This window comes from Megalopta genalis, unplaced genomic scaffold (assembly GCF_051020955.1).
Source record: "Megalopta genalis isolate 19385.01 unplaced genomic scaffold, iyMegGena1_principal scaffold0031, whole genome shotgun sequence".
Classification (NCBI taxonomy): domain Eukaryota; kingdom Metazoa; phylum Arthropoda; class Insecta; order Hymenoptera; family Halictidae; genus Megalopta; species Megalopta genalis.
In genome coordinates this window covers 2,328,501-2,400,589 of record NW_027476100.1, presented here as the reverse complement: position 1 = coordinate 2,400,589, position 72,089 = coordinate 2,328,501, and positions in this window count along the sequence as shown.

The window sequence follows — 72,089 nt, the reverse complement described above, 5'->3', positions numbered from 1 at the left end:
AAATGCATGCGAAACAAACGAGTTGGCTTCACATCCATTCAAAACACATGATTTAGCTTCAAATTCATTCGAAAGTCATGGTTTAGCTTAATATTCATGCCAAACAAATGGTTCAGCTTCAAATACTTATGATATACATGATTTAGCATGAACTGCAGGCGAAAAAAACGAGTTAGCTTCAAATCCATGCGAAACACATGATTTAGCTTCAAATGAATGCGAAGTAGAAGGCTGATTTTCGAATCCATGCGAAACAAATGGTTTAGCTTCAAATACTTGTGACATACTTGATTTAGCTTCAATTGCGTGCGAAACAAACGAGTTAGCTTGAAATCCATGCGAAACACATGATTTAGCTTCAAATCAATGCGAAGCAGAAGGCTTAGCTTCAAATCCATGCGAAACGAATGGTTTAGCTTCAAATACTTGCGAATATAAGTGATATAGCTTCAAATGCAGGCGTCACAAACGAGTTATCTTCAAATCCATGCGAAACACATGATTTAGTATCAAATCAATGGGAAGCAAAAGGCTTAGCGTCCAATCCATGCGAAACGAATGGTTTAGCTTCAAATACTTCCGAATATAAGTGACATAGCTTCAAATGCAGGCGACACTAACGAGTTAGCTTCAAATCCATGCCAAACACATGATTTAAATTCCAATCAATGTCATGAAGAAGGCTTAGCTTCAAATCTATGTGAAACAAATGGTTCAGCTTCAAATACTTGTGATATACATGATTTAGATTCAACTTCATGCAGAAGCAACGAGTTAGCTTCAAATCCAAGCGAAACACATGATTTAGAATCAAATCAATGCGAAGTAGAAGGCTTAGCTTCAAATCCAGCGAAACGAATGTTTGAGCTTCAAATACTTGCGAATATCACTGATATAGCTTCAAATGCAGGCGAAACAAACGAGTTAGCTTCAAATACAAGCGAAACACATGATTTAGTTTCAAATCAATGCCAAGTAGAAGGCTTAGCTTCAAATCCAGCTAAACGAATGTTTGAGCTTCAAATACTTGCGAATATCACTGATATAGCTTCAAATGCAGGCGAAACAAACGAGTTAGCTTTAAATCCATGCAAAAGACATGACTTATCTTCAAATCAATGCGAAGTAGAAGGCTTAGCTTCAAATCCATGCGAAACGAATGATTTAGCATCACATACTTGTGAATATAAGTGATATAGCTTGAAATGCAGGCGAAACAAACGAGTTAACTTTAAATCCATGCGAGACACATGATTTAGCTACAAATCGATGCGAAGTAGAAGGCTTAGCTTCATATCCAAGTGAAACACATGATTTAGTTTCAAATCAATGCGATGACAAAGTCTTATCTTCAAATACATGCGAAACATATGATTTAGCTTGAAATACTTGCGATATAAGTGATTTAGCTTCAAGCACTTGCGATATAAATAATATAACTTCAAATGCAGGCGAAACAAACGAGTTAGCTTCAAATCCATGCGAAACACATGATTTAGGTCCAAACCAATGCGAAGTAGAAGGCTTAGCTTCAAATCCATGCGAAACAAATGGTTTAGGTTCAAATACTTGTCATATACATGGTTTAGCTTCTACTGCATGCGAATCAATTGGTTTAGCACCAAATACTTGTGATATACATGATTTTGCTTCAAATGCAGGCGAAACGAACAAGTAAGCTTCGAAACCATGCGAAACACATGATTTAGCTTCAAATCAATGCGAAGCAGAATTCTGATCTTCGAATCCATGCGAGAGAAATGGTTTAGATTCAAATGCTCGTCACATACATGATTTAGCTTCAAATGCAGGCGAAACAAACGAGTTAGCTTCAAATCCATGCGAAACACATGATTTAGATTCAAATCAATGCGAAGTAGAAGACTTAGCTTCAAATACATGAGAAACATATGGTTAGCATCAAATCAATTGGAAGTAGAAGGCTTAGTTTCAAATCCAAGCGAACCACATGATTTAGCTTTAAATCAATGCGAAGTAGAAGGCTTATCATCAAATCCATGCGAATCAAACGGGTTAGCTTCAAACACTTGTGATATACATGATTTAACTTCAACTGCATACAAAACAAACTAGTAAGCTTCAAATCCATGCGAAACACATGATTTAGCTTCAAGTCAATGCGAAGCAGAAGTCTGATCTTCGAATCCATGCGAAACAAATGGTTTAGCTTCAAGTAATTGTGATATACGTGATTTATCTTCAAATACAAGCGAAACAAACGATTTCGCTTCAAATCAGTGCGAAGCAGAAGTGTGATCTTCGAATCTATGCGAAACAAATGGTTTAGCTTCAAATACTTGTGATACACATGATTTAGTTTCAACTGCATGTGAAACAAACGAGTTAGCTTTAGATCCAAGCGAAACACATGATTTAGCTTCAAATCAATGCGAAGTAGAAGGCTTAGCTTCAAGTTAATGAGAAACAAATCAATAATCTTCAGATAATTGCGATATAAGTGGTATAGCTTCAAATGCAGGCGAAGCAAATGAGTTTGTTTCCAATCCATGCGAAACACATGATTTAGCTTCAAATCAATGCGAAGTAGAAGGCTTAGCTTCAAATCCATGCGAATCAAATGGTTTATCTTCAAATACTTGTAATATACATGATTTAGATTCAACTGCATGCGAAACAAACCAGTTAGATTCAAATCCATACGAAACACATGATTTCGATTCAAATGCATGCGAAGCAGAAGTCTGATCTTCGAATCCATGCGAAACAATTGGTTTAGCTTCAAATACTTGTGATAACCATTATTTAGCTTCAAATGCAGGCGAAACAAACGAGTCAGCATCAAATCCATGCGAAACACATGACTTAGCATCAAATCAATGCGAAGTAGAAGGCTTAGCTTCGAATCCATGCGAAACAAATGGTTTAGCTTCAAACACTTGTGATATACATGATTTACATTCAACAGCAAGAGAAACAAACGAGTTAGCTTCAAATCCATGCGAAACACATGATTTAACTTCCAATCAATGTGAAGTAGAAGGCTTAGCTTCAAATGTATGTGAAACAAATGGTTCAGCTTCAAATACTTGTGATATACATGATTTAGATTCAACTTCATGCAAAACCAACGAGTTAGCTTCAAATCCAAGCGAAACACATGATTTAGAATCAAATCAATGCGAAGTAGAAGGCTTAGTTACAAATCCAGCGAAACGAACGATTTACCTTAAAATACTTGCGAATATCACTGATATAGCTTCAAATGCAGGCGAAACAAACGAGTTAGCTTTAAATCCATGCAAAATACACTATTTACCTTCAAATCAATGCGAATTAGAAGGCTTAGTTTGAAATCCATGCGAATCAATTTCTTTAGCTTCAAATACTTATGATATACATGATTTAGCTTCAACTGCTTGGGAAGCAAACGAGTTAACTTCAAATCCATTCAAAACACATGATTTAGCTTCAAGTCCAAGCGAAACACATGATTTAGATTCAAATCAATGCGAAGTAGAAGGCTTAGCTTCACATCCAGCGAAACGAATGATTTAGCTTCAAATACTTGCGAATATCTCTGATATAGCTTCAAATGCAGGTGAAACAAACGAGTTAGCTTTAAATCCATGCAAAAGACATGATTTACCTTCAAATCAAGGCGAATTAGGAGGCTGATCTTCGAATCCATGCGAAACAAATGGCTCAGGCACAAATACTTGTGTTATACATGATTTAGCTTCAACAGTATGCGAAACAAACGAGTTAGCTTCAAATCCTAGCGATAGACATGATTTAGCTTCAAATCAATGCGAAGTAGAAGGCTTATCTTCGAATCCATGCGAAACAAATGGTTTAGCATCAATTATATGTGATATACATGATTTAGCTTCAAATGCATGCGAAACAAACGAGTTAGCTTCAAATCCATTCGGAACACATGATTTAGCTTCAAATTCATTCGAAAGACATGGTTTAGCGTACTATTCATGGGAATCAAATGGTTCAGATTCAAATACTTGTGATATACATGATATAGCTTCAAATGCAGGCGAAACAAACGAGTCAGTTTCAAATCCATGCGAAACAAATGGTTTAACTTCCAATCAATGTGAAGTAGAAGGCTTAGCTTCAAATGTATGTGAAACAAATGGTTCAGCTTCAAATACTTGTGATATACATGATTTAGATTCAACTTCAATCAAAACCAACGAGTTAGCTTCAAATCCAAGCGAAACACATGATTTAGAATCAAATCAATGCGAAGTAGAAGGCTTAGTTACAAATCCAGCGAAACGAACGATTTACCTTAAAATACTTGCGAATATCACTGATATAGCTTCAAATGCAGGCGAAACAAACGAGTTAGCTTTAAATCCATGCAAAATACACTATTTACCTTCAAATCAATGCGAATTAGAAGGCTTAGTTTGAAATCCATGCGAATCAATTTCTTTAGCTTCAAATACTTATGATATACATGATTTAGCTTCAACTGCTTGGGAAGCAAACGAGTTAACTTCAAATCCATTCAAAACACATGATTTAGCTTCAAGTCCAAGCGAAACACATGATTTAGATTCAAATCAATGCGAAGTAGAAGGCTTAGCTTCACATCCAGCGAAACGAATGATTTAGCTTCAAATACTTGCGAATATCTCTGATATAGCTTCAAATGCAGGTGAAACAAACGAGTTAGCTTTAAATCCATGCAAAAGACATGATTTACCTTCAAATCAAGGCGAATTAGGAGGCTGATCTTCGAATCCATGCGAAACAAATGGCTCAGGCACAAATACTTGTGTTATACATGATTTAGCTTCAACAGTATGCGAAACAAACGAGTTAGCTTCAAATCCTAGCGATAGACATGATTTAGCTTCAAATCAATGCGAAGTAGAAGGCTTATCTTCGAATCCATGCGAAACAAATGGTTTAGCATCAATTATATGTGATATACATGATTTAGCTTCAAATGCATGCGAAACAAACGAGTTAGCTTCAAATCCATTCGGAACACATGATTTAGCTTCAAATTCATTCGAAAGACATGGTTTAGCGTACTATTCATGGGAATCAAATGGTTCAGATTCAAATACTTGTGATATACATGATATAGCTTCAAATGCAGGCGAAACAAACGAGTCAGTTTCAAATCCATGCGAAACAAATGGTTTAACTTCCAATCAATGTGAAGTAGAAGGCTTAGCTTCAAATGTATGTGAAACAAATGGTTCAGCTTCAAATACTTGTGATATACATGATTTAGATTCAACTTCATTCAAAACCAACGAGTTAGCTTCAAATCCAAGCGAAACACATGATTTAGAATCAAATCAATGCGAAGTAGACGGCTTAGCTTCAAATCCAGCGAAACGAATCATTTAACTTCAAATACTTGCGAATATCACTGATATAGCTTCAAATGTAGGCGAAACAAACGAGTTAGCTTTAAATCCATGCAAAAGACACGATTTACCTTCAAATCAATGCGAAGTAGAAGGCTTAGTTTGAAAACCATGCTAATCAAGTTCTTTAGCTTCAAATAGTTCTGATATACATGATTTAGTTTCAACTGCTTGGGAAGCAAACGAGTTAACTTCAAATCCATTCAAAACACATGATTTTGCTTCAAATCCATGCGAAACTCATGATTTAGCTTCAAATCAATGCGAAGTAGAAGGCTGATCTTCGAATCCAGCGAAACGAATGGTTTAGCTTCAAACACTTGTGATATACATGATATAGCTTCAAATGCAGGCGAAACAAACGAGTCAGCATCAAATCCATGCGAAACACATGATTTAACTTCAAATGAATGTGAAGTAGAAGGCTGATCATCGAATCCATGCGAAACAAATGGGTTAGCTTCAAATACTTGTGACATACTTGATTTAGCTTCAACAGCAAGCGAAACAAACGAGTTAGCTACAAATCCATGCGAAACACTTGACTTAGCATCAAATCAATGCGAAGTAGAAAGCTTAGCTTCGAATCCATGCGAAACAAATGGTTTAGCTTCAAACACTTGTGATATACATGATTTACATTCAACAGCAAGAGAAACAAACGAGTTAGCTTCAAATCCATGCGAAACACATGATTTAACTTCCAATCATTGTGAAGTAGAAGGCTTAGCTTCAAATGTATGTGAAACAAATGGTTCAGCTTCAAATACTTGTGATATACATGATTTAGATTCAACTTCATGCAAAAGCCAACGAGTTAGCTTCAAATCCAAGCGAAACACATGATTTAGAATCAAATCAATGCGAAGTAGAAGGCTGATCTTCCAATCCACACGAAACAGATTATTTAGTTTCAAATACTTGTGATATACATGATTTAGCTTCAACAGCATGCAAAACAAACGTGTTAGCTTCAAATCCATGCGAAATACATTATTTAGTATCAAGTCAACGCGAAGTTGAAGGCTTAGCTTCAAATCCATGCGAAACAAATGGTTTAGCTTCAAATACTTGTACTATACATGACTTAGCTTCAACTGCATGCGAAACAAACGAGTTAGCTTCAAATCCAAGCGAAAAACATGATTTAGCATCAAGTGAACGCGAAGTTGAAGGCTTAGCTTCAAATCCATGGGAATCAAATGGTTTAGCTTCAAATACTTGTGATATACTTGATTTAGCTACAACAGCATGCGAAACAAACGAGTTAGCTTTAAAAACCATGCGAGAAACATGATTTAGCTCCAAATCGATGCGAAGTAGAAGGCTTAACTACGAATCTATGCGAAACAAATGGTTTAGCTTCCAATACTTGTGATATACATGGTTTAGCTTCAATAGCATGCGAAACAAACGAGTTAGCTTCAAATCCATGCGAAACACATGATTTAGCTTCAAATCAATGCGAAGTAGAAGGCATATCTTCAAATCCATGCGAAACAAATGGTTTAGCTTCAAATACTTGCTTTATTCATCGTTTAGATTCAACTGCATGCGAAACAAGCGAGTTAGCTTCAAATCCAAGCGAAACACTTGATTTGGCTTCAAATCAATGCGAAGTGGAATGCTTACCTTCAAATCCATGCGAATCAAATGGTTTAGCTTCAAATAGTTGTGATATACATGACTTAGCTTCAAATACATTCGCAACACTTGTTTTAGCTTAATATTCATGCCAAACAAAAGGTTCAGCTTCAAACACTTATGATATACATGATTTAGCTTCAACAGCATGCGAAACAAACGAGTTAGCTTCAAATCCATGCGAAACAAATGGTTTAGCTTCAAACATTTGTTTTATACATGATTTAGCTTCAACTGCATGCGAAACAGATGGTGCAGCTTCAAATACTTGTGATGAACATGATTTAGCTTCAACTCCATGCGAAACAAACGAGTTAGCTTCAAATCCAAGCGAAACATATGATTTAGCTTCAAATCAATGCGAAGTAGAAGGCTTAGTTACAAATCCAGCGAAACGAATGATTTACCTTAAAATACTTGCGAATATCACTGATATAAATTCAAATGCAGGCGAAACAAACGAGTTAGCTTTAAATCCATGCAAAATACACGATTTACCTTCAAATCAATGCGAATTAGAAGGCTTAGTTTGAAATCCATGCGAATCAATTTCTTTAGCTTCAAATACTTATGATATACATGATTTAGCTTCAACTGCTTGGGAAGCAAACGAGTTAACTTCAAATCCATTCAAACACATGATTTAGCTTCAAGTCCAAGCGAAACACATGATTTAGATTCAAATCAATGCGAAGTAGAAGGCTTAGCTTCAAATCCAGCGAAACGAATGATTTAGCTTCAAATATTTGCGAACATCTCTGATATAGCTTCAAATGCAGGTGAAACAAACGTGTTTGCTTCAACTCCAAGCGAAACACATGATTTAGAATCAAATCAATGCGAAGCAGAAGGCTTAGCTTCAAATCCATGCGAAACGAATGGTTTACCTTCAAATACTTGCGAATAAAAGTGATATAGCTTCAAATGCAGGCGTCACAAACGAGTTATCTTCAAATCCATGCGAAACACACGATTTAGTATCAAATCAATGGGAAGCAAAAGGCTTAGCGTCCAATCCATGCGAAACGAATGGTTTAGCTTCAAATACTTCCGAATATAAGTGACATAGCTTCAAGTGCAGGCGACACTAACGAGTTAGCTTCAAATCCATGCGAAACACATGATTTAGCTTCAAGTCCAAGCGAAACACATGATTTAGATTCAAATCAATGCGAAGTAGAAGGCTTAGCTTCAAATCCAGCAAAACGAATGTTTGAGCTTCAAATACTTGCGAATATCACTGATATAGCTTCAAATGCAGGCGAACAAACGAGTTAGCTTCAAATCCAAGCGAAACACATGATTTAGATTCAAATCAATGCGAAGTAGAAGGCTTAGCTTCAAATCCAGCGAAACGAATGTTTGAGCTTCAAATACTTGCGAATATCACTGATATAGCTTCAAATGCAGGCGAAACAAACGAGTTGGCTTTAAATCCATGCAAAAGACATGACTTATCTTCAAATCAATGCGAAGTAGAAGGCTTAGCTTCAAATCCATGCGAAACGATTGATTTAGCATCACATACTTGTGAATATAAGTGAAATAGCTTGAAATGCAGGCGAAACAAACGAGTTAACTTTAAATCCATGCGAGACACATGATTTAGCTTCAAATCGATGCGAAGTAGAAGGCTTAGCTTCATATCCAAGTGAAACACATGATTTAGTTTCAAATCAATGCGATGACAAAGTCTTATCTTCAAATACATGCGAAACATATGATTTAGCTTGAAATACTTGCGATATAAGTGATTTAGCTTCAAGCACTTGCGATATAAATAATAAAACTTTAAATGCAGGCGAAACAAACGAGTTAGCTTCAAATCCATGCGAAACACATGATTTAGATCCAAACCAATGCGAAGTAGAAGGCTAAGCTTCAAATGTATGTGAAACAAATGGTTCAGCTTCAAATACTTGTGATATACATGATTTAGATTCAACTTCATGCAAAGCCAACAAGTTAGCTTCAAATCCAATCGAAACACATGATTTAGAATCAAATCAATGCGAAGTAGACGGCTTAGCTTCAAATCCAGCGAAACGAATCATTTAGCTTCAAATACTTGCGAATATCACTGATATAGCTTCAACTGTAGGCGAAACAAACGAGTTAGCTTTAAATCCATGCAAAAGACACGATTTACCTTCAAATCAATGCGAAGTAGAAGGCTTAGTTTGAAAACCATGCTAATCAAGTTCTTTAGCTTCAAATACTTATGATATACATGCTTTAGCTTCAACTGCTTGGGAAGCAAACGAGTTAACTTCAAATCCATTCAAAACACATGATTTAGCTTCAAATCCATGCGAAACTCATGATTTAGCTTCAAATCAATGCGAAGTAGAAGGCTGATCTTCGAATCCAGCGAAACGAATGGTTTAGCTTCAAACACTTGTGACATACTTGATTTAGCTTCAAATGCATGCGAAACAAACGAGTTAGCTTCAAATCCATTCATAACACATGATTTAGCTTCAAATTCATTCGAAAGACATGGTTTAGCGGACTATTCACGGTAATCAAAAGGTTCAGATTCAAATACCTCTGATATACATGATATAGCTTCAAATGCATGCGAAACAAACGAGTCAGCTTTAAATCGATGCGAAACACATGATTTAGCTTCAAATGAATGCGAAGTAGAAGGCTGATCTTCGAATCCATGCGAAACAAATGGTTTAGCTTCAAATACTTGTGACATACTTGATTCAGCTTCAACAGCAAACGGAACAAACGAGTTAGCTTCAAATCCATGCGAAACACATGACTTAGCATCAAATCAATGCGAAGTAGAAGGCTTAGCTTCAAATCCGTGCGAATCAAACGTCTTAGCTTCAAATACATGTGATATTCATGATTTAGCTTCAACTGCATGCGAAAAAACGAGTTAGCTTCAAATCCAAGCGAAAAATATGCTTTAGCATCTAGTCAACGCGAAGTTGAAGGCTTAGCTTCGAATCCATGCGAAACAAATGGTTCAGCTTCAAATACTTGTGATATACATGATTTAGCTTCAACAGCATGCGAAACAAACGAGTTAGCTTCAAATCCATGCGGAACACATGATTTAGCATCGAATCAATGCGAAGTAGAAGGCTTACCTTCGAATCCACACGAAACAGATAGTTTAGCTTCAATTATATGTGATATACATGATTTAGCTTCAAATTCATTCGAAAGACATGGTTTAGCTTAATATTCATGCCAAACAAATGGTTCAGCTTCAAATACTTATGATATACATGATTTAGCATGAACTGCAGGAGAAAAAAACGAGTTAGCTTCAAATCCATGCGAAACAAATGGTTTAGCTTCAAATACTTGTGACATACTTGATTTAGCTTCAATTGCATGCGAAACAAACGAGTTAGCTTCAAATCCATGCGAAACACATGATTTAGCTTCAAATCAATGCGAAGTAGAAGGCTTAGCTTCAAATTCATCGAAACGAATGATTTAGCTTCAAATATTTGCGAACATCACTGATATAGCTTCAACTGCAGGCGAAACAAACGAGTTAGCTTCAAATACATGCAAAACACATGATTCAAATTCCAATCAATGTGAAGTAGAAGGCTTAGCTTCAAATCTATGTGAAAAAAAATGGTTCAGCTTCAAATACTTGTGATATACATGATTTAGATTCAACTTCATGCAAAACCAACGTGTTAGCTTCAAATCCAAGCGAAACATATGATTTAGATTCAAATCAATGCGAAGTAGAAGGCTTAGCTTCAAATCCAGCGAAACGAATGTTTGAGCTTCAAATACTTGCGAATATCACTGATATAGCTTCAAATGCAGGCGAAACAAACGAGTTAGCTTCAAATCCAAGCGAAACACATGATTTAGATTCAAATCAATGCGAAGTAGAAGGCTTAGCTTCAAATACATGAGAAACATATGGTTAGCATCAAATCAATTGGAAGTAGAAGGCTTAGTTCCAAATCCAAGCGAACCACATGATTTAGCTTTGAATCAATGCGAAGTAGAAGGCTTATCATCAAATCCATGCGAATCAAACGGGTTAGCTTCAAACACTTGTGATATACATGATTTAACTTCAACTGCATAGAAAACAAACTAGTAAGCTTCAAATCCATGCGAAACACATGATTCAGCTTCAAATCAATGCGAAGCAGAAGTCTGATCTTCGAATCCATGCGAAACAAATGGGTTAGCTTCAAATACTTGTGACATACTTGATTTAGATTCAACAGCAAGCGAAACAAACGAGTTAGCTACAAATCCATGCGAAACACATGACTTAGCATCAAATCAATGCGAAGTAGAAGGCTTAGCTTCGAATCCATGCGAAACAAATGGTTTAGCTTCAAACACTTGTGATATACATGATTTACATTCAACAGCAAGAGAAACAAACGAGTTAGCTTCAAATCCATGCGAAACACATGATTTAACTTCCAATCAATGTGAAGTAGAAGGCTTAGCTTCAAATGTATGTGAAACAAATGGTTCAGCTTCAAATACTTGTGATATACATGATTTAGATTCAACTTCATGCAAAACCAACGAGTTAGCTTCAAATCCAAGCGAAACACATGATTTAGAATCAAATCAATGCGAAGTAGAAGGCTTAGTTACAAATCCAGCGAAACGAACGATTTACCTTAAAATACTTGCGAATATCACTGATATAGATTCAAATGCAGGCGAAACAAACGAGTTAGCTTTAAATGCATGCAAAATACACTATTTACCTTCAAATCAATGCGAATTAGAAGGCTTAGTTTGAAATCCATGCGAATCAATTTCTTTAGCTTCAAATACTTATGATATACATGATTTAGCTTCAACTGCTTGGGAAGCAAACGAGTTAACTTCAAATCCATTCAAAACACATGATTTAGCTTCAAGTCCAAGCGAAACACATGATTTAGATTCAAATCAATGCGAAGTAGAAGGTTTAGCTTCACATTCAGCGAAACGAATGATTTAGCTTCAAATACTTGCGAATATCTCTGATATAGCTTCAAATGCAGGTGAAACAAACGAGTTAGCTTCAAATCCAAGCGAAACACATGATTTAGTTTCAAATCAATGCGAAGTAGATGGCTTAGCTTCAAATCCAGCGAAGCGAATGTTTGAGCTTCAAATACTTGCGAATATCACTGATATAGCTTCAAATGCAGGCGAAACAACGAGTTGGCTTTAAATCCATGCAAAAGACATGACTTATCTTCAAATCAATGCGAAGTAGAAGGCATAGCTTCAAATCCATGCGAAACGAATGATTTAGCATCACATACTTGTGAATATAAGTGATACAGCTTGAAATGCAGGCGAAACAAACGAGTTAACTTTAAATCCATGCGAGACACATGATTTAGCTTCAAATCGATGTGAAATAGAAGGCTTAGCTTCATATCCAAGTGAAACACATGATTTAGTTTCAAATCAATGCGATGACAAAGTCTTATCTTCAAATACATGCGAAACATATGATTTAGCTTGAAATACTTGCGATATAAGTGATTTAGCTTCAAGCACTTGCGATATAAATAATATAACTTCAAATGCAGGCGAAACAAACGAGTTAGCTTCAAATTCATGCGAAACACATGATTTAGGTCCAAACCAATGCGAAGTAGAAGGCTTAGCTTCAAATCCATGCGAAACAAATGGTTTAGGTTCAAATACTTGTCATATACATGGTTTAGCTTCTACTGCATGCGAATCAATTGGTTTAGCACCAAATACTTGTGATATACATGATTTTGCTTCAAATGCAGGCGAAACGAACAAGTAAGCTTCAAAACCATGCGAAACACATGATTTAGCTTCAAATCAATGCGAAGCAGAATTCTGATCTTCGAATCCATGCGAAAGAAATGGTTTAGATTCAAATGCTTGTCACATACATGATTTAGCTTCAAATGCAGGCGAAACAAACGAGTTAGCTTCAAATCCATGCGAATCACATGATTTAGATTCAAATCAATGCGAAGTAGAAGACTTAGCTTCAAATACATGAGAAACATATGGTTAGCATCAAATCAATTGGAAGTAGAAGGCTTAGTTCCAAATCCAAGCGAACCACATGATTTAGCTTTGAATCAATGCGAAGTAGAAGGCTTATCATCAAATCCATGCGAATCAAACGGGTTAGCTTCAAACACTTGTGATATACATGATTTAACTTCAACTGCATAGAAAACAAACTAGTAAGCTTCAAATCCATGCGAAACACATGATTCAGCTTCAAATCAATGCGAAGCAGAAGTCTGATCTTCGAATCCATGCGAAACAAATGGGTTAGCTTCAAATACTTGTGACATACTTGATTTAGATTCAACAGCAAGCGAAACAAACGAGTTAGCTACAAATCCATGCGAAACACATGACTTAGCATCAAATCAATGCGAAGTAGAAGGCTTAGCTTCGAATCCATGCGAAACAAATGGTTTAGCTTCAAACACTTGTGATATACATGATTTACATTCAACAGCAAGAGAAACAAACGAGTTAGCTTCAAATCCATGCGAAACACATGATTTAACTTCCAATCAATGTGAAGTAGAAGGCTTAGCTTCAAATGTATGTGAAACAAATGGTTCAGCTTCAAATACTTGTGATATACATGATTTAGATTCAACTTCATGCAAAACCAACGAGTTAGCTTCAAATCCAAGCGAAACACATGATTTAGAATCAAATCAATGCGAAGTAGAAGGCTTAGTTACAAATCCAGCGAAACGAACGATTTACCTTAAAATACTTGCGAATATCACTGATATAGATTCAAATGCAGGCGAAACAAACGAGTTAGCTTTAAATGCATGCAAAATACACTATTTACCTTCAAATCAATGCGAATTAGAAGGCTTAGTTTGAAATCCATGCGAATCAATTTCTTTAGCTTCAAATACTTATGATATACATGATTTAGCTTCAACTGCTTGGGAAGCAAACGAGTTAACTTCAAATCCATTCAAAACACATGATTTAGCTTCAAGTCCAAGCGAAACACATGATTTAGATTCAAATCAATGCGAAGTAGAAGGTTTAGCTTCACATTCAGCGAAACGAATGATTTAGCTTCAAATACTTGCGAATATCTCTGATATAGCTTCAAATGCAGGTGAAACAAACGAGTTAGCTTTAAATCCATGCAAAAGACATGATTTACCTTCAAATCAAGGCGAATTAGGAGGCTGATCTTCGAATCCATGCGAAACAAATGGCTCAGGCACAAATACTTGTGTTATACATGATTTAGCTTCAACAGTATGCGAAACAAACGAGTTAGCTTCAAATCCTAGCGATAGACATGATTTAGCTTCAAATCAATGCGAAGTAGAAGGCTTATCTTCGAATCCATGCGAAACAAATGGTTTAGCATCAATTATATGTGATATACATGATTTAGCTTCAAATGCATGCGAAACAAACGAGTTAGCTTCAAATCCATTCGAAACACATGATTTAGCTTCAAATTCATTCGAAAGACATGGTTTAGCGTACTATTCATGGGAATCAAATGGTTCAGATTCAAATACTTGTGATATACATGATATAGCTTCAAATGCAGGCGAAACAAACGAGTCAGTTTCAAATCCATGCGAAACAAATGGTTTAACTTCCAATCAATGTGAAGTAGAAGGCTTAGCTTCAAATGTATGTGAAACAAATGGTTCAGCTTCAAATACTTGTGATATACATGATTTAGATTCAACTTCATTCAAAACCAACGAGTTAGCTTCAAATCCAAGCGAAACACATGATTTAGAATCAAATCAATGCGAAGTAGACGGCTTAGCTTCAAATCCAGCGAAACGAATCATTTAACTTCAAATACTTGCGAATATCACTGATATAGCTTCAAATGTAGGCGAAACAAACGAGTTAGCTTTAAATCCATGCAAAAGACACGATTTACCTTCAAATCAATGCGAAGTAGAAGGCTTAGTTTGAAAACCATGCTAATCAAGTTCTTTAGCTTCAAATACTTATGATATACATGATTTAGTTTCAACTGCTTGGGAAGCAAACGAGTTAACTTCAAATCCATTCAAAACACATGATTTTGCTTCAAATCCATGCGAAACTCATGATTTAGCTTCAAATCAATGCGAAGTAGAAGGCTGATCTTCGAATCCAGCGAAACGAATGGTTTAGCTTCAAACACTTGTGATATACATGATATAGCTTCAAATGCAGGCGAAACAAACGAGTCAGCATCAAATCCATGCGAAACACATGATTTAACTTCAAATGAATGTGAAGTAGAAGGCTGATCATCGAATCCATGCGAAACAAATGGGTTAGCTTCAAATACTTGTGACATACTTGATTTAGCTTCAACAGCAAGCGAAACAAACGAGTTAGCTACAAATCCATGCGAAACACTTGACTTAGCATCAAATCAATGCGAAGTAGAAAGCTTAGCTTCGAATCCATGCGAAACAAATGGTTTAGCTTCAAACACTTGTGATATACATGATTTACATTCAACAGCAAGAGAAACAAACGAGTTAGCTTCAAATCCATGCGAAACACATGATTTAACTTCCAATCATTGTGAAGTAGAAGGCTTAGCTTCAAATGTATGTGAAACAAATGGTTCAGCTTCAAATACTTGTGATATACATGATTTAGATTCAACTTCATGCAAAAGCCAACGAGTTAGCTTCAAATCCAAGCGAAACACATGATTTAGAATCAAATCAATGCGAAGTAGAAGGCTTAGTTTGAAATCCATGCGAATAAAGTTCTTTAGCTTCAAATACTTATGACATACATGATTTAGCTTCAACTGCATGCGAAACAGATGGTTCAGCTTCAAATACTTGTGATGAACATGATTTAGCTTCAACTGCATGCGAAACATACGAGTTAGCTTCAAATCCAAGCGAAACACATGATTTATTTTCAAATCAATGCGAAGTAGAAGGCTGATCTTCCAATCCACACGAAACAGATTATTTAGTTTCAAATACTTGTGATATACATGATTTAGCTTCAACAGCATGCAAAACAAACGTGTTAGCTTCAAATCCATGCGAAATACATGATTTAGTATCAAGTCAACGCGAAGTTGAAGGCTTAGCTTCAAATCCATGCGAAACAAATGGTTTAGCTTCAAATACTTGTAATATACATGACTTAGCTTCAACTGCATGCGAAACAAACGAGTTAGCTTCAAATCCAAGCGAAAAACATGATTTAGCATCAAGTGAACGCGAAGTTGAAGGCTTAGCTTCAAATCCATGGGAATCAAATGGTTTAGCTTCAAATACTTGTGATATACTTGATTTAGCTACAACAGCATGCGAAACAAACGAGTTAGCTTTAAAAACCATGCGAGAAACATGATTTAGCTCCAAATCGATGCGAAGTAGAAGGCTTAACTACGAATCTATGCGAAACAAATGGTTTAGCTTCCAATACTTGTGATATACATGGTTTAGCTTCAATAGCATGCGAAACAAACGAGTTAGCTTCAAAAACCATGCGAAAAACATGATTTAGCTTCAAATCAATGCGAAGTAGAAGGCATATCTTCAAATCCATGCGAAACAAATGGTTTAGCTTCAAATACTTGCTTTATTCATCGTTTAGATTCAACTGCATGCGAAACAAGCGAGTTAGCTTCAAATCCAAGCGAAACACTTGATTTGGCTTCAAATCAATGCGAAGTGGAATGCTTACCTTCAAATCCATGCGAATCAAATGGTTTAGCTTCAAATAGTTGTGATATACATGACTTAGCTTCAAATACATTCGAAACACTTGTTTTAGCTTAATATTCATGCCAAACAAAAGGTTCAGCTTCAAACACTTATGATATACATGATTTAGCTTCAACTGCATGCGAAACAAACGACTTAGCTTCAAACCCATGCGAAACACATGATTTAGCTTCAAATAAACGCGAAGTAGGAGGCTGATCTTCGAATCGATGCGAAACAAATGGCTCAGGCTCAAATACTTGTGTTATACATGATTTAGCTTCAACAGCATGCGAAACAAACGAGTTAGCTTCAAATCCATGCGAAACAAATGGTTTAGCTTCAAACATTTGTTTTATACATGATTTAGCTTCAACTGCATGCGAAACAGATGGTGCAGCTTCAAATACTTGTGATGAACATGATTTAGCTTCAACTCCATGCGAAACAAACGAGTTAGCTTCAAATCCAAGCGAAACATATGATTTAGCTTCAAATCAATGCGAAGTAGAAGGCTTAGTTACAAATCCAGCGAAACGAATGATTTACCTTAAAATACTTGCGAATATCACTGATATAAATTCAAATGCAGGCGAAACAAACGAGTTAGCTTTAAATCCATGCAAAATACACGATTTACCTTCAAATCAATGCGAATTAGAAGGCTTAGTTTGAAATCCATGCGAATCAATTTCTTTAGCTTCAAATACTTATGATATACATGATTTAGCTTCAACTGCTTGGGAAGCAAACGAGTTAACTTCAAATCCATTCAAAACACATGATTTAGCTTCAAGTCCAAGCGAAACACATGATTTAGATTCAAATCAATGCGAAGTAGAAGGCTTAGCTTCAAATCCAGCGAAACGAATGATTTAGCTTCAAATATTTGCGAACATCTCTGATATAGCTTCAAACGCAGGTGAAACAAACGTGTTTGCTTCAACTCCAAGCGAAACACATGATTTAGAATCAAATCAATGCGAAGCAGAAGGCTTAGCTTCAAATCCATGCGAAACGAATGGTTTACCTTCAAATACTTGCGAATAAAAGTGATATAGCTTCAAATGCAGGCGTCACAAACGAGTTATCTTCAAATCCATGCGAAACACACGATTTAGTATCAAATCAATGGGAAGCAAAAGGCTTAGCGTCCAATCCATGCGAAACGAATGGTTTAGCTTCAAATACTTCCGAATATAAGTGACATAGCTTCAAGTGCAGGCGACACTAACGAGTTAGCTTCAAATCCATGCGAAACACATGATTTAAATTCCAATCAATGTCATGTAGAAGGCTTAGCTTCAAATCTATGTGAAACAAATGGTTCAGCTTGAAATACTTGTGATATACATGATTTAGATTCAACTTCATGCAGAAGCAACGAGTTAGCTTCAAATCCAAGCGAAACACATGATTTAGAATCAAATCAATGCGAAGTAGAAGGCTTAGCTTCAAATCCAGCAAAACGAATGTTTGAGCTTCAAATACTTGCGAATATCACTGATATAGCTTCAAATGCAGGCGAACAAACGAGTTAGCTTCAAATCCAAGCGAAACACATGATTTAGATTCAAATCAATGCGAAGTAGAAGGCTTAGCTTCAAATCCAGCGAAACGAATGTTTGAGCTTCAAATACTTGCGAATATCACTGATATAGCTTCAAATGCAGGCGAAACAAACGAGTTGGCTTTAAATCCATGCAAAAGACATGACTTATCTTCAAATCAATGCGAAGTAGAAGGCTTAGCTTCAAATCCATGCGAAACGAATGATTTAGCATCACATACTTGTGAATATAAGTGAAATAGCTTGAAATGCAGGCGAAACAAACGAGTTAACTTTAAATCCATGCGAGACACATGATTTAGCTTCAAATCGATGCGAAGTAGAAGGCTTAGCTTCATATCCAAGTGAAACACATGATTTAGTTTCAAATCAATGCGATGACAAAGTCTTATCTTCAAATACATGCGAAACATATGATTTAGCTTGAAATACTTGCGATATAAGTGATTTAGCTTCAAGCACTTGCGATATAAATAATAAAACTTTAAATGCAGGCGAAACAAACGAGTTAGCTTCAAATCCATGCGAAACACATGATTTAGATCCAAACCAATGCGAAGTAGAAGGCTAAGCTTCAAATGTATGTGAAACAAATGGTTCAGCTTCAAATACTTGTGATATACATGATTTAGATTCAACTTCATGCAAAGCCAACAAGTTAGCTTCAAATCCAAGCGAAACACATGATTTAGATTCAAATCAATGCGAAGTAGAAGGCTTAGCTTCAAATCCAGCGAAACGAATGTTTGAGCTTCAAATACTTGCGAATATCACTGATATAGCTTCAAATGCAGGCGAAACAAACGAGTTGGCTTTAAATCCATGCAAAAGACATGACTTATCTTCAAATCAATGCGAAGTAGAAGGCATAGCTTCAAATCCATGCGAAACGAATGATTTAGCATCACATACTTGTGAATATAAGTGAAATAGCTTGAAATGCAGGCGAAACAAACGAGTTAACTTTAAATCCATGCGAGACACATGATTTAGCTTCAAATCGATGCGAAGTAGAAGGCTTAGCTTCATATCCAAGTGAAACACATGATTTAGTTTCAAATCAATGCGATGACAAAGTCTTATCTTCAAATACATGCGAAACATATGATTTAGCTTGAAATACTTGCGATATAAGTGATTTAGCTTCAAGCACTTGCGATATAAATAATAAAACTTTAAATGCAGGCGAAACAAACGAGTTAGCTTCAAATCCATGCGAAACACATGATTTAACTTCCAATCCTTGTGAAGTAGAAGGCTAAGCTTCAAATGTGTGTGAAACAAATGGTTCAGCTTCAAATACTTGTGATATACATGATTTAGATTCAACTTCATGCAAAGCCAACAAGTTAGCTTCAAATCCAAGCGAAACACATGATTTAGAATCAAATCAATGCGAAGTAGACGGCTTAGCTTCAAATCCAGCGAAACGAATCATTTAGCTTCAAATACTTGCGAATATCACTGATATAGCTACAAATGCAGGCGAAACAAACGAGTTAGCTTTAAATCCATGCAAAAGGCATGATTTACCTTCAAATCAATGCGAAGTAGAAGGCTTAGATTGAAATCCATGCGTATCAAGTTCTTCAGCTTCAAATACTTATGAAAAACATGATTTAGCTTCAACTGCTTGGGAAGGAAACGAGTTAACTTCAAATCCATTCAAAACACATGATTTAGCTTCAAATCCATGCGAAACTCATGATTTAGCTTCAAATCAATGCGATGTAGAAGGCTGATCTTCGAATCCGTGCGAATCAAATGGTTTAGCTTCAAATACTTGTGATATGCGTGATTTTGCTTCAACTGCATGCAAAACGATCGAGTAAGCTTCAAATCCATGCGAAACAAATGATTTAGCTTCAAATCAATGCGATGTAGAAGACTTAGCTTCAAATCCGTGCGAATCGAAAGTTGTGGCATCAAATACTTGTGATATTCATGATTTAGCTTCAACTGCATGCGAAAAAACGAGTTAGCATCAAATGCAAGCGAAACACATGATTTAGCCTCAAATCAATGCGAAGTAGAAGGCTTAGCTTCAAATCCGTGCGAATCAAACGTTGTAGCTTCAAATACTTGTGATATACATGATTTAGATTCAACTTCATGCAAAACCAACGAGTTAGCTTCAAATCCAAGCGAAACACATGATTTAGATTCAAATCAATGCGAAGTAGAAGGCTTAGCTTCAAATCCAGAGAAACGAATGATTTAGCTTCAAATACTTGCGAATATCTCTGATATAGATTCAAATGCAGGTGAAACAAACGAGTTAGCTTTGAATCCATGCAAAAGACATGATTTACCTTCAAATCAATGCGAATTAGGAGGCTGATCTTCGAATCCATACGAAACAAATGGCTCAGGCTAAAATACTTGTGTTATACATGATTTAGCTTCAACAGTATGCGAAACAAACGAGTTAGCTTCAAATCCTAGCGATAGACATGATTTAGCTTCAAATCAATGCGAAGTAGAAGGCTTATCTTCGAATCCATGCGAAACAAATGGTTTAGCTTCAATTATATGTGATATACATGATTTAGCTTCTAATGCAGGTGAAACAAACGAGTTAGCTTCAAATACAAGCGAAACACATGATTCAGCTTCAAATCAATGCGAAGCAGAAGGCCTAGCGTCAAATCCATGCGAAACGAATGGTTTAGCTTCAAATACTTGCGAATATAAGTGATATAGCTTCAAATGCTGGCGACACAAACGAGTTAGCTTCAAATCCATGCGAAACACATGATTTAACTTCCAATCAATATGAAGTAGAAGGCTTAGCTTCAAATCTATGTGAAACAAATGGTTCAGCTTCAAATACTTGTGATATACATGATTTAGATTCAACTTCATGCAAAACCAACGAGTTAGCTTCAAATCCAAGCGAAACACATTATTTAGAATCAAATCAATGCGAAGTAGAAGGCTTATCTTCGAATCCATGCGCAACAAATGGTTTAGCTTCAATTATATGTGATATACATGATTTAGCTTCAAATGCAGGTGAAACAAACGAGTTAGCTTCAAATACAAGCGAAACACATGATTCAGCTTCAAATCAATGCGAAGCAGAAGGCCTAGCGTCAAATCCATGCGAAACGAATGGTTTAGCTTCAAATACTTGCGAATATAAGTGATATAGCTTCAAATGCAGGCGACACAAACGAGTTAGCTTCAAATCCATGCGAAACACATGATTTAACTTCCAATCAATATGAAGTAGAAGGCTTAGCTTCAAATCTATGTGAAACAAATGGTTCAGCTTCAAATACTTGTGATATACATGATTTAGATTCAACTTCATGCAAAACCAACGAGTTAGCTTCAAATCCAAGCGAAACACATTATTTAGAATCAAATCAATGCGAAGTAGAAGGCTTAGCTTCAAATCCAGCGAAACGAACGATTTAGCTTCAAATACTTGCGAATATCTCTGATATAGCTTCAAATGCAGGTGAAACAAACGAGATAGCTTTAAATCCATGCAAAAGACATGATTTACCTTCAAATCAAGGCGAATTAGGAGGCTGATCTTCGAATCCATGCGAAACAAATGGCTCGGGCACAAATACTTGTGTTATACATGATTTAGCTTCAACAGTATGCGAAACAAACGAGTTAGCTTCAAATCCTAGCGATAGACATGATTTAGCTTCAACAGCAAGCGAAACAAACGAGTTAGCTACAAATCCATGCGAAACACTTGACTTAGCATCAAATCAATGCGAAGTAGAAAGCTTAGCTTCGAATCCATGCGAAACAAATGGTTTAGCTTCAAACACTTGTGATATACATGATTTACATTCAACAGCAAGAGAAACAAACGAGTTAGCTTCAAATCCATGCGAAACACATGATTTAACTTCCAATCATTGTGAAGTAGAAGGCTTAGCTTCAAATGTATGTGAAACAAATGGTTCAGCTTCAAATACTTGTGATATACATGATTTAGATTCAACTTCATGCAAAAGCCAACGAGTTAGCTTCAAATCCAAGCGAAACACATGATTTAGAATCAAATCAATGCGAAGTAGAAGGCTTAGTTTGAAATCCATGCGAATAAAGTTCTTTAGCTTCAAATACTTATGACATACATGATTTAGCTTCAACTGCATGCGAAACAGATGGTTCAGCTTCAAATACTTGTGATGAACATGATTTAGCTTCAACTGCATGCGAAACATACGAGTTAGCTTCAAATCCAAGCGAAACACATGATTTATTTTCAAATCAATGCGAAGTAGAAGGCTGATCTTCCAATCCACACGAAACAGATTATTTAGTTTCAAATACTTGTGATATACATGATTCAGCTTCAACAGCATGCAAAACAAACGTGTTAGCTTCAAATCCATGCGAAATACATGATTTAGTATCAAGTCAACGCGAAGTTGAAGGCTTAGCTTCAAATCCATGCGAAAAAAATGGTTTAGCTTCAAATACTTGTAATATACATGACTTAGCTTCAACTGCATGCGAAACAAACGAGTTAGCTTCAAAAACCATGCGAAAAACATGATTTAGCTTCAAATCAATGCGAAGTAGAAGGCATATCTTCAAATCCATGCGAAACAAATGGTTTAGCTTCAAATACTTGCTTTATTCATGGTTTAGATTCAACTGCATGCGAAACAAGCGAGTTAGCTTCAAATCCAAGCGAAACACTTGATTTGGCTTCAAATCAATGCGAAGTGGAATGCTTACCTTCAAATCCATGCGAATCAAATGGTTTAGCTTCAAATAGTTGTGATATACATGACTTAGCTTCAAATACATTCGAAACACTTGTTTTAGCTTAATATTCATGCCAAACAAAAGGTTCAGCTTCAAACACTTATGATATACATGATTTAGCTTCAACTGCATGCGAAACAAACGACTTAGCTTCAAACCCATGCGAAACACATGATTTAGCTTCAAATAAACGCGAAGTAGGAGGCTGATCTTCGAATCGATGCGAAACAAATGGCTCAGGCTCAAATACTTGTGTTATACATGATTTAGCTTCAACAGCATGCGAAACAAACGAGTTAGCTTCAAATCCATGCGAAACAAATGGTTTAGCTTCAAACATTTGTTTTATACATGATTTAGCTTCAACTGCATGCGAAACAGATGGTGCAGCTTCAAATACTTGTGATGAACATGATTTAGATTCAACTCCATGCGAAACAAACGAGTTAGCTTCAAATCCAAGCGAAACATATGATTTAGCTTCAAATCAATGCGAAGTAGAAGGCTTAGTTACAAATCCAGCGAAACGAATGATTTACCTTAAAATACTTGCGAATATCACTGATATAGCTTCAAATGCAGGCGAAACAAACGAGTTAGCTTTAAATCCATGCAAAATACACGATTTACCTTCAAATCAATGCGAATTAGAAGGCTTAGTTTGAAATCCATGCGAATCAATTTCTTTAGCTTCAAATACTTATGATATACATGATTTAGCTTCAACTGCTTGGGAAGCAAACGAGTTAACTTCAAATCCATTCAAAACACATGATTTAGCTTCAAGTCCAAGCGAAACACATGATTTAGATTCAAATCAATGCGAAGTAGAAGGCTTAGCTTCAAATCCAGCGAAACGAATGATTTAGCTTCAAATATTTGCGAACATCTCTAATATAGCTTCAAATGCAGGTGAAACAAACGTGTTTGCTTCAACTCCAAGCGAAACACATGATTTAGAATCAAATCAATGCGAAGCAGAAGGCTTAGCTTCAAATCCATGCGAAACGAATGGTTTACCTTCAAATACTTGCGAATAAAAGTGATATAGCTTCAAATGCAGGCGTCACAAACGAGTTATCTTCAAATCCATGCGAAACACACGATTTAGTATCAAATCAATGGGAAGCAAAAGGCTTAGCGTCCAATCCATGCGAAACGAATGGTTTAGCTTCAAATACTTCCGAATATAAGTGACATAGCTTCAAGTGCAGGCGACACTAACGAGTTAGCTTCAAATCCATGCGAAACACATGATTTAAATTCCAATCAATGTCATGTAGAAGGCTTAGCTTCAAATCTATGTGAAACAAATGGTTCAGCTTGAAATACTTGTGATATACATGATTTAGATTCAACTTCATGCAGAAGCAACGAGTTAGCTTCAAATCCAAGCGAGACACATGATTTAGAATCAAATCAATGCGAAGTAGAAGGCTTAGCTTCAAATCCAGCAAAACGAATGTTTGAGCTTCAAATACTTGCGAATATCACTGATATAGCTTCAAATGCAGGCGAACAAACGAGTTAGCTTCAAATCCAAGCGAAACACATGATTTAGATTCAAATCAATGCGAAGTAGAAGGATTAGCTTCAAATCCAGCGAAACGAATGTTTAAGCTTCAAATACTTGCGAATATCACTGATATAGCTTCAAATGCAGGCGAAACAAACGAGTTGGCTTTAAATCCATGCAAAAGACATGACTTATCTTCAAATCAATGCGAAGTAGAAGGCTTAGCTTCAAATCCATGCGAAACGAATGATTTAGCATCACATACTTGTGAATATAAGTGAAATAGCTTGAAATGCAGGCGAAACAAACGAGTTAACTTTAAATCCATGCGAGACACATGATTTAGCTTCAAATCGATGCGAAGTAGAAGGCTTAGCTTCATATCCAAGTGAAACACATGATTTAGTTTCAAATCAATGCGATGACAAAGTCTTATCTTCAAATACATGCGAAACATATGATTTAGCTTGAAATACTTGCGATATAAGTGATTTAGCTTCAAGCACTTGCGATATAAATAATAAAACTTTAAATGCAGGCGAAACAAACGAGTTAGCTTCAAATCCATGCGAAACACATGATTTAGATCCAAACCAATGCGAAGTAGAAGGCTAAGCTTCAAATGTATGTGAAACAAATGGTTCAGCTTCAAATACTTGTGATATACATGATTTAGATTCAACTTCATGCAAAGCCAACAAGTTAGCTTCAAATCCAATCGAAACACATGATTTAGAATCAAATCAATGCGAAGTAGACGGCTTAGCTTCAAATCCAGCGAAACGAATCATTTAGCTTCAAATACTTGCGAATATCACTGATATAGCTTCAACTGTAGGCGAAACAAACGAGTTAGCTTTAAATCCATGCAAAAGACATGACTTATCTTCAAATCAATGCGAAGTAGAAGGCATAGCTTCAAATCCATGCGAAACGAATGATTTAGCATCACATACTTGTGAATATAAGTGATATAGCTTGAAATGCAGGCGAAACAAACGAGTTAACTTTAAATCCATGCGAGACACATGATTTAGCTTCAAATCAATGCGAAGTAGAAGGCTTAGTTTGAAAACCATGCTAATCAAGTTCTTTAGCTTCAAATACTTATGATATACATGCTTTAGCTTCAACTGCTTGGGAAGCAAACGAGTTAACTTCAAATCCATTCAAAACACATGATTTAGCTTCAAATCCATGCGAAACTCATGATTTAGCTTCAAATCAATGCGAAGTAGAAGGCTGATCTTCGAATCCAGCGAAACGAATGGTTTAGCTTCAAACACTTGTGATGATTTAGCTTCAACAGCCTTCGAAACAAACGTGTTTGCTTCAAATCCAAGCGAAATACATGATTTAGAATCAAATCAATGCGAAGTAGAAGGCTTAGCTTCAAATCCATGCGAAACAAATGGTTTAGCTTCAAACACTTGTTTTATACATGATTTAGCTTCAACTGCATGCGAAACAAACGTGTTTGCTTCAAATCCAAGCGAAACACATGATTTAAAATCAAATCAATGCGAAGCAGAAGACTCAGCTTCAAATCCATGCGAAACGAATGGTTTAGCTTCAAATACTTGCGAATATAAGTGATATAGCTTCAAATGCAGGCGTCACAAACGAGTTATTTTCAAATCCATGCGAAACACATGATTTAGTATCAAATCAATGGGAAGCAAAAGGCTTAGCGTCCAATCCATGCGAATCGAATGGTTTAGCTTCAAATACTTCCGAATATAAGTGACATAGCTTCAAATGCAGGCGACACTAACGAGTTAGCTTCAAATCCATGCGAAACACATGATTTAAATTCCAATCAATGTCATGTAGAAGGCTTAGCTTCAAATCTATGTGAAACAAATGGTTCAGCTTCAAATACTTGTGATATACATGATTTAGATTCAACTTCATGCAGAAGCAACGAGTTAGCTTCAAATCCAAGCGAAACACATGATTTAGAATCAAATCAATGCGAAGTAGAAGACTTAGCTTCAAATCCAGCGAAACGAATGTTTGAGCTTCAAATACTTGCGAATATCACTGATATAGCTTCAAATGCAGGCGAAACAAACGAGTTAGCTTCAAATCTAAGCGAAACACATGATTTAGTTTCAAATCAATGCGAAGTAGAAGGCTTAGCTTCAAATCCAGCGAAACGAATGTTTGAGCTTCAAATACTTGCGAATATCACTGATATAGCTTCAAATGCAGGCGAAACAAACGAGTTGGCTTTAAATCCATGCAAAAGACATGACTTATCTTCAAATCAATGCGAAGTAGAAGGCATAGCTTCAAATCCATGCGAAACGAATGATTTAGCATCACATACTTGTGAATATAAGTGATATAGCTTGAAATGCAGGCGAAACAAACGAGTTAACTTTAAATCCATGCGAGACACATGATTTAGCTTCAAATCGATGTGAAATAGAAGGCTTAGCTTCATATCCAAGTGAAACACATGATTTAGTTTCAAATCAATGCGATGACAAAGTCTTATCTTCAAATACATGCGAAACATATGATTTAGCTTGAAATACTTGCGATATAAGTGATTTAGCTTCAAGCACTTGCGATATAAATAATATAACTTCAAATGCAGGTGAAACAAACGAGTTAGCTTCAAATTCATGCGAAACACATGATTTAGGTCCAAACCAATGCGAAGTAGAAGGCTTAGCTTCAAATCCATGCGAAACAAATGGTTTAGGTTCAAATACTTGTCATATACATGGTTTAGCTTCTACTGCATGCGAATCAATTGGTTTAGCACCAAATACTTGTGATATACATGATTTTGCTTCAAATGCAGGCGAAACGAACAAGTAAGCTTCAAAACCATGCGAAACACATGATTTAGCTTCAAATCAATGCGAAGCAGAATTCTGATCTTCGAATCCATGCGAAAGAAATGGTTTAGATTCAAATGCTTGTCACATACATGATTTAGCTTCAAATGCAGGCGAAACAAACGAGTTAGCTTCAAATCCATGCGAATCACATGATTTAGATTCAAATCAATGCGAAGTAGAAGACTTAGCTTCAAATACATGAGAAACATATCGTTAGCATCAAATCAATTGGAAGTAGAAGGCTTAGTTCCAAATCCAAGCGAACCACATGATTTAGCTTTGAATCAATGCGAAGTAGAAGGCTTATCATCAAATCCATGCGAATCAAACGGGTTAGCTTCAAACACTTGTGATATACATGATTTAACTTCAACTGCATAGAAAACAAACTAGTAAGCTTCAAATCCATGCGAAACACATGATTCAGCTTCAAATCAATGCGAAGCAGAAGTCTGATCTTCGAATCCATGCGAAACAAATGGTTTAGCTTCAAGTAATTGTGATATACATGATTTATCTTCAAATACAAGCGAAACAAACGATTTCGCTTCAAATCAGTGCGAAGCAGAAGTGTGATCTTCGAATCCATGCGAAACAAATGGTTTAGCTTCAAATACTTGTGATACACATGATTTAGTTTCAACTGCATGTGAAACAAACGAGTTAGCTTTAGATCCAAACGAAACACATGATTTAGCTTCAAATCAATGCGAAGTAGAAGGCTTAGCTTCAAGTTAATGAGAAACAAATCAATAATATTCAGATAATTGCGATATAAGTGGTATAGCTTCAAATGCAGGCGAAGCATATGAGTTTGTTTCCAATCCATGCGAAACATATGATTTAGCTTCAAATCAATGCGAAGTAGAAGGCTTAGCTTAAAATCCATGCGAATCAAATGGTTTATCTTCAAATACTTGTAATATACATGATTTAGATTCAACTGCATGCGAAACAAACGAGTTAGCTTCAAATCCATTCGAAACACATGATTTCGATTCAAATTCATGCGAAGCAGAAGTCTGATCTTCGAATCCATGCGAAACAATTAGTTTAGCTTCAAATACTTGTGATAACCATGATTTAGCTTCAAATGCAGGCGTAACAAACGAGTCAGCATCAAATCCATGCGAAACACATGATTTAGCTTCAAATGAATGTGAAGTAGAAGGCTGATCATCGAATCCATGCGAAACAAATGGGTTAGCTTCAAATACTTGTGACATACTTGATTTAGATTCAACAGCAAGCGAAACAAACGAGTTAGCTACAAATCCATGCGAAACACATGACTTAGCATCAAATCAATGCGAAGTAGAAGGCTTAGCTTCGAATCCATGCGAAACAAATGGTTTAGCTTCAAACACTTGTGATATACATGATTTACATTCAACAGCAAGAGAAACAAACGAGTTAGCTTCAAATCCATGCGAAACACATGATTTAACTTCCAATCAATGTGAAGTAGGAGGCTTAGCTTCAAATGTATGTGAAACAAATGGTTCAGCTTCAAATACTTGTGATATACATGATTTAGATTCAACTTCATGCAAAACCAACGAGTTAGCTTCAAATCCATGCAAAAGACATGATTTACCTTCAATTCAATGCGAATTAGGAGGCTGATCTTCGAATCCATACGAAACAAATGGCTCAGGCTCAAATACTTGTGTTATACATGATTTAGCTTCAACAGTATGCGAAACAAACGAGTTAGCTTCAAATCCTAGCGATAGACATGATTTAGCTTCAAATCAATGCGAAGTAGAAGGCTTATCTTCGAATCCATGCGAAACAAATGGTTTAGCTTCAATTATATGTGATATACATGATTTAGCTTCTAATGCAGGTGAAACAAACGAGTTAGCTTCAAATACAAGCGAAACACATGATTCAGCTTCAAATCAATGCGAAGCAGAAGGCTTATCTTCAAATCCATGCGAATCAAACAGTTTAGCTTCAAATACTTGTGATATACTTGATTTAGATTCAACTGCATGCGAAACCAACGAGTTAGCTTCAAATCCAAGCGAAAAAACATGATTTAGCACCAAGTCAACGCGAAGTTGAAGTCTTAGTTTCAAATCCATGCGAATCAAACGGTTAAGCTTCACATACTTGTGATATACATGATTTAGCTTCAACTGCATGCGGAACAACGAGTTAGCCCCAAATCCAAGCTAATCATAAGATTTAGCTTCAAATCAATGCGAAGAAGAAGGATGATCTTCGAATCCATGCAAAACAAATGGTTTAGCTTCAAACACTTGTGATATACATGATTTAGCTTCAATAGCATGCGAAACAAACGAGTTAGCTTCAAAAACCATGCGAAAAACATGATTTAGCTTCAAATCAATGCGAAGTAGACGGCTTATCTTCAAATCCATGCGAAACAAATGGATTAGCTTCAAATACTTGCTTTATTCATCGTTTAGATTCAACTGCATGCGAAACAAGCGAGTTAGCTTCAAATCCAAGCGAAACACTTGATTTGGCTTCAAATCAATGCGAAGTAGAATGCTCATCTTCAAATCCATGCGAATCAAATGGTCTAGCTTCAAATAGTTGTGATATATTGGGTTGGCAACTAAGTAATTGCCGATTTCAGTTATAGATGCCTCTCACTCCCATTTTTATGATATCCGTAAAAATGTAATTATAAAATTATTATTATTATTATTATGTTATTTTTTATTATCCGTGAATGTTAGCAACTGGACAAATTGAATACAGCGGTCAAGGAAAAACGACCAGAATTGATCAATCGTAAAGGTGTCATTTTCCAGCAGGACAATGCTAGGCCGCACACGTCTTTGTCCACTCGGCAAAAATTGATGGATATTGCTTGGGAATTGATGTTACACCCACCATATAGCCCTAATCTCGCGCCATCGGATTACCACTTATTTCGATCCCTGGACAACTCTCTTCGTGGTAAAACTTTTAATGATGATGACGCTGTAAAATCTCATTTAACTCAGTTTTTGGCCGAAAAGGATCAGACTTTCTACGAGCGTGGAATTTTCAAGTTGTCAGAGAGATGGCAAAAGGTCATCGAACAAAATGGAAAATACATTACAGATTAAACTTCATTCCAAGTAAAAAAAAAATTTTTATTTCATTGAACAAATCGGCAATTACTTAGTTGCCAACCCAATACATGATTTAGCTTCAAATGCAGGCGAAACAAACGAGTTAGCTTCAAATCCATGCGGAACACATGATTTAGCTTCAAGTTCATTCGAAAAACATGGATTAGTTTAATATTCGTGCGAAACAAATGGTTCAGCTTCAAATAATTTTGATATACATGTTTAAGCTTCAACTGCATGTGAAACAAACGAGTTAGATTCAAATCCATACGATAAACATGATTTCGATTCAAATTCATGCGAAACAGATGGTTTAGCTTAATATTCATGCAAAACAAATGATTTAGCTTCAGATACTTGCGATATAAGTGATATAGCTCCAAGTGCAGGCGAATCAAACGTGTTAGCTTCAAATCCATGCGAAACACATGATTTAGATTCAAATCAAAGCGAATTAGATGACTACGCTTCAAATCCAAGCGAAACACATTATTTAACTTCAAATCAATGAGAAGAAGAAGGCTTAGTTTCAAATCCATGCGAAACAAAGGTTATAGCTTCAAATACTTGTGATGTACAGGATTTAGCTTCAACTGCATGAGAGACAAACGAGAGACATTCAAATCCAGGGGAAGCACATGATTTATCTTCAAATCAATGCGAAGTAGAAGGGGTAGTTTCAAATCCATGCGAAATAAATGGTACAGCTTCATACAATTGTGATATACATGATTTAGCTTCAACTGCATGCGAAACAAACGAGCTAGCCCCAAATCCATTCAAAACACATGATTTAGTTTCAAATTCATTCGAAAAACATGGTTTAGCGTACTATTCACGGGAATCAAATGGTTCAGATTCAAATACTTGTGATATACATGATATAGCTTCAAATGCAGGCGAAACAAACGAGTCAGCTTCAAATCCATGCGAAACACATGGTTTAGCTTCAAATGAATGCGAAGTAGAAGGCTGATCTTCGAATCCATGCGAAACAAATGGTTTAGATTCAAATACTTGTGATATACTTGATTTAGCTTCAACAGCATGCGAAACAAAAGAGTTAGCTTCAAAAACCATGCGGAACACATGATTTAGCTCCAAATCGATGCGAAGTAGAAGGCTTAAATACGAATCCATGCGAAACAAATGGTTTAGCTTCCAATACTTGTGATATACATGGTTTAGCTTCAACTGCATGCGAAACAAACGAGTTAGCTTCAAATCCATACGGAACACATGATTTAGCTGCAAATCTATGCGAAGCAGAAGGCTGATCTTCGAATCCATGCGAAACAAATGGTTTAGCTCCAAATACTTGTGATATACATGATTTAGCTTCAAATGCATGCGAAAGAAACGAGTTAACTTCAAATCCAAGCGAATCACATGATTTAGCTTCAAATCAATGCGAAACAAATGGTTCAGATTCAAATACTTGTGATATACACGATTTCGCTTCAACTGCATGCGAAACAAACGAGTTAGCTTCAAATCCAAGCGGAACACATGATTTAACTTTAAATCAATGCGAAGTAGAAGGCATAGCTTCAAATCCATGGGAATAAAATGGTTTAGCTTCAAATACTTGTGATATACATGATTTAGCGTCAATAGCATGCGAAACAAACGTGTTAGCTTCAAATCCATTCGAAACACATGATTTAGCTTCAATTAAATGCGAAGTAGAAGGCTTATCTTCGAATCCATGCGAAACAAATGGTTTAGCTCCAAATACTTGTGATATCCATGATTTAGCTTCAAATGCATGCGAAAGAAACGAGTTAACTTCAAATCCAAGCGAATCACATGATTTAGCTTCAATTAAATGCGAAGTATATGGCTTAGCTTCAAATCAATGCGAAACAAATGGTTTAGATTAAAATACTTGTGATATACATGATTTAGCTTCAACTGCATGCGAAACAAACGAGTTAGATTCATATCCAAACGAAAATCAAGATTTACCTTCAAATCAATGGGATCCAGTAGGCTTAGCTTCAAATCCGTACAAAACGAATGATTGAGCTTCAAATACTAGCGAAAGTAATTGACATAGCTTCTAATGCAGGCGTAACAAACGAGTTAGATTGAAATCCATGCGAAACACATGATTAAGATTCAAATCAACGCGAAGTACAAGGCTTATCTTCAAATCCATGCGAATCAAATGGTTTAGCTCCAAATACTTGTGATATACATGATTTAGCTTCAAATGCATGCGAAAGAAACGAGTTAACTTCAAATCCAAGCGAATCACATGATTTAGCTACAAATCAATGCGAAGTATATGGCTTAGCTTCAAATCAATGCGAAACAAATGGTTCAGATTCAAATACTTGTGATATACACGATTTCGCTTCAACTGCATGCGAAACAAACGAGTTAGCTTCAAATCCAAGCGGAACACATGATTTAACTTCAAATCAATGCGAAGTAGAAGGCATAGCTTCAAATCCATGGGAATAAAATGGTTTAGCTTCAAATACTTGTGATATAGATGATTTAGCGTCAATAGCATGCGAAACAAACGTGTTAGCTTCAAATCCATGCGAAACACATGATTTAGCTTCAATTAAATGCGAAGTAGAAGGCTTATCTTCGAATCCATGCGAAACAAATGGTTTAGCTCCAAATACTTGTGATATACATGATTTAGCTTCAAATGCATGCGAAAGAAACGAGTTAACTTCAAATCCAAGCGAATCACATGATTTAGCTTCAAATCAATGCGAAGTATATGGCTTAGCTTCAAATCAATGCGAATCAAATGGTTTAGCTTCAAATACTTGTGATATACATGATTTATCTTCAACTGCGTGCGAATCAAACGAGTTAGCTTAAAATCCAAGCGAAACACATGATTTAGGTCCAAATCAATGCGAGGTAGAAGGCTTAGCTTCAAATCCATGAGAAACAAATGAATTAGCTTCAGATACTTGCGATATAAGTGATGTAGATTCAAATGCAGGCGAAACGAACGTGTTAGCTTCAAATCCAAGCGAAACACATGATTTAGCTTCAAATTCATTCGAAACACATGGTTTAGCTTAAAATTCATGCGAAACAAATTGTTTAGCTTCAAATACTTGGGATATACATGAGTCAGCCTCAACTGCAGGCGAAACAAACGCGTTAGCTTCAAATCCATGCGAAACATATGATTTAGCTTAAAACCAATGCGAAGTAGAAGGCTTATCTTAGAATCCATGCGAAACGAATGGTTTAGCATCAAATACCTGTGATATACATGATTTAGCTTCAACTGCATGTGAAACGAACGTGTTGGCTTCAAATCCAAGCGAAACAGATGATTTAGCTTCAAATTCATTCGAGACACATGGTTTAGCTTAAAATTCATGCGAAACAAATGGATCAGCTTCAAATAATTGTGATATACATGATTTAGCTTCGAATGCAGGCGAAACAAACGAGTTAGCTTCAAATCCATGCGAAACACAGGATTTAACTTCATATCAATGCGAAGTAGAAGACTTATCTTAGAATCCATGCGAAACAAATGGTTTAGCATCAAATACCTGTGATATACATGATTTAGCTTCAACTGCATGCGAAAAAAAAGAAATAGCTTGAAATCCATGCGAAACATATGATTTAGCTTAAAATCAATGCGAAGTAGAAGGCGTAGTTTCAAATACGTGAGAAAGAAATGGTTCAGCTTCAAATACTTGTGATGTACATGATTTTGCTTCAAATGCATGCGAAAGAAACGAGTTAACTTCAAATCCAAGCGAATCACATGATTTAGCTTCACATCAATGCGAAATATGATTAAAATACTTGTGATATACATTTTTTTCCCGTGGAGGGGGAAATGCTTTACGCACACCATAGCGATGGTAGTGTGGGGCTGTCCGAGGGTAGTGCTATCGGCATACCCACTAAAACCTAAACCTCCCTTCAGCCATGATGTAGGATCCCCCCTCGATGGTATCCGCCCTAGAGCATTGCTTCGTGAGGGTGGCGGGTGGAATTACGTTTCTTAGAACCACCTTACATTTGAGTCCTGGTCCTGGCTGTGAAATTCGGTCTCTCCTTCCTCTGGAGGTCGTTGAGGGCAGCCTCCTTCCTCTTGAGGCAGTCGTCAATAAACTTTTTAAAAGATGTCCTTTTGCTCGAGTCTTTCAGTATAAGTAATACCATGTCAAATGAAAGCACTCCAATTTCTTTCACCAATGTGGCTCGTTCGTCGTCAAAGGCCCGGCACATCATAATAGCGTGCTCAATGGTGTCATCGTCCACCCCGCAGAGCAGGCATCTGGACTCGTCTATCTTCACAATACGCTTAAGGAAGCTTGAGAAGCAACCATGTCCAGTCAGCACCTGCGCCAGTCGAAAGTCGAGCAGGGGAGGGCCCCACCCGATCCAGTCCGCAATCTTCGGGATTAGAGAGTGAGTCCTCCGGCCATGGGGTGCCAAATCCCATCTCTTCTGCCATTCGGACAACGTCCGGTCACGCTCTTCCTTCCTGATCAGGTGCATCCGGCGCTTGTAGTCGAGTGCCCTCCTGTCCAGATCCGTTGTTTTCACGTAGATGCGCCTCCTTTCGTTTGCCACCAAGTCGAAAGGGGGAAAACCCGCAAGGACGCACAAGGCGTCGAGCGCGGTGGTACGATATGCTCTAACCACCCTCGCCAGGATCGTCTTTTGCGCAGCGTTGAGGTGCTTTCTGTTGTTGGACATATTGACCGCAGGAGCCCATATTGGAGCCGCATACATGCATACTGACTCCACTACGCGGTAATATAAGGAACGTGCCCAATAACCGCCACCCCCGATGTTGGGCAGTATCCTGCACAACATTCCTGCATACTTAGTGGCCATTTCACAGGCATTAAGTATGTGCTTCCGAAACACTTGATTGGCCTCAATGACCACACCAAGGTAGCGTGTAGCTGTTCATGCCTTAAGAGTATTATTACCAATCCTCAGGTCGATGGACCGCTTGGTCTTCCTGCTTGTGAGGTGAAGGACCTCTCATTTTTCCTCCGCAAGTTCTAAATGATTTTGGTCAAACCAAGTCTTGACTGATTTCAAGGCGGCGGTAGCCTTGTTTCTGGCTGCCTCAATGTCCCTGGCAGATGTGACGAGTGCAGCGTCGTCGGCGAAGCCTAATAGGCTGCAGTTAGTGTTTGTCGTAATAACTGTGGTCTCTGAGAGACGGGCCGTACCTAAGTCCTTGGTGGACCATACCGGCCGCTCTTGCGACTTATGCCTGATGTTCGGGCTCTACCCTCGTTCACTATCGTATCAGGGGAAGACAGCGTGCTACTCCCACTGCCACCTCGAGTCCAATCCAATCCAGGCACTCTTACGGAGTAGTGTTAAAATCTTTTACCTCCGCAAGAGGGGCTTCAGCCTGGCCCGAGGGGACGAACCCCGAGGGGTTCGCCCAGCATGCCGTACATCGACGGAGCTGGACGAGTCCACGCTCCGTATTCAGTTTCGTTCTATGTTCGTCTCTTTGTCGTTCTTACGGATCGTGCGAATTTCTGGAACTCCTTAAAGAGCTGCTCTGTCACCAGGCTGGCTTTGTCGATCGGCCACTGAAATCCTTCTCGAATCGCCGCCTGGCGTAGGTGTTCCCTGTCCTCTACGTAACGCTGACAATCGTAGAGGACGTGGTTTGGAGTTTCCTCCTCCCCACATTCGCACAACTAATCGTCGACCAGGGCGAACGTCTTGAGCTTCGCACGGAAGTCTCCGTGTCCGCTCAAGAACTGCGCTACATCATGGTCGACTCTGACCCAGCTCGCTGAGAGTCGGTCTGATACCTCGTCGAAGTATTGGAAGGTTTCCCTACCCTTCGTCGAGGACGACCATCTCTGCTGCCACATCTCTAAAGTCGCCTCCCTCAGCCTTCTGCGAACTTGGGCTTCGGTGACGACTTCGTCAGCCAATTCGGCCTGACTCACTTGATAGGTTCCATGTTGGAACCCGAGTTTCTTCCTGGCTTTGTACACGCAGCTGAACTCCGCTATCGCCAAGTCCACAGGTATCTCCCCGGCGATCACGGGGATCGCATCAGTGGAGACTGTCCTGTAGGCTTTGACGCAGCCAAGCAGAACACGCCTCTGCGCCCTGGTGAGCAATTTACTCGTCCCAGAGGCAAGGCGGTCTGCCCAGCCCGCGGCAGCATACGTGACGATTGGGACAAACAAGCCGCAGTACAAAGTACGCATCGTCCGATATCCCAATCCCCAGTTCGACTTAGCAATCCTTGCTAGCGCATTAAACGTTCGCAAGGACTTAGCATTCAAATACTCGACGTGGGAATGGATACCCAGTCCAGAGTCAAAATGCACGCCAAGGTAACGCACATAGTCCTTGACGGCAATATTCCGACCTCCTACTTTTATCACAGGTGGCCTCTCTCTGTCGAGAGAGCCTTTCAAGAATATCATCTCAGTCTGGGTCGCAGACAGCGACAATTTCTGCTGATCGCACCAGCGAGAAATGGTGTCCGCAACCAATTGTCCATTGCTTTCTAGACCCTTCCTGCTGTTCGCAAAGATCAAGAGAAGAAGGTCGTCTGCATAGGCGATGGGCTCGGAAGCCCGGCGTTCGATAGGAGCTGTAGAACCTCGTCGAAGACTAAGTTCCAACAGCTCGGACCAAGAATTGATCCCTGTGGGCAGCCCTTAGTGACTTTCTTCCGCACTGCACCGCGATCAGACACCATAGTCACCACGCGGCCGTCGAAGTAGTCGACCACCAATCTAAATAGGTTTTTTGGGCAGCCTCGCTTCCTCAACGCGTTGAGTATGCTTGGCCACCAGACGTTATCAAAGGCTGCGGCTATGTCGAAGAGCAGACCCACGACGTACTTTTCCTCTCGACCGGACGCAAGCTCCCTCATCTTTACCACGGCATCAGTCGTGGATCGATGCGGCCTGAATCCGTATTGCCGATCGGAGGCGTAGTCGGGGTGCAAAAACGAACTAGCTAATCGCGTAGCGATTAGCTTCTCTAAGACTTTGCCTACGACCGAAACAAGCATATAGGTCTGTAGAACTTTATCTCCGTTTCAGGTTTCTCGGGTCCTTTAAGGATGGAGATGATGGACCCGACTTTCCATTCCGCGGGAAAGACTCCGTGTGCCAGGCATCCGTTGTAGAGTCGGAGGAGCTCGCGTGAGATCGTATTAAACGAGCGTTTTAGAACCTCCGGCTCAATTCGGTCTAGGCCTGGACACTTGCCGCTCTTCAGTCGGTTGACCGCCGATCTGAGCTCCGAGAGGGTGAAGGGACTGGCGTCCTCACTCTCCGGCTCGATGGCAGCTTCCCTCCTGACTCGCGCATGATCCGGGGAGTCATTCGTGGGGCTATCGTCCGGAATTAACCCCTCCAGCAGCGCGGAAGCGGTGGAGTGCCAGTCTGTAGTATAACCCTGGGCAGTGTTAAGGTTAATATTCGAGATGACCATGCTGGCTGACATCTTCTGCCTCGTGATCTTATAAATGAGGCCCCAGGGTTCTTTGTTTCCCTGCTCGGTCACGAATGCACGCCAGCTGTGCGACCGAGCAGCTTTAATGGCGGCTTTGTAGGCCTTTCTCTGTTTGAGATACTCGGTCCTCTTGGCCGCCTTCTGCTCCTCTGAACATGCCGCGTTCTGCGAGGCTCGTCTAAGTTTATAGACTCGCCTCTTCTGCCTCGTCAGGTTGGCCGTCCACCATAGGACGGATTTTGAATGCCACTGCTTGGTTGGCATCGAGGAGTCGCACGCTTGGACGATCATTCTTTCGAACTCCTGTGCTAGATGTTCGACTTCCCCCTTATTATTCAATGGATTGGGGGATATACTCCTCTTACTTTCCTGCAGCGCCTTGTCGAACTCGGGCCATTTCGCGCTTCGGAGTCGGAACCTTGGTAATAATCCGTTCCGGTTGGTGCTGCTGTCGCTACTACAAATTTCGGCAGCACCGTCCTCGGCGCAAAAACTCAAAGTGAACTCTATGACTCGGTGGTCGCTGGTCGTCAGGTCCTCGCGGACCTTCCAACCTCGCACCTTGTCGCAAATGTCAGGTGTCGATAGTGTGACGTCGATGTAAGACTGTCCACTAGGGCTGGAAAACGTCGGAGCGTTTCCAGCCTCGTTCAAGACAACCAAGCCATGGCTCACGATAAACTCTTCGAGTTTACGGCCTCTCACGTCCGTCTCCGCACTGCCCCACTGGGCTGATTTTGCGTTAACGTCGGCAGAGATAATGACTCGGTTATGCCTTAGTGCGGAAAGAGCTCTCTCCAACCGCGCCAGACCCGATTCAACGTCATCGGACCATTGAAAGTACTGGCTGATCAGGAAGAAGCTCCCAAACGAACCCGAGATGCTGGCACAGGTCAAATGCGTGTCGCACAAGTTAGAGACTTTGACCACGGTTAGATCCGGGTTTCTGACCGCTATTGCAGCCATCACCGGATCGCCTGCCGTGATCAGCCTCGTTCTCAAGCCTAGCCCGGGCACAGTACCCCGCCAGCTATATGGCTCTTGTGCAAGCAACACATCTACCCCTCGCCTATGCATCTCAGTCCGGACTTCGTCGGTCACGTTTCGGGCTCGCTGCATGTTATGCTGCATGACCCGTATGACTCTCGAGCGTCGCCGGTCGTTTGTACTATCCATGCAAGTTCAAATTATTCTTGTCTAATGCGAGACATCTCCAAAACCAGCGCTTCCTGATAGGTGGCGCAGGCCGGGTCTCGCGACTTATGTTCGAATGGTCGCCCTCTGTCTTTACAGTTGGAGCAAACCGGGGGCTTGCTCTTCCTGCTACAGAGCGCATAACCGTGCCCTTTTTCGGCACAATGTCCGCAGACATCCTCTTTGAATTTGCAGCGCTTCGCCGTGTGCCCGAAGCGCTGGCACTTATAGCATCGGGTGACCTGTATGAAGTCCCGCACACGACAGGAACTCCACCCGAGGTACACCCGGTCCCCTCTCTGCGCCAGCCGCCGACGAATCTGCGGACTGACGGCCACTACCCAGTTGGCTGTCTCCGGGGTCTTGCCAGCCATGCGACTGACCCGAACACCCGAAGGCACATCCTTCTGGGACGCCTCAGAGAGGTTTTGCCTCCAAAGACTGGAGGCAATTTCCTCCTTGCCCATCCCTTTCGGGATATCATAAATCAGGACCTCAGGGTCCCGTAGAAAACTGTATATCACAAGTATTTTAATCATACTTCGCATTGATGTGAAGCTAAATCATGTGATTCGCTTGGATTTGAAGTTAACTCGTTTCTTTCGCATGCATTTGAAGCTAAATAGCCGTCTCCATAAGGAAAGGAGAGACCAATGCCGTAGCCCTGCTGTATAGCGCCAGGAATTTATCCACATCAACCACTCCAGGCCTAGGCGCTTTTTTGTGGAAGATGTTTTCACCGGAGAATACGTGTCTAACATAACGGTGATCCGAGGCTGTTTCCGTGTTTAATATGACGCTTGACACCAGCTTCCGGAGCATGGCGTAGCCGCAGAACATGATGTCGATCAGAGAGTGGTGAACATTCCTCTCAAACGTGAACTTCCCTTCACTGACCACCGGGCAAATCCGGACACGGTTTGCCTTTTCGAGGGTGGCGGTGCCCCGTGCATCCGACTTGGCCGACCCCCAGGCTGGTGATTTTGAATTGAAGTCACCTGTCACGATCAGGTGTTCGCGATCCAGGGTGCTTATCAGATGTTCAAGGTTATGCAAGTGAGTCATAAAATTGTCCAATCGCATGTTCGGCGTGTAGTAGCAGCTAACAACTGTTATATCGTTGAGCTGTATTACCACGCATCCGTCTATGCTGGCCAGACGTTGGATAGACGAAAACCTCTCAGTCGCCCTAGCAGTGACCCATATGACCGCTCTGCCATCCCTGGCCCCGAACCAATGGTCTAGTATCCGCCATGGTTCAGAAATCAAAACCACGTCGATGTCAAGGTCGATTGCATTTTGTTGGAGCAGGTCGTGCGCTAATCTACAATTGTGCAGGTTGATTTGTAATAAGTTTAGGTGAGTGTCCTTAGACGCCTTCTTATTATGTTTCCCTTGCATGTGAACAGTGAACTTGTTAACAATAATGAAGGGTCCAAGAGTAATGGACAAAGGAGTTAGCCCTTATCGTCGTAGCCCTTTTCGGGTGCTTGTATTAGCGTCTCGCCTCCGGAGGGTAAGAGTACCCTGGAGAAATCCTCGCTAAATATATCGGAGGCACTTCTGGGGACCAGCGTTACCCTTGCGTCCTTATCCTTGTTTGCCCTTGGAGTGGGGTTAGTCGTCTGTTTATCAGCATCGGCCTCTCTCAGGGCTGTCGATGCGTCTTTACAATCAAGGCTCACTATAGGTGAGCTTGAGTCGGTACTAAATTTACCTCCCTTAGGTTGTTTCGGTGTCCTGCCCGAGTTCGTCAATTTATTCGTCTTCGGTTTTTTTGCGTCGTTCATGGAGCCGTCAGTTGGTGGTTTGGCTTTAACCCCTTTGTCATTGTTGCGTTTCTCGCGGGCTTCGTTGAGTGCCTTGCAGTATGCAGGGCACTTGAGAGTCCCGTCCCTGTGGCCCTGCATACTGCAATTAAGGCATTTTTCCGCATTAGTGCAGGATTTCTCCATGTGTCTAAGGTCACCGCACCTGCGGCAGCTCTTAGACCTGTCCGCATTTTTACATGTTGAGCTGCGATGACCGTATTCGCGGCACCTGTAACATTGGGTGACCTCTATCCGTTCAACCACACGACAGAGGCCCCATCCAACCCTGAAGCGTTTCACCTTTAGGAGCCTTTCCGCGTTTTTAGTGGAAGTGATGACGGTAGCATTTTGGCTACCCGCGCACCCAGGACTTTCACCCAGGAGGGCTTTCACCTGAACTTCCTGAGGATCCAAGGTCGAGCCCCGCATCTTGTATAGTGTACTCGATATGTCCTCGGTCGTAACATCCCTGTCTAAACCCTTAAGGTGGAGAGTTTTTGTATTGCGGGTTGATATTTTCGCTTTAACTCCAGCAATCTTTTTATTAATTAGTGCGGAGAGTACTGTTACCTTCCCTCGGTCACCCTTGACAGAGATAACTAGGTCTCCTTTCAGGTTCGCTTTGACGTAAGCGATGTCAATCCCCTCTCGGTTAACGTCGACGTTCTTTTTAACAGAACGCAGCATGTCAGCGTATGTTTGTCGGTTACTGGATATGGTAATGGTTTCCGTCGCGGGCTTACCAGTACCGTCAGAGCTTTTGATCATTTTTATGTCTGGTCCCCCTCCCTTACTTGAGCGGAGGTGGATCATCAAGTTGCTCTGTGAGAAGATCAATTCAACAAGTTTCCTGCTAATATTTATACTTACTTCGTCGGGGCAAATCAACGTGATTACTTTTCCAGCCGAAGTATCCGTACTTAGGTGCGCCATTTTCCTGAGGCACTCGTATACCACATGCAAGTCGATAGTGTCCTTCTCATTATCCTTATGGATAAGAAAGAAGTGGGTCCTGGATTTCCTTGTCATACCGCCGCTTTTGCTTGGAATAGAGGTAGTGGTCTGGAAGTGGGCGACCACTCCCTTGCGGGCCTCCTGGACAAGGATATCGTCGAGACATGCCATCATCTGAAGGATTCTGCGCGTAGTTCCGTCTGTGGTACGTAGATCCGCCGGTGTGAAGCAGGCGATGTCAATCGTGTCTTTCATCGGGCTTGCGTTATCATCAACTTTTCAGTGAGCAAAGGAATCGAATGAGCTTGTGGAGCTCATCAAAGTTGAGTTCCTTTCGCGCCCATCTTGCGACCTCCCCACGATCCACCGCTTCCGGGTCTGCGGTTTGCGTACCCATAGTCCTATATGCTTTGGGGAGAGGAGGACGAGTGGAGCCATCGTCGATTAAAGAGGCGCGGGTCGTATTACCGACCTCCTCGCGTGTCTCGAGTCTTCCTTTGGTAAGGACCTCCTTCGTGATCATTTTAAAGAGTTCGTTTCCTTGGCCAACGAGCTCACCAGTAGTGATAAATTGGGGTTTACGCTGTCCTGAGACCTACAAAACGACTGTACCGCCTTGGTGCAGGCTATAAGTTTTCTCAATTGGATAGTGACGTCAGCCAACAGATTAGTTTCAACTACAGCTGTGTCGTCCTCGCTGAGATCAGACATGCTGTCTAGCCTCTTCCTTTTCTGCGTATGTGCCGCTTCAGAAGTCGGTCGCATCTCACTTTCCGAGTGAAAAGCAACCTCAAAGTCATCCTGCACCTGCGTCTGGGACGCCATGTCCGCCAGTGACAACGAACGTCGCCGTTCGGTGGGTGGTGGAGTCCTCGGTATCTTTCTGATCGGCACAACGTGAGACTTGAACTCTACCTTGTGATATACATGATTTAGCTTCAACTGCATGCGAAACAAACGAGTTATATTGAAATCCATGCGGAACACATTATTTTGCTTCAAATAAATGCGAAGTAGAAGGATTAGCTTCAAATCCATGCGAATCAAATGGTTTAGCTGCATATACTTGTGATGTACATGATTTAGCTTCAAATGCAGGCGAAACAAACGAGTTAGCTTCAAATCCCAGCGAAACACATGATTTAGCTTCAAATTCATTCGAAACACATGGTTTAGCTTAATATTCGTGCGAAACAAATGGTTCAGCTTCAAATACTTGTGATATACATGATTAAGTTTCAACTGCAAGCGAAACAAACGAGTTAGCTTCAAATCCCTGCGAAACACATGATTTAGCTTCAAATTCATTCGAAACACATGGTTTAGCTTAATATTCGTGCGAAACAAATGGTTCAGCTTCAAATACTTGTGATATACATGATTAAGTTTCAACTGCAAGCGAAACAAACGAGTCAGTATTAAATCCAAGCGAAACGCATGATTTAGCTTCAAATCCATGCGAATCAAATGGTTTAGCTGCATATACTTGTGATGTACATGATTTAGCTTCAACTGCATGCGAAACAAACGAGTTAGCTTCAAATCCCTGCGAAATACTTGATTTAGCTTCAAATTCATTCGAAACACATGGTTTAGCTTAATATTCGTGCGAAACAAGTGGTTCAGCTTCAAATACTTGTGATATACATGATTAAGTTTCAACTGCAAGCGAAACAAACGAGTTAGCTTCAAATCCCTGCGCAACACATGATTTAGCTTCAAATTCATTCGAAACACATGGTTTAGCTTAATATTCGTGCGAAACAAATGGTTCAGCTTCAAATACTTGTGATATACATGATTAAGTTTCAACTGCAAGCGAAACAAACGAGTCAGTTTTAAATCCAAGCGAAACGCATGATTTAGCTTCAAATCCATGCGAATCAAATGGTTTAGCTGCATATACTTGTGATGTACATGATTTAGCTTCAACTGCATGCGAAACAAACGAGTTAGCTTCAAATCCCTGCGAAATACTTGATTTAGCTTCAAATTCATTCGAAACACATGGTTCAGCTTAATATTCATGCGAAACAAATGGTTTTGCTTCAAATACTTGTGATATACATGATTTAGTTTCAACTGCATGCGAAACAAACAAGTTAGTTTTAAATCCAAGCGAAACGCATGATTTAGCTTCAAATTCTTCCGAAGTAGAAGGCTTAGCTTCAAACCCATGCGACACAAATGATTTAGCTTCAAACACTTGCCATATAAGTGATATAGCTTCAAATGCAGGCGAATCAAACGAGTTAGCTACAAATCCATGCGAAACACATGATTTAGCTTCAAAACAATCCGAAGTGGAAGGATTAGCTTCAAATCCATGCGAAACGAATGATTGACCTTCAAATACTTGCGAATATAAGTGATATAGCTTGAAATCCATGAGAAACGCATGATTTAGGTTCAAATGAATGCGAAGTAGAAGGATTAGCTTCAAATCCATGAGAAACGAATGATTGGCCTTCAAATACTTGCGAATATAAGTGATATAGCTTCAAATGCAGGCGAAACAAACGAGTTAGCTTCAAATCCATGCGAAATGCATGATTTAGCATCAACTCAATGCGAAGTAGAAGGCTTAGTTTCAAATCCATGCGAATCAAATGGAATAGCTTCAAATAATCGCGATATACATAATTTAGCGTCAACTGCGTGCGAAACAAACGAGTTAGCTTCAAATTCATGCGGAACACATGATTTAGCTTCTAATCAATGCGAAGTAGAAAGCTTAGATACAAAACCATGCGAAACAAATTGTTTAGCTTCAAATAATTGTGATTTACATGATTTAGCTTCAACTCCATGCGAATCGAACGAGTTATCTGCAAATCCAAGCGAAACACATGATTTAGCTTCAAATCAATGCGAAGTAGAAGGCTTAGTTTCAAATCCATGCGAATCAAATGGTTTAGCTGCCTATACTTGTCATGTACATGATTTAGCTTCAAATGCAGGCGAAACAAACGAGTTAGCTTCGAATCCCTGCGAAACACATGATTTAGCTTCAAATTCATTCGAAACACATGGTTTAGCTTAATATTCATGCGAAACAAATGGTTCAGCTTCAAATACTTGTGATATACATGATTTAGTTTCAACTGCTTGCGAAACAAACAAGTTAGTTTTAAATCCAAGCGAAACGCATGATTTAGCTTCAAATCCATCCGAAGTAGAAGGCTTAGCTTCAAACCCATGCGACACAAATGATTTAGCTTCAAACACTTGCCATATAAGCGATATAGCTTGAAATGCAGGTGAATCAAACGAGTTAGCTACAAATCCGTGCGAAACGTATGATTTAGCTTCAAATGAATGCGAAGTAGAAGGATTAGCTTCAAATCCATGCGAAACGAATGATTGACCTTCAAATACTTGCGAATATAAGTGATATAGCTACAAATGCAGGCGAAAAAAACGAGTTAGCATCAAATCCATGCGAAATGCATGCTTTAGCTTCAACTCAATGCGAAGCAGAAGGCTTCGTTTCAAATCCATGCGAATCAAATGGAATAGCTTCAAATAATCGTGATATACACGATTTAGCGTCAACTGCGTGCGAAACAAACGAGTTAGCTACAAATCCATGCGAAACACATGATTTAGCTTCAAAACAATCCGAAGTAGAAGGATTAGCTTCAAATCCATGCGAAACGAATGATTTGGCTTCAAATACTTGCGAATATAAGTGATATAGCTTCAACTGCATGCGAAACAAACGTGTTATCTTCAAAACCATGCGCAACCACATGACTTAGCTTCAAATAAATCCGAAGTAGAAGGCTTAGCTTCAAATCCATGCGAAACGAATGAATGAGCTCCAAATGCTTGCGAATATAAGTGATATAGCTTCAAATGCAGACGAAGCAAACGAGTTAGCTTCAAATCCATGCCAAACACATGATTTAGCTTAAAATCAATGCGAAGTAGAAGGCTTATCTACGAATCCATGCGAAACTAATGTTTAGCTTCAGATACCTGTGATATGCATGATATAGCTTCAACTGCATGCGAAACAAACGAGTTAGCTTCAAATCCATGTGAAACACATGATTTTGCTTTAAATCAATGCGAAGTAGAAGGATTATCTTCGAATCCATGCGAAACAAATGGTTTAGCTTCAAATACTTGTGATATACATGATTTAGTTTCAACTGCATGCGAAACAAACCAGTTAGCTTCAAATCAATGCTAAACACATGATTTAGCTTCAAAGCAATGCGAAGCAGAAGGCTGATCTTCGAATCCATGCGAATGAAATGTTTTAGCTTCAAATACTTGTGATATACATGATTTAGTTTCAACTGCATGCGAAATAAACGAGTTAGATTCAAATACATGCGAAACACATGATTCAGCTTCAAATCAATGCGAAGTTGAAGGCTTATCTTCGAATCCATGCGAAACTAATGGTTTAGCTTCAAATACTTGTTTGACACATTATTTAGCTTCAATTACATGCGAAACAAACGAGTTAGCTTGAAATGCAAGCGAAACACATGATTTAGCTTCAAATCAATACGAACAAGAAGGGTTATTTTGAAATCCATGCGAATCAAATGGTTTAGCTTCAAATAATTGTGATATACATGATTTAGCTTCAACTGCATGCGAAACAAACGTGTTATCTTCAAATCCATGCGCAACCACATGATTTAGCTTCAAATCAATGCGAAGTAGAAGGCTTATCTTTGAATCCATGCGAATCATTGGTTTAGCTTCAAATGATTGTGATACACATGAGTTAGTTTCAACTGCATGCGAAACAAACGAGTTAGCTTCAAATCAATGCGAAACACATGATTTAGATTAAAATCAATGCGAAGTAGAAGGCTTATCTTCAAATCCAGGCGAATCAAATGGTTGAGCTTCAAATACTTAGGATATACATGATTCTGCTTCAACAGCATGCGTAACAAATGAGTTATCTTCAAATCTATGCGAAACACATGATTTATCTTCAAATTCATTCCAAACACATGGTTTAGCCTGATATTCGTGCGAAACAAATGGTTCAGCTTCAAATACTTGTGATATACATGATTTAGCTTCAACTGCATGTGAAACGAACGTGTTAGCTTCAAATTCAAGAGAAACACATGATTCAGTTTCAAATAAAAGCGAAGTAGATGACATAGCATCAAATCCATGCGAATCAAATGGTTTAGCTTCAAATAACTGTGATATACATGATTTAGCTTCAACTGCATTGCGAAACAAACGAGTTCGGTTCAAATCCAAAGGAAGCACATCATTTAATATCAAATCAATGCGAAGTAGAAGGGTTATCTTCGAATAAAGGCGAAACAAATGGTTTAGCTTCAAATACTTGTGATATACATGATTTAGCTTCAACTGCATGTGAAACGAACGTGTTAGCTTCAAATTCAAGAGAAACACATGATTCAGTTTCAAATAAAAGCGAAGTAGATGACATAGCATCAAATCCATGCGAATCAAATGGTTTAGCTTCAAATAACTGTGATATACATGATTTAGCTTCAACTGCATTGCGAAACAAACGAGTTAGGTTCAAATCCAAAGGAAGCACATCATTTAATATCAAATCAATGCGAAGTAGAAGGGTTATCTTCGAATAAATGCGAAACAAATGGTTTAGCTTCAAATACTTGTGATATACATGATTTACATTCAACAGCAAGCGAAACAAACTAGTTAGCCTCAAATCCAAGCGAAACACATGATTTAGCTTTAAATCAATGCGAAGTAGAAGGCTTATCTTCGAATCCATGCGAAACAAATGGTTTAGCTTCAAACACCTGTGATATACATGATTTAGCTTCAACTGCATGCGAAACAAACGAGTTAGCTTCAAATCCAAGCCGAACACATGATTTAGCTGCAAATTCAAGCGAAGTAGAAAGCTTAGCTTCAAATGCATGCGAAACGAATGGTCTAGCTTCAAATACTTGTTTTATACATGCTTTAGCGTCAACTGCATGCGAAAACAACGATCTAGCTTCAAATCCATGCGAAACACATGATTTAGCTTCAAATCAATGCGAAGTAGAAGACAGCTACAAATCCATGCGAAACAAATGGTTGGCTTCAAATCAATCCGAAGTAGATAGCTTAGATTCAAATCCATGCGTATCAAATGGTTTAGCTTCAAATACTTGTGAAATACATGATTTAGCTTCAAATGCAGGCGAAACCAACGAGTTAGTTTCAAATCCATACGAAACACATGATTTAGCTTCAAATTCGTACGAAACACATGGTTTAGTTTAATATACTTGCGAAGCAAATGGTTCAGCTTCAAATACTTGTGATATACGTGATTTAGCTTCAACTGCATGTGAAACAAACGTGTTAGCTTCAAATTCAAGCGAAAGAGATGATTCAGCTTCAAATCAATGCGAAGTAGAAGACTTATAGTCAAATCCATGCGATACAAATGATTTACCTTCAAATACTTGCGATATAAACGATTTAGCTTCAAACCAAGGCGAAGTAGAAGGCTTAGCTTCAAATCCATGCGAATCAAGTGGTTAAGCTTCAAATACTTGTGATATAAATGATGTAGCTTCAAATGCAGGCGAAATAAACGAGTTAGCTTCAAATCCAAGCGAAACACATGATTTAGCTTCAAATTCGTGCGAAGTATATTGCTTAGCTTCAAATCCACGCGAAGCAAATGATTTACCTTCAAATACTTGCGGTTTAAATGAAATAGCTTCAAATGCAGGGGACACAAACGCGTTAGCTTCAAATCCATGCGAATCTCATGATTTTGCTTCAAATTAATGCGAAGTAGAAGGATTATCTTCAAAGCCATGCGAAACAAATGGTTTAGCTTCAGATACTTGCGAATATAAGTGATATAGCTTCAAATGCTGCCGAAGCAAACGAGTTAGCTTCATATCCATGCGACACACGATTTAGCTTCAAATCAATACGAAGTTGAAGGCATAGCTTCAAATCCATGTAAAACGCATGATTTAGCTTCAAATCAATGTGAAGTAGTAGGATTATCTTCTAAGCCATGCGAAACAAATGGTTTAGCTTCAAATACTTGTGATGTGCATGATTTAGCTTCAAATGCAAGCGAAACGAACCAGTTAGCTTCAAATCCATGCGAAACACATGATTTAGATTCTTATCAATGCGAAGTAGAAGGCTGATCTTCGAATCCTTGCGAAACAAATGGTTTAGCTTCAAATACTTGTGATATACATGAATAAGCATCAACAGCATGCAAAACTAGTAAGTTAGCTTCAAATCCATGCGAAACACATGATTTAGATTAAAATCAATGCGAAGTAGAAGGCTTATCTTCAAATCCAGGCGAATCAAATGGTTGAGCTTCAAATACTTAGGATATACATGATTCTGCTTCAACAGCATGCGTAACAAATGAGTTATCTTCAAATCTATGCGAAACACATGATTTATCTTCAAATTCATTCCAAACACATGGTTTAGCCTGATATTCGTGCGAAACAAATGGTTCAGCTTCAAATACTTGTGATATACATGATTTAGCTTCAACTGCATGTGAAACGAACGTGTTAGCTTCAAATTCAAGAGAAACACATGATTCAGTTTCAAATAAAAGCGAAGTAGATGACATAGCATCAAATCCATGCGAATCAAATGGTTTAGCTTCAAATACTTGTGATATACATGATTTAGCTTCAACTGCATGCGAAACAATCGAGTTAGATTCAACTCCATGCGAAACACATAACTTAGCTTCTAATTAATGCGAAGTAGGAAGTTTAGCTTCAAATCCAAGCGAAAGACATGATTTAGCTCCAAATCAATGCGAAGTAGGAGGCTTAACTTCAAATCCATGCGAATTAAATGGTTTAGCTTCTAATACTTGTGATATATATGATTTAGCTTCAAATGCATGCGAAGCAAACGAGTTAGATTCAAATCCATGCGAAACACCCGATTTAGCTTCAAATCAATGCGAAGTAGAAGGCTTAGCTTAAAATCCATGCGAATCAAATGGTTGAGCTTCAAATACTCGGGATATACATGATTCAGCTTCAACTGCATGCGTAACAAACGAGTTAGCTTCAAATCTATGCGAAACACATGATTTAGCTTCAAATTCATTCCAAACACATGGTTTAGCCTGATATTCGTGCGAAACAAATGGTTCAGCTTCGAATACTTGTGATATACATGATTTAGCTTCAACTGCATGTGAAACGAACGTGTCAGCTTCACATTCAATAGAAACACATGATTCAGTTTCAAATAAAAGCGAAGTAGATGGCATAGCATCAAATCCATGCGAATCAGATGGTTTAGCTTCAAATACTTGTGAAATACATGATTTAGTTTCAACTGCATTCGATACAAACGAGTTAGCTTGAAATCCAAGCGAAAAACATGATTTAGCTTCAAATCAATGCGAAGTAGAAGGCTTATTTTGAAATCCATGCGAATCAAATGGTTTCGCTTCAAATAATTGTGATATACATGATTTAGCTTCAACTGCATTGCGAAACAAACTAGTTAGTCTCAAATCCATGCGAAACACATCATTTAGCTTCAAATCAATGCGAAGTAGAAGGCTTAGCTTCAAATCCATGCGAATCAAATGGTTAACTTCAAATTCTTGCGATATACATGATTTGGATTCAACAGCATGCGAAACAATCGAGTTAGCTTCAATTCCATGCGCAATACATGATTTAGCTTCAAATCAATGCGAAGTAGAAGCCTTATCTTCGAATTCCATGCGTAACAAATGGTGTAGCTTCAAATACCTGTGATATACATGATTTAACATCAAATGCAGGCGAAGAAAACGAGTTAGCTTCAAATCCATGCGAAACACATGATTTAGCTTCAAAGCAATGCGAAGCAGAAGGCTTATCTTCAAATCCATGCGAATCAAATGGTTTAGCTTCAAATAATTGTGATATACATGATTTAGCTTCATCTGCATTGCGAAACAAACTAGTTAGTTTCAAATCCAAGCGAAACACATGATTTATCTTCAAATCAATGCGAAGTAGAAGGCTTATCTTCAAATCCATGCGAAACAAGTGGTTCAGCTTCAAATACTTGTGATGTGCATGATTTAGCTTCAAATGCATGCGAAACGGACGAGTTAGCTTCAAATCCATGCGAAACACTTGATTTAGCTTCTTATCAATGCGAAGTAGAAGGCTGATCTTCGAATCCTTGCGAAACAATTGGTTGAGCTTCAAATGCTTGTGATATACATGATTTAGCTTCAACAGCATGCAAAACTAACGATTTAGGTTCAAATCCATGCGAAACAAATGGTTTAGCTTCAAATCAATGCGAAGACGAAGGCTTATCTTGAAATACATGCGAAACAAATGGTTTAGCTTCAATTATATGTGATATACATGATTTAGCTTCAAATGCATGCGAAACAAACGAGTTAGCTTCACATCCATTCAAAACACATGATTTAGCTTCAAATTAATTCGAAAGACATGGTTTAGCGTACTATTCATGGGAATCAAATGGTTCAGATTCAAATACTTGTGATATACATGATATAGCTTCAAATGCAGGCGAAACAAACGAGTCAGCTTCAAATCCATGCGAAACACATGATTTAGCTTCAAATGAATGCGAAGTAGAAGGCTGATCTTCGAATCCATGCGAAACAAATGGTTTAGCTTCAAGTACTTGTGACATACTTGATTTAGCTTCAACAGCAAGCGAAACAAAGGTGTTAGCTTCAAATCCAAGCGAAACACATGATTTAGCTTTTAATCAATGCGAAGTAGAAGGCTTATCTTCGAATCCATGCGAAACAAATGGTTTAGCTTCAAACACCTGTGATATACATGATTTAGCTTCAACTGTATGCAAAACGAACGAGTTAGCTTCAAATCCATGCGAAACTCATGATTTGGCTTCAAATCACTGCGAAGTAGTGGGCTGATCTTCGAATCCATGCGAATCAAATGGTTCAGCTTCAAATACTTGTGATATGCGTGATTTTGCTTCATCTGTATGCAAAACAAACGAGTCAGCATCAAATCCAAGCGAAACACATGATTTAGCTTCAAATGAATGTGAAGTAGAAGGCTGATCTTCGAATCCATGCGAAACAAATGGGTTAGCTTCAAATACTTGTGACATACTTGATTTAGCTTCAACAGCAAGCGAAACAAACGAGTTAGCTACAAATCCATGCGAAACACATGAGTTAGCATCAAATCAATGCGAAGTAGAAGGCTTACCTTCGAATCCACGTGAAAGAAATGGTTTAGCTTCAAACACTTGTGATATACATGATTTACATTCAACAGCAAGAGAAACAAACGAGTTAGCTTCAAATCCTAGCGAAACACATGATTTAGATTCAAATCAATGCGAAGTAGAAGGCTTAGATTCCAATCCAGAGAAACGAATGATTTAGCTTCAAATACTTGCGAATATCACTGATATAGCTTCAAATGCAGGTGAAACAAACGAGTTAGCTTCAAATCCATGCGAAACACATGATTTAGCTTCAAATGAATGCGATGTAGAAGGCTGATCTTCGTATCCATGCGCAACAAATGGTTTAGCTTCAAATACTTGTGATATACATGAATAAGCTTCAACAGCATACAAAACTAGCGAGTTAGCTTCAAATCTATGCGAAACATATGATTTACCTTGAAATCAATGCGATTTAGAAGGCTTATCTTCGAATCCATGCGAAACAAATGGTTTAGCTTCAAATACCTGTGATATACATGATTTATCTTCAACTGCATGCGAAATGAACGAGTTAGCTTCAAATCCATGCGAAACACATGATTTAGATTAAAATCAATGCGAAGTAGAAGGCTTATCTTCAAATCCATGCGAATCAAATGGTTGAGCTTCAAATACTTGGGATATAAATGATTCAGCTTCAACTGCATTCGTAACAAATGAGTTAGCTACAAATCTATGCGAAACACATGATTTATCTTCAAATTCCTTCCAAACACATGGTTTAGGCTGATATTCGTGCGAAACAAATGGTTTAGCTTCAAATACTTGTGATATACATGATTTAGCTTCAACTGCATGCGAAACAATCGAGTTAGCCACAACTCCATGCGAAACACATAACTTAGCTTCTAATCAACGCGAAGTAGGAAGTTTAGCTTCAAATACAAGCGAAAGACATCATTTAGCTCCAAATCAATGCGAAGTAGAAGGCTTAACTTCAAATCCATGCGAATTAAATGGTTTAGCTTCTAATACATGTGATATATATGATTAAGCTTCAAATGCATGCGAAGCAAACGAGTTAGATTCAAATCCATGCGAAACACCCGATTTAGCTTCAAATAAAAGCGAAGTAGAAGGCTTATCTTCAAATCCATGCGAAACAAGTGGTTCAGCTTCAAATACATGTGATGTGCATGATTTAGCTTCAACAGCGTGCAAAACTAACGAGTTAGCTTCAAATCCATGCGAAACACATGATTTAGCTTCAAATCAATGCGAAGTAGAAGGCTTATCTTCAAATCCATGCGAAACAAATGGTTTAGCTTCAAATACTTGTTTGATACATGATTTAGCTTCAATTGCATGCGAATCAAACGAGTTAGCTTGAAATGCAAGCGAACAAATGATTTAGCCTCAAATCAATGCGAAGTAGAAGCCTTAGCTTCAGATCCGTGCGAATCAAAAGTTGTAGCTTCAAATACTTGTGATATTCATGATTTAGCTTCAAATCAATGCGAAGTAGAAGGCTTAGCTTCAAATACTTGTGATATTTATGACTTAGCTTCAACTGCATGCGAAACAGATGGTTCAGCTTCAAATACTTGTGATGAACATGATTTAGCTTCAACTGCATTTGAAACAAACGAGTTATCTTCAAATCGATGCGAAACATATGATTTAGCTTCAAATCAATGCGAAGTAGAAGGCTGATCTCCAGATCCACACGAAACAGATTGTTTAGCTTCAAATACTTGTGATATACGTGATTTAGCTTCAACAGCATGCGAAACAAACGTGTTTGCTTCAAATCCATTCGAAATACATGATTTAGCTTCAATTCAATACGAAGTAGAAGGCTTATCATCGAATCCATGCGAAACAAATGGTTCAGTTTCAAATACTTGTAATATACGTGATTTAGCTTCTACTGCATGCGAAAAAAACGAGTTAGCTTCAAATGCATGCAAAACACATGATTTAGACTCAAATCAATGCGAAGTAGAAGGCTTGGCTTCAAATCCGTGCGAATCAAAAGTTGTAGCTTCAAATACTTGTTTCTATTCATGATTTAGCTTCAACTGCATGCGAAAAAACGAGTTAGCTTCAAATCGAAGCGAAAAGCATGATTTAGCATCAAGTCAACGCGAAGTTGAAGGTTTAGCTTCAAATCCATTCGAAATAAATGGTTTAGCTTCAAATACTTGTGATATACATGATTTAGCTTCAACAGCATGCGAAACAAACGAGTTAGCTTCAAATCCAAGCGAAAAACATGATTTAGCATCAAGTCATTGCGAAGTTGAAGGCTTAGCTTCAAATCCATGCGAAACAAATGGTTTAGCATCAAATACTTGTTTTATACATGATTTAGCTTCAACTGCATGCGACACAAATGAGTTAGCTTCAAATCCAAGCGAAACATATGATTTAGCTTCAAATCAATGCGAAGTAGAAGCCTGATCTCCGAATCCACACGAAACAGATTGTTTAGCTTCAAATACTTGTGATATACACGATTTAGCTTCAACAGCATGAGAAACAAACGTGTATGCTTCAAATCCATGCGAAATACATGATTTAGCTTCAACCGCATGCGAAACAAACGAGTTATCTTCAAATCCAAGCGAAACACATGATTTAGTTTCAAATCAATGCGAAGTAGAAGGCTGATCTTCGTATCCACACGAAACAGATTATTTAGCTTCAAATACTTGTGATGAACATGATTTAGCTTCAACTGCATGCGAAACAAACGAGTTATCTTCAAATCCAAGCGAAACACATGATTTAGCTTCAAATTCATTCGAAACACTTGGTTTAGCTTAATATTCATGCCAAACAAAAGGTTCAGCTTCAAATAGTTATGATATACATGATTTAGCTTCAACTGCATGCGAATAAAACGAGTTAGCTTCAAATGCAAGCAAAACACATGATTTAGCTTCATATCAATGCGAAGTAGAAGGCTGATCTCCGAATCCACACGAAACAGATTGTTTGGCTTCAAATACTTGTGTTATACATGACTTAGCTTCAACAGCATGCGGAACAAACGTGTTAGCTTCAAGTCCATGCGAAACACATGATTTAGCTTCAAATAAACGCGAATTAGGAGGCTGATCTTCGAATCCATGCGAAACAAATGGCTCAGGCTCAAATACATGTGTTATACATGATTTACGTTCAACAGTATGCGAAACAAACGAGTTAGCTTCAAATCCTAGCGATAGACATGATTTAGCTTCAAATCAATGCGAAGTAGAAGGCTTATCTTCGAATCCATGCGAAACAAATGGTTTAGCTTCAATTATATGTGATATACATGATTTAGCTTCAAATGCATGCGAAACAAACGAGTTAGCTTCAAAACCATTCAACACACATGATTTAGCTTCAAATTCGTTCGAAAGACATGGTTTAGCGTACTATTCATGGGAATCAAATGGTTCAGATTCAAATACTTGTGATATACATGATATAGCTTCAAATGCAGACGAAACAAACGAGTCAGCTTCAAATCCATGAGAAACACATTATTTACATTCAATTCAATGCGAAGTAGAAGGCTTACCTTCGAATCCACACGAGACAGATGGTTTAGCTTGAATTATATGTGATATACATGATTTAGCTTCAAATGCATGCGAAACAAACGAGTTAGCTTCAAATCCATTCAAAACACATGATTTAGCTTCAAATTCATTCGAAAGACATGGTTTGGCGTACTATTCATGGGAATCAAATGGTTCAGATTCAAATACTTGTGATATACATGATATAGCTTCAAATGCAGGCGAAACAAACGAGTCAACTTCACATCCATGCGAAACACGTGATTTAGCTTCAAATGAATGCGAACTAGAAGGCTGATCTTCGAATCCATGCGAAACAAATGGTTTAGCTTCAAATACTTGTGATATACATGATTTAGCTTCAACTGTATGCAAAACGAACGAGTTAGCTTCAAATCCATGCGAGACACATGATTTAGCTTCAAATCAATGCGAATTAGAAGGCTGATCGTCGAATCCATGCGAATCAAACGGGTTAGCTTCAAACACTTGTGATATACATGATTTAGCTTCAACTGCATGCAAAACCAACGAGTTAGCTTCAAATCCAAGCGAAACACATGATTCAGATTCAAATCAATGCGAAGTAGAAGGCTTAGCTTCAAATCCAGCGAAACGAATGATTTAGCTTCAAATACTTGCGAATATCTCTGATATAGATTCAAATGCAGGTGAAACAAACGAGTTAGCTTTAAATCCATGCAAAAGACATGATTTACCTTCAAATCAATGCGTATTAGGAGGCTGATCTTCGAATCCATACGAAACAAATGGCTCAGGCTCAAATACTTGTGTTATACATGATTTAGCTTCAACAGTACGCGAAACAAACGAGTTAGCTTCAAATCCTAGCGTTAGACATGATTTAGCTTCAAATCAATGCGAAGTAGAAGGCTTATCTTCGAATCCATGCGAAACAAATGGTTTAGCTTCAATTATATGTGATATACATGATTTAGCTTCAAATGCAGGTGAAACAAACGAGTTAGCTTCAAATCCATTCAAAACACATGATTTAGCTTCAAATTCGTTCGAAAGACATGGTTTAGCGTACTATTCATGGGAATCAAATGGTTCAGATTCAAATACTTGTGATATACATGATACAGCTTCAAATGCAGGCGAAACAAACGAGTCAGCTTTAAATCCATGAGAAACACATTATTTAGCTTCAATTCAATGCGAAGTAGAAGGCTTACCTTCGAATCCACACGAAACAGATGGTTTAGCTTCAATTATATGTGATATACATGATTTAGCTTCAAATGCATGCGAAACAAACGAGTTAGCTTCAAATCCATTAAAAACACATGATTTAGCTTCAAATTCATTCGAAAGACATGGTTTAGCGTACTATTCATGGGAATCAAATGGTTCAGTTTCAAATACTTGTGATATACATGATATAGCTTCAAATGCAGGCGAAACAAACGAGTCAACTTCAAATCCATGCGAAACACATGATTTAGCTTCAAATGAATGAGAAGTAGAAGGCTGATCTTCGAATCCATGGGAAACAAATGGTTAAGCTTCAATTATATGTGATATGCATGATTTAACTTCAAATTAATGCGAAACAAACGAGTTAGCTTCAAATCCATTCAAAACACATGATTTAGCTTCAAATTCATTCGAAAGACATGGTATAGCGTACTATTCATGGGAATCAAATGGTTCAGATTCAAATACTTGTGATATACATGATATAGCTTCAAATGCAGGCGAAACAAACGAGTCAGCTTCAAATCCATGAGAAACACATTATTTAGCTTCAATTCAATGGGAAGTAGAAGGCTTACCTTCGAATCCACACGAAACAGATGGTTTAGCTTCAATTATATGTGATATACATGATTTAGCTTCAAATGCATGCGAAACAAACGAAATAGCTTCAAATCCATGCAAAACATATGATTTAACATCAAATCAATGCGAAGTAGAAGGCATAGCTTCAAATCCATGGGAATAAAATGGTATAGCTTCAAACAATTGTGATATACATGATTTAGCTTCAACTGCATGCGAAACAAACGAGCTTGCCTCAAATCCATGCGAAACACGTGATTTAAATTCCAATCAATGTGAAGCAGAAGGCTTAGCTTCAAATCCATGCGAAACAAATGGTTTAGGTTCAAATACTTGTCATATACATGGTTTAGATTCAACTGCATGCGAAACAAACCAGTTAGATTCAAATCCATACGAAACACATGATTTCGATTCAAATTCATTCGAAAGACATGGTTTAGCGGACTATTCACGGGAATCAAAAGGTTCAGATTCAAATACTTCTGATATACATGATATAGATTCAAATGCATGCGAAACAAACGAGTCAGCTTTAAATCGATGCGAAACACATGATTTAGCTTCAAATGAATGCGAAGTAGAAGGCTGATCTTCGAATCCATGCGAAACAAATGGTTTAGCTTCAAACACTTGCGAATATAAGTGATATAGCTACAAATGCAAGCGACACAAACGAGTTAGCTTCAAATCCATGCGAAACCCATGATTTAACTTCCAATCAATGTGAAGTAGGAGGCTTAGCTTCAAATGTATGTGAAACAAATGGTTCAGCTTCAAATACTTGTGATATACGTGATTTAGATTCAACTTCATGAAAAACCAACGAGTTAGCTTCAAATCCAAGCGAAACACATGATTTAGCTTCAAATTCATTCGAAAGACATGGTTTAGCGTACTATTCATGGGAATCAAATGGTTCAGATTCAAATACTTGTGATATACATGATATAGCTTCAAATGCAGGCGAAACAAACGAGTCAGCATCAAATCCATGCGAAACACATGCTTTAGCTTCAAATGAATGCGAAGTAGAAGGCTTAGCTTCAAATCCGTGCGAATCAAACGTCTTAGCTTCAAATCCGTGCGAATCAAACGTCTTAGCTTCAAATACTTGTGATATTCATGATTTAGCTTCAACTGCATGCGAAAAAAACGAGTTAGCATCAAATCCAAGCGAAAAATATGCTTTAGCATCTAGTCAACGCGAAGTTGAAGGCTTAGCTTCGAATCCATGCGGAACAAATGGTTCAGCTTCAAATACTTGTGATATACATGATTTAGCTTCAACAGCATGCGAAACAAACGAGTTAGCTTCAAATCCATGCGAAACACATGATTTAGAATCAAATCAATGCGAAGCAGAAGGCTTAGCTTCAAATCCATGCGAAACGAATGGTTTAGCTTCAAATACTTGCGAATATAAGTGATATAGCTTCAAATGCAGGCGTCACAAACGAGTTATCTTCAAATCCATGCGAAACACATGATTTAGTATCAAATCAATGGGAAGCAAAAGGCTTAGCGTCCAATCCATGCGAAACGAATGGTTTAGCTTCAAATACTTCCGAATATAAGTGACATAGCTTCAAATGCAGGCGACACTAACGAGTTAGCTTCAAATCCATGCGAAACACATGATTTAAATTCCAATCAATGTCATGTAGAAGGCTTAGCTTCAAATCTATGTGAAACAAATGGTTCAGCTTCAAATACTTGTGATATACATGATTTAGATTCAACTTCATGCAGAAGCAACGAGTTAGCTTCAAATCCAAGCGAAACACATGATTTAGAATCAAATCAATGCGAAGTAGAAGGCTTAGCTTCAAATCCAGCGAAACGAATGTTTGAGCTTCAAATACTTGCGAATATCACTGATATAGCTTCAAATGCAGGCGAAACAAACGAGTTAGCTTCAAATCCAAGCGAAACACATGATTTAATTTCAAATCAATGCCAAGTAGAAGGCTTAGCTTCAAATCCAGCGAAACGAATGTTTGAGCTTCAAATACTTGCGAATATCACTGATATAGCTTCAAATGCAGGCGAAACAAACGAGTTAGCTTTAAATCCATGCAAAAGACATGACTTATCTTCAAATCAATGCGAAGTAGAAGGCTTAGCTTCAAATCCATGCGAAACGAATGATTTAGCATCACATACTTGTGAATATAAGTGATATAGCTTGAAATGCAGGCGAAACAAACGAGTTAACTTTAAATCCATGCGAGACACATGATTTAGCTTCAAATCGATGCGAAGTAGAAGGCTTAGCTTCATATCCAAGTGAAACACATGATTTAGTTTCAAATCAATGCGATGACAAAGTCTTATCTTCAATACATGCGAAACATATGATTTAGCTTGAAATACTTGCGATATAAGTGATTTAGCTTCAAGCACTTGCGATATAAATAATATAACTTCAAATGCAGGCGAAACAAACGAGTTAGCTTCAAATCCATGCGAAACACATGATTTAGGTCCAAACCAATGCGAAGTAGAAGGCTTAGCTTCAAATCCATGCGAAACAAATGGTTTAGGTTCAAATACTTGTCATATACATGGTTTAGCTTCTACTGCATGCGAATCAATTGGTTTAGCACCAAATACTTGTGATATACATGATTTTGCTTCATATGCAGGCGAAACGAACAAGTAAGCTTCAAAACCATGCGAAACACATGATTTAGCTTCAAATCAATGCGAAGCATAATTCTGATCTTCGAATCCATGCGAGAGAAATGGTTTAGATTCAAATGCTCGTCACATACATGATTTAGCTTCAAATGCAGGCGAAACAAACGAGTTAGCTTCAAATCCATGCGAAACACATGATTTAGATTCAAATCAATGCGAAGTAGAAGACTTAGCTTCAAATACATGAGAAACATATGGTTAGCATCAAATCAATTGGAAGTAGAAGGCTTAGTTTCAAATCCAAGCGAACCACATGATTTAGCTTTAAATCAATGCGAAGTAGAAGGCTTATCATCAAATCCATGCGAATCAAACGGGTTAGCTTCAAACACTTGTGATATACATGATTTAACTTCAACTGCATACAAAACAAACTAGTAAGCTTCAAATCCATGCGAAACACATGATTTAGCTTCAAGTCAATGCGAAGCAGAAGTCTGATCTTCGAATCCATGCGAAACAAATGGTTTAGCTTCAAGTAATTGTGATATACGTGATTTATCTTCAAATACAAGCGAAACAAACGATTTCGCTTCAAATCAGTGCGAAGCAGAAGTGTGATCTTCGAATCTATGCGAAACAAATGGTTTAGCTTCAAATACTTGTGATACACATGATTTAGTTTCAACTGCATGTGAAACAAACGAGTTAGCTTTAGATCCAAGCGAAACACATGATTTAGCTTCAAATCAATGCGAAGTAGAAGGCTTAGCTTCAAGTTAATGAGAAACAAATCAATAATCTTCAGATAATTGCGATATAAGTGGTATCGCTTCAAATGCAGGCGAAGCAAATGAGTTTGTTTCCAATCCATGCGAAACACATGATTTAGCTTCAAATCAATGCGAAGTAGAAGGCTTAGCTTCAAATCCATGCGAATCAAATGGTTTATCTTCAAATACTTGCAATATACATGATTTAGATTCAACTGCATGCGAAACAAACCAGTTAGATTCAAATCGATACGAAACACATGATTTCGATTCAAATTCATGCGATGCAGAAGTCTGATCTTCGAATCCATGCGAAACAATTGGTTTAGCTTCAAATACTTGTGATAACCATTATTTAGCTTCAAATGCAGGCGAAACAAACGAGTCAGCATCAAATCCATGCGAAACACATGATTTAGCTTCAAATGAATGTGAAGTAGAAGGCTGATCATCGAATCCATGCGAAACAAATGGGTTAGCTTCAAATACTTGTGACATACTTGATTTAGATTCAACAGCAAGCGAAACAAACGAGTTAGCTACAAATCCATGCGAAACACATGACTTAGCATCAAATCAATGCGAAGTAGAAGTCTTAGCTTCGAATCCATGCGAAACAAATGGTTTAGCTTCAAACACTTGTGATATACATGATTTACATTCAACAGCAAGAGAAACAAACGAGTTAGCTTCAAATCCATGCGAAACACATGATTTAACTTCCTATCAACGTGAAGTAGAAGGCTTAGCTTCAAATGTATGTGAAACAAATGGTTCAGCTTCAAATACTTGTGATATACATGATATAGATTCAACTTCATGCAAAACCAACGAGTTAGCTTCAAATCCAAGCGAAAAACATGATTTAGAATCAAATCAATGCGAAGTAGACGGCTTAGCTTCAAATCCAGCGAAACGGATCATTTAGCTTCAAATACTTGCGAATATCACTGATATAGCTTCAAATGTAGGCGAAACAAACGAGTTAGCTTCAAATACAAGCGAAACACGTGATTCAGTTTCAAATCAATGCGAAGTAGAAGGCGTAGTTTCAAATCCATGCGAAACAAATGGTTTAGCTTCAAATACTTAAGATATACATGATTTATCTTCAAATGCAGGCGAAACAAACGAGTTAGCTTCAAATCCTTTCGAAACACATGATTTAGTATCAAATCAATGCGAAGAAGAAGGCTTAGCGTCAAATCCATGCGCAACAAATGGTTTAGCTTCAATTATATGTGATATACATGATTTAGCTTCAAATGCAGGTGAATCAAACGAGTTAGCTTCAAATACAAGCGAAACAAATGATTCAGCTTCAAATCAATGCGAAGCAGAAGGCCTAGCGTCAAATCCATGCGAAACGAATGGTTTAGCTTCAAATACTTGCGAATATAAGTGATATAGCTTCAAATGCAGGCGACACAAACGAGTTAGCTTCAAATCCATGCGAAACACATGATTTAACTTCCAATCAATATGAAGTAGAAGGCTTAGCTTCAAATCTATGTGAAACAAATGGTTCAGCTTCAAATACTTGTGATATACATGATTTAGATTCAACTTCATGCAAAACCAACGAGTTAGCTTCAAATCCAAGCGAAACACATTATTTAGAATCAAATCAACGCGAAGTAGAAGGCTTAGCTTCAAATCCAGAGAAACGAACGATTTAGCTTCAAATACTTGCGAATATCACTGATATAGCTTCAAATGCAGGCGACACAAACGAGTTAGCTTCAAATCCATGCGAAACACATGATTTAACTTCCAATCAATATGAAGTAGAAGGCTTAGCTTCAAATCTATGTGAAACAAATGGTTCAGCTTCAAATACTTGTGATATACATGATTTAGATTCAACTTCATGCAAAACCAACGAGTTAGCTTCAAATCCAAGCGAAACACATGATTTAGAATCAAATCAATGCGAAGTAGAAGGCTTAGCTTCAAATCCAGCGAAACGAATGATTTAGCTTCAAATACTTGCGAATATCACTGATATAGCTTCAAATGCAGGCGAAACAAACGAGTTAGCTTTAAATCCATGCAAAAGGCACGACTTACCTTCAAATCAATGCGAAGTAGAAGGCTCAGTTTGAAATCCATGCGTATCAAGTTCTTCAGCTTCAAATACTTATGATATACATGATTTAGCTTCAACTGCTTGGGAAGGAAACGAGTTAACTTCAAATCCATTCTAAACACATGATTTAGCTTCAAAAACATGCGAAACTCATGATTTAGCTTCAAATCAATGCGAAGTAGAAGGCTGATCTTCGAATCCATGCGAAACGAATGGTTTAGCTTCAAACACTTGCGAATATAAGTGATATAGCTACAAATGCAAGCGACACAAACGAGTTAGCTTCAAATCCATGCGAAACCCATGATTTAACTTCCAATCAATGTGAAGTAGGAGGCTTAGCTTCAAATGTATGTGAAACAAATGGTTCAGCTTCAAATACTTGTGATATACGTGATTTAGATTCAACTTCATGAAAAACCAACGAGTTAGCTTCAAATCCAAGCGAAACACATGATTTAGCTTCAAATTCATTCGAAAGACATGGTTTAGCGTACTATTCATGGGAATCAAATGGTTCAGATTCAAATACTTGTGATATACATGATATAGCTTCAAATGCAGGCGAAACAAACGAGTCAGCATCAAATCCATGCGAAACACATGCTTTAGCTTCAAATGAATGCGAAGTTGAAGGCTGATCTTCAAATCCATGCGAAACAAATTGTTTAGCTGCAAATACTTGTGACATACTTGATTCAGCTTCAACAGCAAACGGAACAAACGAGTTAGCTTCAAATCCATGCGAAACACATGACTTAGCATCAAATCAATGCGAAGTAGAAGGCTTAGCTTCAAATCCGTGCGAATCAAACGTCTTAGCTTCAAATCCGTGCGAATCAAACGTCTTAGCTTCAAATACTTGTGATATTCATGATTTAGCTTCAACTGCATGCGAAAAAAACGAGTTAGCATCAAATCCAAGCGAAAAATATGCTTTAGCATCTAGTCAACGCGAAGTTGAAGGCTTAGCTTCGAATCCATGCGGAACAAATGGTTCAGCTTCAAATACTTGTGATATACATGATTTAGCTTCAACAGCATGCGAAACAAACGAGTTAGCTTCAAATCCATGCGAAACACATGATTTAGAATCAAATCAATGCGAAGCAGAAGGCTTAGCTTCAAATCCATGCGAAACGAATGGTTTAGCTTCAAATACTTGCGAATATAAGTGATATAGCTTCAAATGCAGGCGTCACAAACGAGTTATCTTCAAATCCATGCGAAACACATGATTTAGTATCAAATCAATGGGAAGCAAAAGGCTTAGCGTCCAATCCATGCGAAACGAATGGTTTAGCTTCAAATACTTCCGAATATAAGTGACATAGCTTCAAATGCAGGCGACACTAACGAGTTAGCTTCAAATCCATGCGAAACACATGATTTAAATTCCAATCAATGTCATGTAGAAGGCTTAGCTTCAAATCTATGTGAAACAAATGGTTCAGCTTCAAATACTTGTGATATACATGATTTAGATTCAACTTCATGCAGAAGCAACGAGTTAGCTTCAAATCCAAGCGAAACACATGATTTAGAATCAAATCAATGCGAAGTAGAAGGCTTAGCTTCAAATCCAGCGAAACGAATGTTTGAGCTTCAAATACTTGCGAATATCACTGATATAGCTTCAAATGCAGGCGAAACAAACGAGTTAGCTTCAAATCCAAGCGAAACACATGATTTAATTTCAAATCAATGCCAAGTAGAAGGCTTAGCTTCAAATCCAGCGAAACGAATGTTTGAGCTTCAAATACTTGCGAATATCACTGATATAGCTTCAAATGCAGGCGAAACAAACGAGTTAGCTTTAAATCCATGCAAAAGACATGACTTATCTTCAAATCAATGCGAAGTAGAAGGCTTAGCTTCAAATCCATGCGAAACGAATGATTTAGCATCACATACTTGTGAATATAAGTGATATAGCTTGAAATGCAGGCGAAACAAACGAGTTAACTTTAAATCCATGCGAGACACATGATTTAGCTTCAAATCGATGCGAAGTAGAAGGCTTAGCTTCATATCCAAGTGAAACACATGATTTAGTTTCAAATCAATGCGATGACAAAGTCTTATCTTCAAATACATGCGAAACATATGATTTAGCTTGAAATACTTGCGATATAAGTGATTTAGATTCAAGCACTTGCGATATAAATAATATAACTTCAAATGCAGGCGAAACAAACGAGTTAGCTTCAAATCCATGCGAAACACATGATTTAGGTCCAAACCAATGCGAAGTAGAAGGCTTAGCTTCAAATCCATGCGAAACAAATGGTTTAGGTTCAAATACTTGTCATATACATGGTTTAGCTTCTACTGCATGCGAATCAATTGGTTTAGCACCAAATACTTGTGATATACATGATTTTGCTTCATATGCAGGCGAAACGAACAAGTAAGCTTCAAAACCATGCGAAACACATGATTTAGCTTCAAATCAATGCGAAGCAGAATTCTGATCTTCGAATCCATGCGAGAGAAATGGTTTAGATTCAAATGCTCGTCACATACATGATTTAGCTTCAAATGCAGGCGAAACAAACGAGTTAGCTTCAAATCCATGCGAAACACATGATTTAGATTCAAATCAATGCGAAGTAGAAGACTTAGCTTCAAATACATGAGAAACATATGGTTAGCATCAAATCAATTGGAAGTAGAAGGCTTAGTTTCAAATCCAAGCGAACCACATGATTTAGCTTTAAATCAATGCGAAGTAGAAGGCTTATCATCAAATCCATGCGAATCAAACGGGTTAGCTTCAAACACTTGTGATATACATGATTTAACTTCAACTGCATACAAAACAAACTAGTAAGCTTCAAATCCATGCGAAACACATGATTTATCTTCAAGTCAATGCGAAGCAGAAGTCTGATCTTCGAATCCATGCGAAACAAATGGTTTAGCTTCAAGTAATTGTGATATACGTGATTTATCTTCAAATAGAAGCGAAACAAACGATTTCGCTTCAAATCAGTGCGAAGCAGAAGTGTGATCTTCGAATCTATGCGAAACAAATGGTTTAGCTTCAAATACTTGTGATACACATGATTTAGTTTCAACTGCATGTGAAACAAACGAGTTAGCTTTAGATCCAAGCGAAACACATGATTTAGCTACAAATCAATGCGAAGTAGAAGGCTTAGCTTCAAGTTAATGAGAAACAAATCAATAATCTTCAGATAATTGCGATATAAGTGGTATCGCTTCAAATGCAGGCGAAGCAAATGAGTTTGTTTCCAATCCATGCGAAACACATGATTTAGCTTCAAATCAATGCGAAGTAGAAGGCTTAGCTTCAAATCCATGCGAATCAAATGGTTTATCTTCAAATACTTGCAATATACATGATTTAGATTCAACTGCATGCGAAACAAACCAGTTAGATTCAAATCCATACGAAACACATGATTTCGATTCAAATTCATGCGAAGCAGAAGTCTGATCTTCGAATCCATGCGAAACAATTGGTTTAGCTTCAAATACTTGTGATAACCATTATTTAGCTTCAAATGCAGGCGAAACAAACGAGACAGCATCAAATCCATGCGAAACACATGATTTAGCTTCAAATGAATGTGAAGTAGAAGGCTGATCATCGAATCCATGCGAAACAAATGGGTTAGCTTCAAATACTTGTGACATACTTGATTTAGATTCAACAGCAAGCGAAACAAACGAGTTAGCTACAAATCCATGCGAAACACATGACTTAGCATCAAATCAATGCGAAGTAGAAGTCTTAGCTTCGAATCCATGCGAAACAAATGGTTTAGCTTCAAACACTTGTGATATACATGATTTACATTCAACAGCAAGAGAAACAAACGAGTTAGCTTCAAATCCATGCGAAACACATGATTTAACTTCCTATCAATGTGAAGTAGAAGGCTTAGCTTCAAATGTATGTGAAACAAATGGTTCAGCTTCAAATACTTGTGATATACATGATATAGATTCAACTTCATGCAAAACCAACGAGTTAGCTTCAAATCCAAGCGAAAAACATGATTTAGAATCAAATCAATGCGAAGTAGACGGCTTAGCTTCAAATCCAGCGAAACGGATCATTTAGCTTCAAATACTTGCGAATATCACTGATATAGCTTCAAATGTAGGCGAAACAAACGAGTTAGCTTCAAATACAAGCGAAACACATGATTCAGTTTCAAATCAATGCGAAGTAGAAGGCGTAGTTTCAAATCCATGCGAAACAAATGGTTTAGCTTCAAATACTTAAGATATACATGATTTATCTTCAAATGCAGGCGAAACAAACGAGTTAGCTTCAAATCCTTTCGAAACACATGATTTAGTATCAAATCAATGCGAAGAAGAAGGCTTAGCGTCAAATCCATGCGCAACAAATGGTTTAGCTTCAATTATATGTGATATACATGATTTAGCATCAAATGCAGGTGAATCAAACGAGTTAGCTTCAAATACAAGCGAAACACATGATTCAGCTTCAAATCAATGCGAAGCAGAAGGCCTAGCGTCAAATCCATGCGAAACGAATGGTTTAGCTTCAAATACTTGCGAATATAAGTGATATAGCTTCAAATGCAGGCGACACAAACGAGTTAGCTTCAAATCCATGCGAAACACATGATTTAACTTCCAATCAATATGAAGTAGAAGGCTTAGCTTCAAATCTATGTGAAACAAATGGTTCAGCTTCAAATACTTGTGATATACATGATTTAGATTCAACTTCATGCAAAACCAACGAGTTAGCTTCAAATCCAAGCGAAACACATTATTTAGAATCAAATCAATGCGAAGTAGAAGGCTTAGCTTCAAATCCAGAGAAACGAACGATTTAGCTTCAAATACTTGCGAATATCACTGATATAGCTTCAAATGCTGGCGACACAAACGAGTTAGCTTCAAATCCATGCGAAACACATGATTTAACTTCCAATCAATATGAAGTAGAAGGCTTAGTTTCAAATCTATGTGAAACAAATGGTTCAGCTTCAAATACTTGTGATATACATGATTTAGATTCAACTTCATGCAAAACCAACGAGTTAGCTTCAAATCCAAGCGAAACACATGATTTAGATTCAAATCAATGCGAAGTAGAAGGCTTAGCTTCAAATCCAGAGAAACGAATGATTTAGCTTCAAATACTTGCGAATATCTCTGATATAGATTCAAATGCAGGTGAAACAAACGAGTTAGCTTTAAATCCATGCAAAAGACATGATTTACCTTCAATTCAATGCGAATTAGGAGGCTGATCTTCGAATCCATACGAAACAAATGGCTCAGGCTCAAATACTTGTGTTATACATGATTTAGCTTCAACAGTATGCGAAACAAACGAGTTAGCTTCAAATCCTAGCGATAGACATGATTTAGCTTCAAATCAATGCGAAGTAGAAGGCTTATCTTCGAATCCATGCGAAACAAATGGTTTAGCTTCAATTATATGTGATATACATGATTTAGCTTCTAATGCAGGTGAAACAAACGAGTTAGCTTCAAATACAAGCGAAACACATGATTCAGCTTCAAATCAATGCGAAGCAGAAGGCTTATCTTCAAATCCATGCGAATCAAACAGTTTAGCTTCAAATACTTGTGATATACTTGATTTAGATTCAACTGCATGCGAAACCAACGAGTTAGCTTCAAATCCAAGCGAAAAAACATGATTTAGCATCAAGTCAACGCGAAGTTGAAGTCTTAGTTTCAAATCCATGCGAATCAAACGGTTAAGCTTCACATACTTGTGATATACATGATTTAGCTTCAACTGCATGCGGAACAACGAGTTAGCCCCAAATCCAAGCTAATCATAAGATTTAGCTTCAAATCAATGCGAAGAAGAAGGATGATCTTCGAATCCATGCAAAACAAATGGTTTAGCTTCAAACACTTGTGATATACATGATTTAGCTTCAATAGCATGCGAAACAAACGAGTTAGCTTCAAAAACCATGCGAAAAACATGATTTAGCTTCAAATCAATGCGAAGTAGACGGCTTATCTTCAAATCCATGCGAAACAAATGGATTAGCTTCAAATACTTGCTTTATTCATCGTTTAGATTCAACTGCATGTGAAACAAACGAGTTAGCTTTAGATCCAAGCGAAACACATGATTTAGCTTCAAATCAATGCGAAGTAGAAGGCTTAGCTTCAAGTTAATGAGAAACAAATCAATAATCTTCAGATAATTGCGATATAAGTGGTATCGCTTCAAATGCAGGCGTAGCAAATGAGTTTGTTTCCAATCCATGCGAAACACATGATTTAGCTTCAAATCAATGCGAAGTAGAAGGCTTAGCTACAAATCCATGCGAATCAAATGGTTTATCTTCAAATACTTGCAATATACATGATTTAGATTCAACTGCATGCGAAACAAACCAGTTAGATTCAAATCCATACGAAACACATGATTTCGATTCAAATTCATGCGAAGCAGAAGTCTGATCTTCGAATCCATGCGAAACAATTGGTTTAGCTTCAAATACTTGTGATAACCATTATTTAGCTTCAAATGCAGGCGAAACAAACGAGTCAGCATCAAATCCATGCGAAACACATGATTTAGCTTCAAATGAATGTGAAGTAGAAGGCTGATATCGAATCCATGCGAAACAAATGGGTTAGCTTCAAATACTTGTGACATACTTGATTTAGATTCAACAGCAAGCGAAACAAACGAGTTAGCTACAAATCCATGCGAAACACATGACTTAGCATCAAATCAATGCGAAGTAGAAGTCTTAGCTTCGAATCCATGCGAAACAAATGGTTTAGCTTCAAACACTTGTGATATACATGATTTACATTCAACAGCAAGAGAAACAAACGAGTTAGCTTCAAATCCATGCGAAACACATGATTTAACTTCCTATCAATGTGAAGTAGAAGGCTTAGCTTCAAATGTATGTGAAACAAATGGTTCAGCTTCAAATACTTGTGATATACATGATATAGATTCAACTTCATGCAAAACCAACGAGTTAGCTTCAAATCCAAGCGAAAAACATGATTTAGAATCAAATCAATGCGAAGTAGACGGCTTAGCTTCAAATCCAGCGAAACGGATCATTTAGCTTCAAATACTTGCGAATATCACTGATATAGCTTCAAATGTAGGCGAAACAAACGAGTTAGCTTCAAATACAAGCGAAACACATGATTCAGTTTCAAATCAATGCGAAGTAGAAGGCGTAGTTTCAAATCCATGCGAAACAAATGGTTTAGCTTCAAATACTTAAGATATACATGATTTATCTTCAAATGCAGGCGAAACAAACGAGTTAGCTTCAAATCCTTTCGAAACACATGATTTAGTATCAAATCAATGCGAAGAAGAAGGCTTAGCGTCAAATCCATGCGCAACAAATGGTTTAGCTTCAATTATATGTGATATACATGATTTAGCTTCAAATGCAGGTGAATCAAACGAGTTAGCTTCAAATACAAGCGAAACACATGATTCAGCTTCAAATCAATGCGAAGCAGAAGGCCTAGCGTCAAATCCATGCGAAACGAATGGTTTAGCTTCAAATACTTGCGAATATAAGTGATATAGCTTCAAATGCAGGCGACACAAACGAGTTAGCTTCAAATCCATGCGAAACACATGATTTAACTTCCAATCAATATGAAGTAGAAGGCTTAGCTTCAAATCTATGTGAAACAAATGGTTCAGGTTCAAATACTTGTGATATACATGATTTAGATTCAACTTCATGCAAAACCAACGAGTTAGCTTCAAATCCAAGCGAAACACATTATTTAGAATCAAATCAATGCGAAGTAGAAGGCTTAGCTTCAAATCCAGAGAAACGAACGATTTAGCTTCAAATACTTGCGAATATCACTGATATAGCTTCAAATGCAGGCGACACAAACGAGTTAGCTTCAAATCCATGCGAAACACATGATTTAACTTCCAATCAATATGAAGTAGAAGGCTTAGCTTCAAATCTATGTGAAACAAATGGTTCAGCTTCAAATACTTGTGATATACATGATTTAGATTCAACTTCATGCAAAACCAACGAGTTAGCTTCAAATCCAAGCGAAACACATGATTTAGAATCAAATCAATGCGAAGTAGAAGGCTTAGCTTCAAATCCAGCGAAACGAATGATTTAGCTTCAAATACTTGCGAATATCACTGATATAGCTTCAAATGCAGGCGAAACAAACGAGTTAGCTTTAAATCCATGCAAAAGGCACGACTTACCTTCAAATCAATGCGAAGTAGAAGGCTCAGTTTGAAATCCATGCGTATCAAGTTCTTCAGCTTCAAATACTTATGATATACATGATTTAGCTTCAACTGCTTAGGAAGGAAACGAGTTAACTTCAAATCCATTCTAAACACATGATTTAGCTTCAAAAACATGCGAAACTCATGATTTAGCTTCAAATCAATGCGAAGTAGAAGGCTGATCTTCGAATCCATGCGAAACGAATGGTTTAGCTTCAAATACTTGCGAATATAAGTGATATAGCTTCAAATGTAAGCGACACAAACGAGTTAGCTTCAAATCCAAGCGAAACAAATGGTTTAGCTTCAATTATATGTGATATACATGATTTAGCTTCAAATGCAGGTGAAACAAACGAGTTAACTTCAAATCCATTCAAAACACATGATTTAGCTTCAAATTCGTTCGAAAGACATGGTTTAGCGTACTATTCATGGGAATCAAATGGTTCAGATTCAAATACTTGTGATATACATGATATAGATTCAAATGCAGGCGAAACAAACGAGTCAGCTTCAAATACAAGCGAAACACATGATTTAGCTTTAATTCAATGCGAAGCAGAAGGCCTAGCGCCAAATCCATGCGAAACGAATGGTTTAGCTTCAAATACTTGCGAATATAAGTGATATAGCTTCAAATGCAGGCGACACAAACGAGTTAGCTTTAAATCCATGCAAAAGACACGATTTACCTTCAAATCAATGCGAAGTAGAAGGCGTAGCTTCAAATCAATGCGAAGTAGAAGGCTGATCTTCGAATCCATGCGAATCAAATGGTTTAGCTTCAAATACTTGTGATATGCGTGATTTTGCTTCAACTGTAT